The 72,089-nt window shown below is 38.4% G+C and overlaps 1 long non-coding RNA gene across 1 annotated transcript; it reads right to left on the bottom strand.

Annotated features, from left to right (window-relative positions):
• Positions 1-28,177: 28,177 nt before the first annotated feature.
• Positions 28,178-54,974, bottom strand: LOC144366306 (uncharacterized). The gene is made up of 2 exons (XR_013425328.1): positions 52,660-54,974; positions 28,178-29,302 (listed from the first exon to the last, which is right to left on the bottom strand). It is a non-coding gene; the product is annotated as an uncharacterized LOC144366306 (long non-coding RNA).
• Positions 54,975-72,089: the final 17,115 nt, after the last annotated feature.

The raw sequence follows: 72,089 nt of genomic DNA, 5'->3' as shown, positions 1-72,089 counted from the left end.
TATGTGTGCTGAAAAAATAATGTGACTTTCCAGTTTTGTAGCCTCTGAGTGACTCTTGCAGGCCTTCAGAAACTGGGAGAACATGGGTCTGTTTTTCAGTCCAACCACATATGCACCCCACAGCCTTGGCTAATTGCTCCAGCAACACCCCTGCTCATTCTACAGCTTCAAATTGGAACTTATGCAGTTTGGGATCCTAGGGTGGTTTTGAGGATCAAAGAACAGGCTGTGGGGATGAGTGGGAGACCCCACATAACTGGAATCCTTGTAAAACCAAGGTATGCCCAGGAGCCATGTAGCTGCACTTTGGGCCTGAGAGACATTAGTATGCAATGCGTGGCGTGATTGGCTTCTGGGGGAATTTAGCAGGGAACCTACTCTGCATTTAGCATGCTTGTTTTGGTGCCAATAAACTCATAGACAGACAAAGGGGCAAGAAAAATGATTAGGCCGTGGTACGCACCCAGACCACATGTGCTTAGCAAGGTTAACTTCTTTTTTTAAAAAAATATTTTTTTATTTTTTAGTATTTGGCAGACACAACATCTTTGTTTGTATGTGGTGCTGAGGATGGAACCCAGGCCAGGTGAGCGCGCTACGGCTTGAGCCACATCTCCAGCCCCCAAGGTTAACTTCTCAAAGCTGAGTTTTTATTAATAAATGGGAAGAATAGGACTCACTTCATGGAATTTTCAGGAACACTGAGAGATATGTGTGGACAAAGCATCGAGCCCCGTGTCTGATACACAGTAAGCTCTGTAAATTTTATCTGTTTTAGAAGATAATTTAAATTTTTTTTAAATTTTAGAAGAAAATTTAAATTTTTTTCCTCCATAGACAGTAACATCCTGATATCTTCTCTTTCTGCTTTTAGAAGAGTGAACTCACTCTGACCATCCCCAACCTAGCTCTAACAGGAGCCATAAAGGTTCCTGAACAGGAGTGACTGCAAGATGAATGTGGGAAAAGAAGACAAGGAGGGGAGGCCCTGGCTAGGAGGCTCAGGAAAAGCAGTATTTTAATCACCCCCAAGGGCAGGCATGTGAAGGGCCATGAGAGATCACAGTGATGGAGTGCAGGCTCAGGAAAGGCCAGAAGGACCAGGCCAAGAACACAGGACTTGTTGTTATATATCCACGGCCCACTCTGCCCGGGGATTTACCCTGGGCCAACAAGGGCAGCATGACCAAGTCATTGCAGTCTTTTCCACTGAGTGAGCATGTAAGGGTCACTGCCTTTGACTGACACTTGGCACCACCCATGTGCTCTCTCTAGAGGAGATAGGTTCCAGAAGGAAAGACCATGGGTTTTCCAGGAGTGAGAGACAGAAAAGAGAAAGAGAGGAAATTGAGTGAGAAATCTCAAGATGGAAAGACCAGATACTCTCAATTCCATGTTCAGAAAAGAAACCTGGCCTCTGATCTAAGCACACAGGATAGAATGGAGCAATATCAGGTGAGGAGCAGACAGATTTAGGCCAATCTCCAAAGAATCTGTGTTAGCCAGTGGTCCATTCCTGTAACAAAATACCTGAGATGATCAACTTACAAAGAGGAAAGGTTTAGTTTAGCATAGAGTTTTGAAGTTTTTAGTCAGCTGGTGGTTGGACTCTTTCTTTTACCCCCCAGCAGGTGACAGCACATCATGGCAGGAACATGGCACAGAAGGTCTTTTCACCTCCTGGGTAAATCACAAGGGAGAAAGACAGCAGGGCCCCACAGTCTTCTTTGGGGGCATGCCCCATTGACCTAAAGCCTTTCATCAGCCCCAGCTTTAACCGGCTCTACCCCCCCTCCCAGATCCCCCTACACTAGGATGAAGATGTCAACACATGGGCCTTGGAGATACATTCCAGATCCAAACACAGCAATTCCAAATATTTTTTGAACCCTTCTTCTGTGGCAGGCACACTGTGAGCCACATCCATGACCTTTCTCATTTAATCCTGACTGCACTATTGTGATGTTAGCCACGGCACAACCCCAGCCTGTAAAAAGGAGAATGAGCCAAAGGCAGCCATGTTCCTCAGTGTTGGAGGTGAGGCAGGTAGGATGGCCAAGCCCAGCACTGCCCACACAGAGCCTTCTGAACACATGAAAGACACAGTTAGCACATAAGCACCCCATGAATTAAAAATGCAATGGACTTAATAGTCACTTATTTTCAAACACAGAATTTTATGGCCATCAAAATTGAGAAGGAGTGGAACCACTTCTTTTGGCCTCCTAGCAGGGGGAAGCACATGAACCAAGCACCAAAACTCTAGGACATCCTTGTCTGAAAGAGAAAGTGAACCCCCTGCTTGTGTCCAACAGAGAACCGATTGCAGGCGTCACAATGAGCGCTTATTTATTTGATGACAACATCCGATTTCCCATTGCCTGCTGCTGGTTGACATGTGGTGAGAACAACAGTCGATGCCTGTGTTTGTGTGAGCTTCTGCATGTGTGTGCAGGCGGGCGGGCATGTGGGCATACAGGCGAGTGTGCATGCATGTGTGTAAAACTTTTGGTGGCTTTTCCAAATAGCTAGAAACTGCACAAATGACCATCTCCCAGGAAGCAGCTGAGCAAGGGCTTAGAAGGGTCTGGTTGTTGTGTCCCATTCCTTTGATTCATTCTTTTCTTTTTGCTTTTGAGTGTCAGTCTAATGAACCAACTAGTATAGCTCCAGTTAAGAAACTAAAAAGGGAGGGAAAAAATCAGAGGATTTTGTAATCAGATGTGATTTCTTAATAGATGGAGGTGTTATATGTCCAAAAGAAACACTGTGTGGGGTAGTCACACCCCTACTTCTTTTAAATGAGATTATGTACTAATAGATGGCAGTTTTCAAAAGCAACCTATTCCCATTCAATGGCACACACATTCACATAAATGTTTCTTTATTATATCATGTGTGCCTTTTGGGATTTTTTTTTGCTTTGAGTTTCTTATCAACATCAACTATAATCAGTCACTTGTAGAAAAAGGTAAAAGGACCTAATTTATCCCAAAAGACACACAGTTGAGAAAATCCTTTCTGTTTAGAATTCAATGAAACTTCTGTACCAGTTTTCTGTGAAGCCAGAAAGGACTCCTGGTATAGGATTTTTTCCTTAGCCCCTTTTCCGAAATACTTTAACTTTTAGAAATAACACTGGCTAGCCAATGGAAACACTTCTTTAATAAAGACTAAAGATTTAAGATAAAAAAAACATCTGGGCAGGTTTACACACACACACACACACACACACACACACACACACACACGGAAACAACTAACTACACAGACAATGTCCTTTAAACCCAAACAGATGTAGTTTAATCTTGCTTTTGATCCTCTTGTAATTTTCCTGAAAATTGCCATGTATGCATAGACTTGATGACTCTCAGATGTTGGGACCTAATTTATTTCTGTTAGAACTGCACCTTGGTGCATAGATCATGTAAACCCCAGGCTCCAAGCCTTTGATCAAGGACAGCAGGGTACCAGGAAAAATATATGATGAACTTTTGGTTTGAAGCAGTAATCTAGTAAGTAACTAAAAAGGGAGAAAATAATCAAGGGTTTCTATGTCATGTCATTTTGAAAACTAGAAAGTCACATATGTCCCCTGTGGTGTCAGTAAATCATGGCAGAGCCTCAGCTCCTCACACTTAGAAATGCTTCTAAGACAAATTATATCATGATACTCTTATAGACCCATGCACAGGGGATTTCTACAGCTGTCTGTATCCCTGCTCTCTATCATCAAGATTCCCCAATATTATGGCTGGAGAAGAAACCCCTGGAGCCAGATTGATTCAAAACACAAAATGTCATTGTCAGTCACCCTGGAGAGGGACCTACTGAAACACACTGACTTTACTTTCAACCTCAAGGTGGTGAGAACAGCCAACTCAGGCCTTAGAAGGCAAAGACTCAGACAGATACAAACCTTGTAAGGTTCCCTTGTCCTTCTCCCTGCTTCCCTAATTGAATGACTCTCAGGGAAAAACAGGGAAGCTGTAAGTGAAATGTGGAGGTCTTGTCTCCAATGGGATCCCCAAGAAAAAGAACTCAGGGGGAAGAGGATGCTGGGTAACTAACACCTAGCACCATCAAAGGACCTGGGGAAATCCATGAGCAGCCCTGTTCCAACTGGCTCTCACTTCTCAATGTCTCCTTCTTAGTGTCATTTCCTACATGGTCATACTCCTTGAGAAGACTGAAGAGGCCAAAACCAGAGGAGAAGGAAAGAAAATGCTTGTGTTTGTTGTGTGTGATTTTGTGTGTGTTTGCACACACATGCATATGTGTGTGGGTGGCATGTGGCAGTTGTGAATGGGGGGAATGAGGTGGATGGTGGTGGCCTTGGTGGATTTGTGCTTGAAGGACTGGGAAAGTGGTCCAATGGCCCCAGTCTAAACACAAAAGCAGAATTCAATTCATCAGTGGTCAGAAATTTTCTAGAACTTTGCTGGCTCTCCAGCAATACACTGTTGCTCTGTATTATGTCTTGCCCTGTGAGAAGTGTCTTCTGGGCAACTCTGTGATATGAGGCCATTCCTAGCCACACTCTAATCTACCACAATCTAATCTACTGCAATCATCTACCATCTACCATGTGAATGCTAATTATTTTTAAAATGCACTTGTGTTTACATGGCTGGAGTCTCAGAGTCCTCCTCCTATCCCACTTGGGCTGTTTGTCTGGATGTGTCTCCTTATCTCTGATGAAGTTGCCCCTGCTCAACCCTACTCCAAAAGAAAATAGGAGACTCCTGTGGCCTGTGTTGTCCTGATTCCCATGACAGGGGCTTCCAGGGTGATGTTCCCTACCAAGCATGATGGTGGCTGCTGGAAGATGGAAACGGGGGACACAGGTACCTTGACAGAGCAGTGGGGCAGTTCCTGCAGGCCATGAGAAAATCTAGCCACTCCTGGGGAAGCACTGAAGTGGAGACTGAGGCAGGGCCAGAGTGGAGGGCAGCACTGCCTTCCTCAGAGGATATGTGGGTCCTACACTCAGAGTAGGGGGCTGAAGGACACAGCCCTTTTCTCTGGCTTAGGAGCAGGAAAAGAAGACAGGAGAATGGCAGTGTGACTTTGGAGACTTGGAAGGCAGCTGAGTAAGGGTCAGAAAAGTCACTGGACCAGAGGGCCACACTGATGGGTTTTAGTCCTGGAGCTTTTTAACTGTGTGCTAGAGACTAGCCACCTCTGCTTTCCTTACAGACCCGGTGCAAAACAGGAAGGTTGGATAGGAAGGCTTTAAAGATTCTTCCAGCTGGGGAAAAATCTGAGCAGGACAGTCTCATGTCACTGCTATGACTCCATAAACACAAGCACTTTAACCACATGTGTGGCAGAAAGAGTAGGGAGGGTGAAGAGGGACACAGCAGGCAGAATGAGCACAAGTGAAGCCACCATGGCCACTGGGCCTGACATCTATGAGAGCACACCAAACAAGGTGCCTTAGAAGACACAGACTTCTCATCTCCCACGTTGGGTCCAAGACCACATTTTGCCCAACTGAGAACCATTCTGATACTTACACAATAACCATGATAACGGCTTCAACTATTGTCACCACTTTTGGTACATCCGTGTTCCTAACACAGACCCACTGCTCCAGCTGTTACTCAACAGAAGAACCACCAGTCTCTTAATATGGAGGAACACCTGGGCTGGTACTAGAGAAAATTATCAGGTGAATCTTCAGTAAGTTCTTCTTCAAGATGCTTCAAGCATGACTGATTTGGTTTTCTGTGGCTGTAACTGAATACTGCAGATTGAGCACTTTATAGAGAACAGTAGTTGATTTATCTCAGAGTTCCAGGGGCCAGAAATTCCCAGGTGTGGTATCTGGTTCATCTCTGGCTGCAACACGACATGGCAGATGGCTTCCCAGGCAAGACAGGTGCTGGAGAGAGCTCACTCCAAGGCTAACCCATTAAACCATTAATTCAGGAATAGTTTAATTCACTAATTCAGGAATGGATTAACCTATGCATGAGGGCTCTGTTTCCCAAAGGCCACAACTCTGAACATTGTGAAAATGGTCACCAAGTTCCCTATACATGAAACTTGGGGAACACATTGGAACCACAGAAATTTGTAATTCAAACTGTGTTTGGTTTTCCACTTCTTGTGCTGATCTTAGAAATACTGAGACTACACCCATGGCAAATGCCTTGGGTGGTGTGTGCATCTCTGCTGTAACCTGGGAGGCATCCTACAGAGCTAAGGTTTGAGTGGAGTCACCAGCTCAGTCTTTCCCCTGGAGTCTTATGACAGCAATACAAATAGCTAATTTTTATGGAGAATCTGCACAGGCCTGGTACACTGTGAAATCCTTGACAGACACATCTCCCTCTCTTTTTCACAAGAATCTCATAATTCATTAAGCAGCTCATTTATTTTTATTGCCCACCTACTGCATGCCAGAAACTCTCTTGGGCTCCAGGCAGACAGCAACAAGTGAAATCAATCCAAGTCTCTGCTGATATGGGGTTGCATCCTGGTAAAGAAGAGAGATGGTAGATGCATATACATGAGATCAGGTGTTTATGAGGTCTGTGGGTAGAAACCAAGCAGGCCAAGGAAGTGAGAATGGCAGAAGGAAAGGTGGGCACTATAGGGTATACAGAGAGACCTCTGGTGAGGGCAAAGAGCATCTGCTGCTCTCTCTGCCTGAGTCCCAGGCTCAGGCAGAGAGAGCAGCAGATGGACCCTTCTATGGAGGGATACCCAGCAGCTCCAGTGTCTCTTGTTTGCAACCCCACACATTAGGCCAGTCTCTTAATGCCAGTACCCTGCCTGGAGACTGCCCAGGGTGGCTGAGCTCTTCTGCTCTCTGGGGCCAATGGAGTAAGAGCCAGACACACTGACAGGACAGAGAGGACCTGCACAATTTTCTGGGTTTTTTTTCTCTTTATCCTACCCCAAAGCCTCAGGCCAAACAAAGAGACACTGGAGTGTGATTGTCAGACAGTACTCAAAGAGTGACCAGGGACTTCACAAAAAGACCTAGGGACTTTTGCCACAGGTGACAGGGAGCTCAGTGACTGGAGCTCCAGGCTGCTCTCCAGGGCACCAGGACCTGTGTCTGCCCCACAGAGACTTTGTAAATGAGATTTCTGGGATTGGCACCACATTTCACCAAGAGTGAAAGTGGAGGCTCTCCCTGTGAAGAGTAAACAGAGACATTTGAGGGCAGGGACTTAGCTCAGGTAGGACACTGGTCCAATATTCCCAAGGCCCTGGCTTCTGTCCCTAGTGCCATTACACAAATTGATAAATAATAATAAAGTAGAACTTAGAAATTGACTTTAAATGTAAAGTTTCTGAAAATGTTCCCAATGGAATTAAAGCCTCCAGGGGCAGCTTGAAAGGTAGATGGTGGGCACAGCATTCTTCGGCATGAGGATGCCTCTGTTCTAGGTACTCTAGGCAACCCTGATCCAAGGTTTCAAGGGGCCATGGGGGCAAGATCACCAGGCAGCCACACCCTTTTCTCTCTACACTTTGCCCTGGTGGATATGATGATGAGTGTTATGGTTTGGATGTGAGGTGTCTCCCTCAAGCTCCTGGGTTAATGCAGAAATATTAAAAGGTGAAGTGATTGGACTGTGAGAGTTGGTATCTAATCAGTCCATCCCAGTTGGAATGGACAGGCTGGGTGGTAGCTGTTGGCAGGTGGGGCATGGCTGAAGGAGCTGGGCCTTCCTGCAGCCTCTTCCCCTCCCTCTCTGTCTCTGTGCTTCCTGATCCCACCATAAACTGAGCAGATTTCTTCTCCGGGATCCTTCCTCCATGATATCCTCCAGTCTCACCTCAGGTCTGGAGAAATGAAGTCTGCCATCTATGAACTGGGACCTCTGAAACCATGAGCCCCTGATAAACTTCCCCTTATTTAAGTTGTTCTCTTTGGGTATTTTGGTCACAGTGATGCAAAGGCCCACGAAAACACTGGGTATGGCACAGCACATCCATGGAGGTGTACACATGTACAGACACACACACACACACACACACACACACACAGAGTTTTATTCATGACATGAAGTTTAGTTCTTTCTTTCAAGTTTTAGTGCTTTGAAATCAAAATTTGGTGAGGAAGGATTTCTTCTACTGTGTAGACTTCAGAAAGCATATAATTTCTACACTAACAAAACAAGAAGTCTTATTGGTCAGATGGATAAATAAAAGGAAGAACCTTAAAGAGATGCTAAAAGCCAGAGTTTGGTGTCTAACCCACAGCTGAGAGGGAGATAATTTCCCCTTGATTTCATTGGTGGTCTCTGTTTAAAAGGATGTCTAGGGCATATCCAGGTTTTCAGGCATATCTGGCATAGCTCAGGTGGTGCTGGGGTGTGCACATGTGGTCCTCAAAGAGAAATACCATGGAGTCTCCCAGCCCTCTCTTAATGGCCCAGGGAGCAGTGAACAGTCACTGATCTCCAGTGAACATTGGCTTTTTCCTCTTTTTGGTGAGGACAATTTCCTTTTTGGGGGGATCACATGGTTGCAAGTTAGAATTGCTTCACACAGCCAACTGAGGCCATGGGACAAGCTGTCACGGTGGGGCAAGCACTGGCAAGAAGTGCTTCTGAGTGGCCTCCTCAGATGTACCTCCCCTCCTTTTCCTCCTGGGAGTGGTGATGTGGGTGAGCAGTGTGAGCCACATGCATGCACTGGCGGGAAACTTGCTAGAGGGCCAGAGAGCAGCAGGGAGAAGCAGGAGGAGTATGGGGGCTTGGCACAATACTTGGAGGGCAGCTACTGACACCCTGGACAATGTGCCTACGTCTGGAATATTCCAGAAAGAGAAGCCAACTTCTGGTCGGTTTCAGCTACTTTTCTAGTTGCTATTTTTTTCCTACTTTCTTTGTTTAGCAATTTATTTTCTACCCTGACCATAACCTGTTGAGTTGATAAGACACTGAAGTTCAACTTGGACCCAGAATGCTACAGTTTTGCATCCCTCTGTGCCTTCCTTGAGTGCACAGGCTGAAGGTCTGGACTGGGGTCTTCACTGCTGGCTCTGCAGCTCTCAGGCCTCTGATCCACACAACCTGCCATCAAGCCTCCAGCTTGACTGTGGCTCTTCTCAGACTGCATATTTATGTGAACCAGTGCTTCATGCTGTCTCTCCTCCCTTCTCACCTCCCCTAGTCCTTCTCCTCCTTCGTTCTCCTCTTTCTCCCTCACTCTCACATTGACTCTGATTCTTTGGGGAATTCTGACTCATGTGTGCACCACCACCATGCTCGTACACATACACAAAATCTGCATGATAAGGCCCTAAAGGCTCAGGGAAATTTGCTCTCTCTTGGCATAAAACTTAATTTATGCTAAAGCTCTATGATTTGTAGAATTTCTTTTGAGTCCCTGTAAAGTCCCATACTAAAACACAAGGCATCTAATGTAATGATTTTCTTGGTAAGATAAGTCAGTTCCAGGACACATGCAAATAGATATGAGGAAGAAGGTGCAAGCCCCAAAGCAAGAGACAGCTGGCCCAACGTCTGAAGCAGCACGATGTGGGCCACTGATGAAAAGATACACTTTATTCATATAAATATAAAAAATAGATATTAAATATATTATGATATATTTTATGTATAAATGTGTAAATGAAATGATATAATTAGCATAAATATTAAATATATAAATAGATATGTATTTATTATATAGGTCTATATACACACATGCATATATATACATGCACGTGCACACATATGCCTACTACATCCATACACATATGTGGTCATTAGATCAAGTTTTTCTTGGTTCCAAGGAAACATATATAAATAAAACAAGCAAAACTAATAACTTGCTAGAATGTTACAACTTTTAATTGTGGGAAGACTGGAGACAAAGAAAGAAAGACTCTGGAACCTGAATGGTACTGATGAAAAGACTCAACTCCCTGACACCATCTTGAGCACCTTCTCTGGGGTTCTGTGCCCTCAGTTAGTGAGAGGACAGTGGCTCTGACTGGTCAGCTGTGGCACTGTCCACACACCCCTGAATCAGGATGCAGCCAGGAGTAGAACAGGAAAAAAACATGGAGAAGCAGGCACCATGGCCGACCCTGGCAGAGCAGGACAGGGAAAGTTCCACAAGCAAAATCCGTGGTGTGTCTTCTGAAAGTAGGAAAGATAATTCCTGTTTAGGCTAAAGCAATAGCTATTTATGATGATACTAGCTTCCAGTGGGGGATTTCCTTCCAGCATTTCTTGGGAAAATGATATAGGTGTATTTTTTGAATCCCACATCCTAAGAAATTGAGCTTGGGAAGTGAGAAAAATAGAAAAAAGAATTACAGTTTTCCACTGAGAACAAAAGAGCACCATTCCACACAGAGATGTAGCTCCTCAAAGGGACCCAGTTGTGCAAGAAGAAAAGACAGCAGGGGGCGCCAACAGGCAGAACTGAATGTCACTGTCCTGGTTCCAGCCAGGGCAGGAGAGAAGGGGCCACCATGCTTGCTCTTTTGGAGGTTGTGGGCAGCCGTGACCACATGATAAACACATATCCTTGGCCCTATCTGCTGCTAAGGGTGACATCTTCCAAAGTCAGCGCTGTGCTAATCACACACCACTCTTTCCTCCACTCCATGGTGGTGCTCCAAGAAATAACAGGCTCTAAAGCAAAACAAGCCCTTCCCTGACATTTCTACATGGGGTTCTGTGCAGAGCTAGTCCTGCTAAAAGTTTAGACCTTACATTAGTTAAAAAACACCCATCAATACCTGCAGGTGTGTGCTTATGTTTGCATAATCAACCCAGGCTACAGCTCTCTGTGAGTAGTACCAAACATATATATGTATCGTACTAATTACACAATTTTACTGTCTCTCATAACAAGTTAAGCACACGAAGAGTGTCAGAAGCATTTTAACAGCAATTGGTGATTTAGTGGGTATTTAGGGGTGCCAATTCTGGTCTTTTGTTTCTAAATTCGTAACATCAATATCAGTCTGGAATTGGAAAACCAACAATCACAGGAAGTGGCATCATTCAGAGAGCAAACAGGGAGATGCAGAGTATCCTTCTCAAGATGGGACATATCTTCCCCATTCAGTGCAGGAGACTCTAAGGAAGGAAGCCAGGGAAGACAGGGCAGTTTTGGCAGGGCAGGGAGGAGTGAGACAGAGACACTGTGTGTTTGTGTGAGGCAGAGCTGTAAGGAAGGAAGGAAGGAGGGAAGGAAGGAAGGAAAGAGGGAAGGAAGAAATGAAGGAAGGAAGAAGAGAAGGAAGGAAGGAAGGAAGAAGGGAAGGAAGGAAGAAGAAGGGCATGAACTCTCTCCAGGGAACAAGGAAACCCTTTAGAAATTCATCTTTTTTTTCCTTTGAGTGTTTAGGATTAAATAACTGCCCTAACCTAGCTCTCTTTTCTTAAATGTAAAAATTGTTCACATTAAATAAAAATTTGCCTTGGAGACTACATTTAAAATATACTAGAAAATTAATCTTATGGACAACATTATATTCTTAGTAGGAGATATTACCTACCAGATTACTGTCCTGGAAAAGACAGGAGTATTAACAATTATTACACCATACAAGGCATTTTCCCTGAAATATGACATTGGCATACACTGGTCCATTCAATTAGTATGTGCAGTCCCAAACTGTGATTTGTGGTTAAATGGTAAGTAATAGGCAAAGTGCCTACTTTTCATATGACTATTTTCATGTTTTACCACAGACAAAACTTAAGTGAAAACATGCAGTATAGAACATAGGCTTAAAACATCAGTTTTCATTTAAGAATACAACCTAGAAGATTTTTTAAAATATAAATCTATAAATGCTAAATTCTTATTTGGCCATTCATCTTCTTTCCTTGGGTATTTCATATAATATTCAAGGAACATACAGTCTTAAATGTTGTGCTTTCATGTTGACCATCTTGAATGTCAAGATAAGATTCAACATATTTTAACTTTATGAACCATATAGATTTATTGACTATCAACTATGTGAAAACTCTAAGGCTAGATTTTGGGATGAGGAGTACTTTAAGCCATTGTGCATTTTCTAACTTGCATGGTGATTGCTCTTCAATTTAGAAACTGTGTTATCACCAACAATTTCTAAAAAATATTCTATAATTAGAAGGAGGCAAATAACTGCAAAGTACTCATATAAGCATATGTTACATTAATACATCTGAATAAATAAAGGACGTGAGATCACAAAATAAAAACTTGGACCTAAAACTCCTCACACAGCTATGAAAAGTGCTGTAATTACAAAGAAAAATTATTTTCTTTTAGGTCCAAAGCATGTGGTTTTAAAGTCCTGTAGCTAATAAATGTCTGTACCTTCTTTATTCCAAATTTATTTCTGTGCATGCATTATTATACTTTGTTTGAACGATTGTGTTGATCTAGTGTTTTATTTCAAACAACTGTCTTAAAAGTACTAAGAATTTTTCGTGTAACATCCAACACTAATTGTATTAGTACCATAGTGATATGGTGAATTTTGAGCCTACAGGAGAAGTTTATTTAAAATTTTAAAATTCTGTGTCACTGAAAAGGTAGAAGATATATTAAAGCTGACCTTATTGTCTAAGAAATAGAAATATTTGAAAGAAATTATTTTCAGGTATTTGGTCATTTGAGGTACTGATCTGTGTATAATAAGTAAAATTTGTATTTGCAGATTTATGGAACTAATGCTTCAAAATAAATGTGCCTTGAGAGAGAATATTAGTGTATTTAGCTTCTACATCTATGTCTAGAAAATTTACATAATATTATTAAAATTACATGATTTGTGTAGAAATACTGTTCACTGTATCTTTATAGTATTTCGGGGAGAATCATGGATTTGGTATTTTTGCTTCAAATATATTTTGTTAAAAATAAACAGAACTTGGTCATAAAGCTTTTTGTTTTATATTATATCATCAATTTATAGTAACATTATTATTCTCTTTTAAGCACAACTATATATAGAAAATAGTGATTTTTTTTTCTTGGTGCCATGTTATCTTCCAAAATTCATATCCTTTGTTAAAACAATGATAACTTTGTAGTGCAGAATTACATCCTTATTACATCCTCCAATTTTAGTCACAGATCTAAATTCATATTAAAATGTATTGGACATTTTTGATTGTGTATTATCAGCCCATGAACTAAGCTAACTATTTTACTTAGAGATCTGGATCTTCAAATATACAAGGCTATCTTACCCACAGTGAATTAAAGGAACAGCCAAAGAAAAGCATAGAATGAGATAAATATCCACATAAAAAGAGGAGGTGATCTCCAGTGACAAAAGACTTCAAAGAACTTCTGGAAAACAGAAAGTATGAAAGTAGATGAAGGATGCATTTGAGTTCTAATTAGGGCTTCCCAGGAGGTAGATTAAGACCATGACTAGGCATCTTGGATGTCTGTAAATTAGTGTGCTTCAGATCAGCGCAATGGAAATAAAGGGAAGGAGGGGCTGGGGATGTGGCTCAAGCAGTTAAGTGCTTGCCTGGCATGCGCAGGGTGCTGGGTTTGATTCTCAGCACCACATAAAAATAAAATAAAGATGTTGTGTCCACCGAAAACTGAAAAAAAAATTTAAAAATTCTTTCTCTCTCTTAAAAAATATATAAAAAAAGAAATAAAGGGAAGAAAGCATGTTTGGGCACTCAGAATTTGGGGTTGCAGTCTAATCTCAAAAAAGGCTACAGCTTACTGAAAGTGAAATTTTGGAGCTGTCTTGCACTCTCATATTTGTTCCTACTTGAGACAAGGAGTGTGATTTACATGTGTTTCAAATGTCTTGGGTGTATGAAGCCTTGAATGGTCATAGCCAGAAACACTCTCTTCTACTGATGAAAAAATTTTGAAAAGGCCACTTTCAGAAATTGTCTGGGAAATGAATCCTTTGGTCCTAATGGTACCATAAAGCACAGTTCCCTATAGTGACACCACAAAAATTCACTTTTCAGTCTAAGTTCTGTACTTAGTTTATGGTACTAGTGAGATTCTATTCCTGAAAAAAACTTACAAGAAGGGAAAATAGTAAAATTAATTACAGTTTTGACAGCTCTGTAGACTGAATGTCAAATTAATGGTCACCTAGTTTCTCTTTGCTGTTCATTTGAGATCCCCTAAATGTACTTCTTTTGGTCTCTACAACTTAGCTGATGGAGTGAAATTCATACTCATCCCCAAATCATTTGAGCCTCCTCACCATAACTTTCTCAAGACACAACTACTGTACTGGTCCTTTTACAATTCCTGCAGGGCAAGTGAGTACTAAAAAGTAGAGAATTGGATCATCTGTTTGCAAATTGAATCATCTGATTTTTATCTCCATTGTATCATGGAATCGATGTCCTTCTGGTAACAAGAGTGAATTAACCTAGCTAGGATGTAATTTCTCCTCTTGCTTTCCTTTCTTTCTTTTTCTTTTCTTTTCTTTTCTTTTTTCTTTTTTTTTTTTTTTTTTTTTTTTTTGTACAGAGAATTTAGTTTAGAGTCCTCATGTGCAGTTTAAATTTTAGTTGGAATCTTGTTAGACATCCTGTTGGAAAAGTGTCCTCTTAAATAATTAGTATTTCTGAAACTCGAGGATGCAGAGGCATGGCGTAAAAATATATATATATATATAATTGCAAAGTGGGTTAATGGGAGTGATCGTGAGTGAAGACTCTTCAACTTTGACACTCTAGCTCCTGGATTTATGTAGTCTATCTCTTGGTAGCACAACCCGACATACTGATGTGAAATTTAAGAAGTGTCAGCAACACCATCACCTGTTCCAGAATTCTACCAGGCCAGCAGCTTGTTGTTTCTTTTGTAGGTGATAATAAGTGAATACCATGGTCATCGACCCATAGTAGTATCTTTATTTTTGTTAAGTGTGGTCTGATTCAATTTTAGGTATGATCTATTGGCACTTTATTAGTGGTGCTTGCTTAGCATTTATTGTCTGTAAAAGCAAAATTTAAAAAAAAAATTCTTGGTTTTTTCTGGTTAAAATTATTTCTGGGTTAAAAGAGATAAACTTGTCAATTTATTATGAGAGAATGATGAAAAGAATGATGCTGTCACAAGAACCTAGAGATAGACCTCTCCTCCTAGCTGGCTGGATATTTGGAAGAAGCATTGGATAGATAAAATGCAGTGACTGGAAACCACTATGGTACTCAGTCCTCATTCATCCTGTGCATCATCCGAGGCTGAATAAAAACAACTAGTAAAGTCAAGTTGTCAACTTGGTTGTCTTGTACAATGTCCATGATGTATGTGCTTTGCTAATTGATAGCATGAAATCCCATGATATTTACACTGCATTGTTTCTCTCAGAGATCCATCCTGCTTACTGTACCCCCAAATTTTATAGTCTTCAAAAGTTCCTTCTAGACCCTTGACAAGTCTTGATTTCTTCCTATTTGTTTATGTACCTTCTTACCTGAGGTAACTTCTTTTTCCCCGTGTAATTAAGGATGAAGTATGCTGCCAAGTATTTCACTCTTTGGAAAGAGCTTTTTTCATGTTTTTTATTTTTCAAGGCTAACCCTGAAAGATACTGTACAACAGTGCTATTTTATTTCCATTTACTTTTAAATGAAGCTAACTCATATTTATTTCTAGTAACATTTTGATACAGGTTGGCCAATTTCCCCTTCTATCTGATTCACAAAGGGACCTTTTCCCAAAGAAGGAAATGAATAGGTGTTGTATCAGTTCTTTGCTCTGAAATTGATTGGGGTTTTCTGAAAAAGAGTGAAACTTCGTGACTATCTTCTTGGTTAGTTATTTGCTTAGTTATTGGTCACATTCTACAAGTGTGACCTCAGGTGAAATGCCAAGGAAGATAGAGAGTAAAATAAGTAGTAGCTATCAATTGATTATACTTTTGTAACTGAAGTAAGGTTTTTGAAGTACTATATGACTTGCATATCTCTCTGCCTTCCATTTAAAATCAAAATATAAAATTCATCTATATTTTTTATGTATCACAAATAAACTTCTAAAAATAAAATTTACACCTATTTTTTATAATCCTGTTCATGATTTCTCTATTTTCTTGATTATATGAATTTTTTACAACTGATACTAACTTGATAATCTGTGTCATTTCCTGGTTTACAAACACTTATTGATTTTTGTCTCTTTTTAGTTATAGTTGGCCTCCAGTGACTAAGGGAAAGACCCCTTCCTGTCTGCTCCTCCCAGCCCTGCTCCAGACTCTCAGCTTCTGAGACACTCATGCAGTTGGTTATAAATTTTTCCAGAAGCTATTTAACTGTCTACTTTTCAGGACTAAAAGAAATTTAAAAACTAAAAAAAAAAAAAAACAAACCAAAACTTTAAAAAGCAAAATGTGGAGAGAGAAAGCAGCACATTTTTTTTGTAATTAGGCTTTTTAAATTTGTTTTTTAACATTTGTCTGTTTTTAATGTGGGTCATTCACTGATACTTCATCAAAATAAGTTTCTTTGTCAAGTTCACGTGACCAAGGAGTAGCCACACCCCCAGAACAAAACAAAACACACACAAACAAAAAAAAAAGAAAAGAAAACACAGAATCATCTTTAACCTAACTTTTTATACGATGTCTCAGATCCCCGTAACTTTGCACACAAGCTTCTGTGTTCAGTTGAATTGTAACTGCTTTTTGTATTTGGAGAGAGTGTGACTATTGAACTTGAAACTTTTATTCTGGGTGTCTTGGTGGTTTCTGGTGAGATTGAGTGAGAGGGTGAAGGGAATGTGGGGAGTTCTTTCCTATTATGACATGAAGTTTCCCCCACAGTCTGCTCTCAGCTGCCAGACCTCAAGTTTTTCTCACAGTGGTATACTTTCATTATTTGTACTTCCCCTTTACCCATAATTTTTAACAGCTGTTTATCAAACTGCATTTATTAAGAACAATTTTTAAAATAAAGTTATAGTTCACCTCACCAGTCTGCATTTATTGCTTATGGTTTCACTCACCTGCTATGCCTGTTTTTGGTGTCTTAAAAACAAACACATTATTTTTCATATTTTATCCAGTTTCCTACATGTATATACTGGAAAGAAAATAAAATTTTAATATGCTAAATATATCTACAGAATTTCTGAAGTAGCTATGTTTAAAACAAAGAGAATATCCTGAAAAAAAAAAACTATGGTCAGCTTCAATGAAGCAAGAATAGAACCCAAGTATTTATCATTAATGATGGTTTATAGATGATACATACAGAATAACTTCAACATTTAAAGAAAAAATAGTATTCAACCTGGTATTCTAAACTGAAGCAGACTGTCCTTCAATGATAAATAAAAATAGATTTTCATAAATGATAAAATTTGAAAAAGCAATTTTCTATGCCTCATTTCAAAGAGAGTTACTCAATACAGAAGAAACATAAAACAAAGGGAGCAGAATTTGTGGACAGAAACAGTGGCTCTAACTACAGAGCTCAATAAAGTTCTGCTGATTCTGCAGTAGATATTGAAAATAGTTGTGTTATCATAACTCAGTCCTACCTTTAAAATGATCGTTTAATAGTAATATTAGCTAGTAAGTAGTCAAGTGATTGAATGTAGCAAAAGTTAGAAGATCCTAGTGATCTATTTTTTCTCACCACAAAAAAAAAATGTTAGAAAATACAGGAAAAACAAAGTGATGAAAAAGAAAGTAAAAACCCACTAAACACAAAAAATTAAAAGTCAAGTTCTGCATATAAAACACAGTAAAATGTGCACTTTTTGTAACATTTAATGAGATATAAGAAAGTGGTATTGATTGTTCTTGGTGGTAAGAACATCCCTCCATGAGCAGCATTCATGTTCTGATATTGGATGTCAGAAAGGCTAATGAATTAGAGAAAGAAATCATTCTTCCTTCTGGTGTGTGTTTTGTGATGAAAACTATATTAAAGTCAAATTTGTGAAAATGCCTACTGGTTTTTAACCTTTATAAATTTTCTGTAGACAAAGAATGCAACACATAATTATTTTTAAAAGAGAATTATAACTGATGAAGCATGAACACAGGGAATTGAACTATTAAAAAATAGAGTGAGTTGTGGTGGTCTCTACAAATGCTGATACTCAGAAATAATAAAGTGTCCAATGTAGATTAAGCAGGAAATCACAGAACACATATCATTATGATTACATAAATGATAATTAAACATTAAAGCCTATTAATATTTGATTCATTAGGACTGAAGAGAAAGAAGTGGCCCCATAAGCTAAATTCGTTTTTCTCCCATTGAAATTGAAAAAAAAAATAATGGGAACACCTAATACATTGTGAAGGGTCTTCTATGTACATATTTCAAGATTATGGTCAATATCAGACAACTAGTAGTAGGTATGGCTAAATTTAGTTTCCTTTTAGAACTTTACATAGAGGTTGACAGAGTGGAGGCTGCTGATTTGGGTCTAAATTTTGGAAACTACTGTTTTATATGGTACTGGGGATTGAAACCAGGGATGCTTTATCACTCATATATATTCACAATTCTTCAATATCCATTTTGAGACCTGGTCTCACTTAGTTACTGAGGCTGGCCTTGAAATTGTGATTCTTCTGCCTCAGCCTCTGATTTTCGAAATTACAGGTATGTACCACCACATCAGGCCTGGACACTGCCTTTTGATTTTTTACACACATCTAATAATCAAAAATATTTTAAATATTCCTGCCTTTTCTTTGATATAAAATATTCAATACTAACTTTCCAAATTGGTTTTCACCCTAATATTCTTTTCTTGAAAAGGCCAATCTTCATGTTGAGTAGTTATACCTTTTTTTTTTTTACCATATCAAAATATACTCATTAGATTCTATTCTGAGTTAGCAAGTCAATTTTATGTTTTAGAAAAACAAATTGCCATATATTGTTCTGGCTATGCTCTTAATGGAAGTACCTTTCTCTTAGTAATCTGTGGTGAGCCGTTCCTGCGGACTGTGGTCGCCATTACATGATGGCGCTGGCTCTGCTGTGGTCTGTGAAGGACAACTCCTTATCAGAGAGAGTTGGCGTATTGTCAACTCCTTATCAGAGAAAGTTGGCGTGTCGTTTTCTAGCACCCTGTGAGAAGGGTCCACGTGGCAGCTTCGCATTGGGGTTCACGGTGCCTTATTAAGGCTGGGAGGGGCATCCGAGGATTATTAGAAGAATTATTAGAAGAATATCAAGGGCCTGAATAAACTGCTGAAAGAAGATTCCTGAGTCGCGTCTTCCTTGCGGGCAAGGGGGGTCGTGACAAGTGGTGCCGAGACCCGGGAGAAAAAAAGAAAAAAGAAAAAACCAGGAACCAGAACTTTCAGCGGTCAGGGAGGTACGCCGGTAAGTCCCAGGTAACGTGGGACCAGCTGTTAAAAAGCGGGAAGCTCCTCTGTAAAGAGAGGGCGTTACATCTCATAGCAATTGCACTCTGTATTTTCGTTTTGTTTTTGTGTACTTTCACTTTCGATTTCTGTGTTTTCTTGTGTTGCGTCATGGGTGCCATGACTTCAAGTCCACTTCTTCTGGCCCTAGATGGCCTTTTACGTTCCAAGGGACTGGAGGTGAAACATCGCACTTTGGAGAAATTTTTACAGAGGGTAGATACCGCTGCACCGTGGTTCACATTTTCGGGCAGCCTCACTACACCCAGCTGGGATAAATTAGGCAAAGACCTTGATTTTGCTCGTGAGCAGGGCATGTTAGAGGGCGGGGTGATACCCCTCTGGAAGATGGTCCGTAGTTGCCTTACAGATGGCAGATGCCAAGAAGTGCTTGTTAAAGGGCAGGAAGTTTTAGAACAATTGCATGAAGAAAAATCAGAAACAACAGAGAGTGAAGTGTCTCAGGGAGAGGGGAGTGTGCGGGGCGTGGAGAACGGGAGGAGACTGTATCCAGATCTCAGTGTGCTGCGCACACCCCCATGCGAAAGTGGGTCAGAGGCAGAAGACGCTGAGGAGGAGGAGTTAAGAACTCTGTCTCGGCAGCTAGGGAGGTTAGGTACAGGGAACAGAGATAAGCAAGGGCTCAAGAACGGAGGGCCTCCCAATCCGCCTCCGTATGGCGGGGGTGTTTCGGGACGAAGTTTCCACGCCCAAACATGGAGGGCTGTTAACGCTGAGATGGGTCTTGCTTATCCAGTTTTTCAGGATGATAATAGGGGAAGATTTCATGAGCTTTTGGATTTCAAAATGGTAAAGACCCTGGCGGAGTCTGTGCGCACTTATGGGGTCGATGCCGCCTTTACACTAACTCAGGTAGAGAACCTGTCCAGATACTGCATGACTCCCTCTGATTGGGCTAGCCTCGTTCGGGCTTGCGTCTCCCCAGGCAAATATTTGGACTGGAGAGCATTTGTGCTAGAGGGCGCAGCAGAGCAGGCCGCCCAAAATCATGCAGCGGGACGCCCCCATTGGGACAAAGACATGCTTTTGGGACAAGGGAGATTTGCTAATCAACAGACAGGATTTCCTCCTGAAGTATATGACCAGATTAATAATATTTGCATTCGGGCATGGAAATCACTTCCAAATAGAGGAGAGGTGTCTGGTAACCTGACTAAAATTATACAAGGCCCTACAGAACACTTTTCAGATTTTGTAGCAAGGATGGTGGATGCCGCTGGAAAGATTTTTGGAGATCCTGATAGAGCCATGCCCCTTATCAAGCAATTGGTTTTTGAGCAATGCACCAAAGAATGTAAAGCAGTAATTACTCCTTATAAAAATAAAGGCATAGAAGCATGGATGAAGGTGTGTAGAGAGATTGGAGGACCTTTAACTAATGCAGGTCTTGCAGCTGCTGTCCTTCGGATTACAAAAAGGGGCGGTTCTGGTGCCGGAACATGCTTCCGTTGTGGTCAGCCTGGTCATCTCAAGCGTGAATGTCCCAAAAAGGACAATTTCAATGGACCTCCCCATGGTGGCTTTTCCAATGGCCCTCGTTTACCGGGGTTGTGTCCAAGATGTAAAAAGGGGAAGCATTGGGCAAAAGAGTGTAGATCAGTGAGGGACATCCATGGGCAGCCTATTTTAACTGGGTCAAAAAATGGCCGAAGGGGCCCTCGACCCCAGGGCCCACAAATATATGGGGCAATGGAGAATGTCACACCCGAACCCGAGACATGGCCATCTCTACGCCATCCCATGAGACGCGGAGAGCCACTACAGGTGCAGCGGGATTGGACCTCTGTTCCACCTCCAGACTCGGAGTCCTAAGATGGGAGTCCAGTTGGTAGAAACTGAGTTCAAAGGGCCTTTACCACCTGGCACTGTGGGATTATTGATTGGACGTGCTTCCTCTATTTTACAAGGTCTTTATGTTTTTCCCATAGTCATAAGCCCTGATACTGTGGGGACAGTAAAAGTCATGGTGGAAGCTCCAAGAGGCATTGTGTCTATCTCCCCAGGGGATCGGATTGCTCAATTACTAATTTTGCCTAGTTTACATAAGCACTTCCCAGCTGACTCATGGTCACGGATGGGAAGTGAGATTGGTAGCACTGGAGGGAATTGTGTCTATTTGTCACTGGGTATGAGCAACCGCCCCACCTTGGAATTAATCATAGAGGGTAAATCTATTGTGGGACTGCTGGATACAGAAGCAGATCGTAGTATTATAGCCCTTAAAGACTGGTCTAAGGGATGGCCAGTACAGACTTCTGATCAATCCTTAAGGGGACTTGGATATGCCCAAGCTCCTCAAATTAGCTGCAGAAATCTATCCTGGAAGGACCTGGAGGGACGCAGTGGTACCTTTCAACCTTATGTGCTTGATTTACCTATTTCTTTATGGGGCCGTGATCTGATGGAAGACATGGGGTTCACCCTTAGTAATGACTATTCCCTAATGTCTCAACAGATTATGCAAAATATGGGGTATAGGCCAGGTCTAGGACTAGGAAAACATCTGCAGGGGCGTAAACACCCTGTACAAGGTCGTCAAAAACTTGACAGATTCGGTCTGGGTTTTTCATAGGGGCCACTGGGGCTCAAATATCCATAACTTGGCTCACTGAGAAGCCTGTTCGGGTGCCTCAGTGGCCCCTTCCCTCAGCTAAATTGGCAGCAGCCCATGACCTAGTTAAAGAACAACTTGACTTGGGCCACATTCAACATTCTACTTCTCCATGGAATACTCCCATATTTGTCATTAAGAAAAAATCAGGGAAGTGGCGCCTACTGCATGATTTACGAGCAGTTAATGCTCAAATGCAACTTATGGGGCCCATTCAAAGAGGGCTACCGCTGCTTTCCTCTGTTCCTCAGGGCTGGCATATCATTGCTATTGATATTAAAGACTGTTTCTTTTCTAATCCTTTGCATCCTAAAGACTCACAGCGTTTTGCCTTCACCCTTCCCTCGTGTAATCACGAGGAACCAGATCAAAGGTTTGAGTGGGTTGTTTTACCACAGGGAATGTCTAACAGTCCTACAATTTGTCAGATGTATGTAGGGAAGGCACTCGCACCTCTCAGACAAAGATATCCTTCCAACAAAATTATTCATTATATGGATGATGTATTATTGGCAGCCAAATTACAACAGTCAGTTAATGAGGCCTATAAAGACTTGGTGAAGTTGTTAGCTCAGTATGGATTACATCTTGCACCTGAAAAGGTTCAAACAGGGGATTCTATTAAATATTTGGTAGCAACGATTGGATATAACATGTTAAAACCACAAAAGGTTACTATAAGAACTCAAGATCTCCAAACTCTAAATGATTTTCAAAAACTGTTGGGAGATATTAATTGGATAAGAGGTTATTTACATATTCCTAATATCGTGCTCCAGCCTTTGTATGCTATTCTTAAGGGTGATCCAGATCTTACTTCCCCTCGTACCCTCACTAAAGAGGCCAGAGCGGCCCTTATAAAAGTAGAAGAAGCTATACAACATGCTACTCTATGCAGGCTCCAGAGTGATAAACCTTTCCAGTTATGTGTGCTTGCCACTATGTGGCAGCCTACTGGAGTACTGTGGCAAGATGGGCCTTTACTATGGATCCACCCACATGTATCCCCAGGAAGATCTTTAGAATACTATCCTGATGCTGTTGCAGCGTTAGCACTTAGAGGGATTCAACAGAGCATTCAATTTTTCAGACAAGCACCTTCTTCTCTTATCATACCCTATTCTAAAGTTCAAATTAATGTTTTGTGTGCTACTCTAGACAACTGGGCCATTCTATGTTGCTCGTTTCAAGGGGATATTGATAATCATTACCCTTCTCATCCATTACTCCATTTTGTTAAAGAACATCCCATCATTTTCCCTAAAGTAACTTCACCCACTCCAATTCCGGGGGCTGTTAACATTTTTACTGATGGCTCTAAGTCTGGAATGGGAGCTTATGTGATTAATGACTCTCCCCCTGTCCAGCATCAATTTGCTCCTGGAAATCCACAATGGGTAGAACTACAAATTGTCATTGAAGTTTTTAAACAGTGTTCTTTTCCTTTCAATCTCATTTCGGACTCCATCTATGTGGTGCAGGCGCTCAAAATTCTGGAGGCTGTAGGAGCTATTAGTGACACCCATAATGTGTCTGCTTACTTTCATCAGCTTCAACAGCTTATCCGTAGCCGTACTGCCCCTTTCTATCCAATGCACATTCGGGCTCACACCTCTCTTCCTGGCCCGTTATCACAGGGTAATGCCTGTGCTGACTCGGCAACTAGAAGCCAGTTGGTATGCTTTGCCTCCTCCTTAGAAGAAGCTAAATTGTTTCATCACAACTTTCATGTCAATGCTGTGACACTGCGCAGACGTTTTTCCATCTCAAGAGCGGATGCTCGTCAGATAGTATTACAATGTCCCCATCGTGTCACATTTCTTCATCCTCCTACTTATGGTGTAAACCCACGAGGATTGAAGCCATTGGTTGTCTGGCAAATGGACGTAACTCAGGTGCCTGACTTTGGTAACCTCAAATATGTACATGTTTCTGTTGACACATGCTCTGGAATTATTCATGCTTCTGCTTTATCGGGAGAAAAGGCACGTAATGTTATTACTCATTGCTTAGAGGCATGGGCAGCATGGGGTGCACCTGCATCCCTTAAGACTGATAATGGACCTGCTTATACTGGCAGACAGTTTACATCTTTTTGTTCTACTATGGGAGTACAACTTGCTCATGGGTTGCCTTACAATCCTCAAGGGCAAGGCATTGTTGAACGTGCCCACCGCACCTTAAAAGAAACCTTAGAAAAACAAAAAGGGGGAATAGGAGTTGACCACACTCCTAAAGAACGCCTGTCCTTAGCTCTTTTTACCATTAATTTTTTGAATTTGGATATTCATGGCCGCTCTGCGGCCGATAGACATGTGTCCCCTCAGCCCTCTGTGACTGGCTATGTTAAGTGGAAGGATGTTCTTACGGGCCAATGGAACGGCCCTGACCCCGTGCTGACATGGGCACGAGGATCTGTATGTGTTTTTCCCCAGGATCGCACGGAGCCGCTGTGGATCCCTGAACGCCTGACAAGAAGAGTCTCGAGATCTACTAACCAGCAGCAGGAGGTGCCACAACAGTCCCATGATGAGAAGCTTCATTCTGATGAGTGCTCTGGCTCTGATGCTGGTGTCAACGGTACAGATGACACCAATGCAGTGGTGGGCAGTGGCACGGGCATGGCCAATGCCAATGCCAGTTCATAGTAATTCTAGTGTCCTCCCCACTCTTTTTTCTACCTCATGTGAGATGTCTGCTCCTTGTACCTCTCCTAGAGGGGACATGGAAAATATTTTTAATCAGTCTCAAGTTAATCTCACAGGAGTTTTTTGTTTCAGCCTTGGGAACACTAATTGTATTAGCCTTAAGACCAAAAATTTGACTAACTGGGAGGACCCATTGCGGTCCAGTCGAGTCTCAGGGAGCATTCTCAGTGCTGTATTGAGCCAAGTAGTTTCAGGGAAGCAATCAGGCTCAGGGACCCCCGCAACTAGCTCTGTTTTAAACATAACTACTTTAGCTATTATCTCTGAGGTACTAATCTTAATGCCTCCTTCTTCTAATAGTACTTGCAATGCCACTCATTTCAAGGCCTCTCCCTACTGTACCCCTAATTTTGGTTTTCCTCCAACATTTACGCCTTGTCAGGATCATTCCTGGGAGAAACATCAAGTTGCTAAAGGTTTCTCCTTTTCCCCCCCTCTTAAGAGATATGTTTACAACTTTAACAACAATGCCAACTCCTCTACAGGAACAGGTTGGTCCTGGTTTCAATGGCTCATTTCCAATGAGAAGGGGGCTTCAGCCAATATTTCCGCATTGGCTCAATTACTAGGAGCCAAAGGTTGGCTGGCTAATGTTTCTGGCACTACTAAGGAGAGTGAACGAGGTAATAGGCTTACATCTGTTTCGTTCAATTCTCTGTTACATTATGCCACATTGCCTCCTGCAATGGTCTGTATCCGATCCCCGTTCCTGTTCCTTTTAGCTAATGACACCTCATCGGGGATGCTGGATTGTTCTATTATTACCTGTTTCTTATCTGAGTGTTGGAATGGTTCTTGGACTGTAGCAGTAATTATGAAAATTCCAACTTTTGTCCCAATCCCAGTCACTGCGGATCCAGATAAATTTCCTATTGTAGAGCTACTTAGAGTCCGCAGAGATTTTGGAATCACAGCAGCTATAGTGACAGCTGTGGCGGCATCTGCTGCTGCAGCAGTTACGGCCGGAGTAGCCATGGCCAGTCAAGTACAAACTGCTGCCACCATTAATCAAGTTGTTCAACAAACGTCCACTATACTTGAATCGCAAAATACGATTAATCAACATATTTTGTCAGAGATTTTAGCTACCAACCAAAGAATAGATTTTCTTCAAGCTCAGGTAGAGGAATTGGCTGACCTAGTACTTTTGGGCTGCATTGACCAACGTGCACATTTATGTATAACCTCTGTCAGATTTAATGATTCCAGGAATGCTTCCCACATCATTGGTGGATATTTGGCCGGGAATTGGTCCATGGAAGCGGAAGACATGATCCAGTCTCAACTAACCCAGATAGCTGTTTTGAATTGTACCCATGTCGATCCTGTGACTTTGGGTCAATTCACTACTTGGATATCTTCTGCTCTTTCCTTTTTTAAGGAATGGGTGGGAGTAGGCATTTTTGGTGCACTGTGTTGTTTTGGTATGTTCCTCTGTTTGTGGTCTCTCTGTCGCCTTAAAGCTCGTAGTGCTCAAGATAAGGCTATGATCATACAAGCTCTTGCAGCTTTAGAAAATGGTAACTCACCACAGGTCTGGCTTGCGCATCTTAAGCAATAAACTTTTGCCATGTCTTCCCTCGTTATTCTCCTAGTGTTGGAAAGCCCTTGCACTCTGCAGGCCTTGCTGCCATTGCACGCAGATGGGTTTCTACACTAGTGCCTTTGACATGGTCGTTGCACCCCAAGTTATTCTAACATTGCACTGGGTTCGACATGTCCTTCTTTTGTCATCCTTCTAGTGTTGGAAAGCCTTTGCACTCTGCCGGTCTTGCTGCCATTGCACGCAGATGGGCTTCCACGCTAGTGCTTCTCTATCACCTTAAAGTCCGTGCCTTTCTTTCAGGGTGCTGCCAACTTGTTTGTAGTTGTACTTCTAGACAGCCACAGTTCAACCTCAGCTATTCCCTCTTACTCACCATCGTCACGATACAGGATGCGAGGCAAGGCACTGCACTTGAGTGATCCATTGAGAAGAGGGACCTCAAGGGGAGCATGTCCTATTGCATGCGGGTTTGACGTGTCTCTGCCCCACCCCACGAAAAAAGGCGTCGGCTGATATGGTGTCAGATCTGGGGAAGGCGCCCCCTAGGGCTGGACCATACTATGCAGCCACTTCTGCACAGTGGGATAGGACCTCTACTCTCGCCTGTATTGTCTTAGTGAAACAAAAAGGGGGAGCTGTGGTGAGCCGTTCCTGCGGACTGTGGTCGCCATTACATGATGGCGTTGGCTCTGCTGTGGTCTGTGAAGGACAACTCCTTATCAGAGAGAGTTGGCGTGTCGTTTTCTAGCACCCTGTGAGAAGGGTCCACGTGGCAGCTTCGCATTGGGGTTCACGGTGCTTTATTAAGGCTGGGAGGGGCATCCGAGGATTATTAGAAGAATTATTAGAAGAATATCAAGGGCCTGAATAAACTGCTGAAAGAAGATTCCTGAGTCTCGTCTTCCTTGCGGGCAAGGGGGGTCGCGACAGTAATCATCAAAAGAAAGATAAGAGGACATTTAGTAAAGTCAAAAGCTAAAATCCAACAGTTTGCCAGTTCTTGTTTCAACCAGATGTTTATGATTCAATTGCTTTTTAAAAATTTCTTCTTCTGATTGCTCTGATGGCCTTTCCTATGATATTTAATAGTCAGCTCCATTTAAAAGCACTAGTTTATGTGAAAAGTGGATATTAAGGAAAATAAATATGTGGAACATACTAATAGTACTCCATATGTTTCTCATGATTATATACAGCTTTCTCCCACCATTCTGGGATTGCAAATCATAGAGCTTTCAATGACTTCCATTTCTCACTATATTTCACTAATCAGCTAATGCAGAATTAATTTCTCAACAAATTTGTATTAAATAAGTAGCAGTTTAGATAAAACCAGATATAATTTACACCGTGAAATTAAAACAATATATGTGGCAGTTTGCCAAAGAATACTTGGCATATTCAAAGAATAAAATGAAGAAGTTTACCAGAATTGTTGCTTTCCTTTATGAGATAGGGGAAAGTTTATTGTCATGTTCTTTCAAAATGACATTGACAGTTTCCTTATGAAAAAAAAAGTTATTCTTTAACTTGGATTTTTTTTTTACTCATTTTTCTTGCACACTGAGAAGATATTTGCTGGGATCAAACACAGTGAGATACTGATCAATCAATTGTATTTTTAACTAATGGTGTAAAATGCATCTCTGACACATTTGCAAGTGTTTTCATTTTATATAAAAGCCTCTTGCACATTCAGCATGAGAAGAGGTTGCTCATTAATTTTGGTACCAATACTGGGTTAGGTACATTGAAAAGATGTTGAGAAAATTACACCTATAATGATGGAATCTCCCAATTCTTCATTTTCATCTTTCCTGTGGTGCTTCTGCTATTCATATTAGTATGTTAATTTTAATTTGCATTGTCCATAGTTTCTTAAAACACAAGACACTTAGACTTGAGAAAATCACATATAGCATGTTTATTTCATAAACTGATATAAGATTATATAAAAGACTTCAGCATTATTAATGTATATTTTATTAAAATTCTATTAAATCACAATGTGACATAGAGTTTTAAAATTTTATATAGCTAAAGATTTTTTAACAATGAATGATGGGCACCCTAAGCAAGTGTGTAGTTTTGACTGAAAGCTTTGCCATATTCTTTACATTTGTAGGGCTTCTCTCCAGTGTGAGTTCTACTGTGGCACATGAGGCCTACTTTACGACTGAAAGTTTTGTCACAATCTTTACATTTGTAGGGCTTCTCTCCAGTGTGTGTTCTGCTGTGGCAAATAAGGAGTGATTTTAGAATGAAAGCTTTGCCACATTCTTTACATTTTATAGGGCTTCTCCCCAGTGTGAGTTCTCCTGTGGTAAATAAGGCCTACTTTTTGACTGAAAGCTTTGCCACATTCTTTACATTTGTAGAGCTTCTCTCCAGTGTGTGTTCTGCTGTGGCAAATAAGGGGTGACTTTACACTGAAAGCTTTGCCACATTCTTTACATTTGTAGGGCTTCTCTCTAGTATGAGTTCTGCTGTGGCGAAGAAGGTGTGATTTTTGACTGAAAGCTTTGCTACAATCTTTACATTTGTAGGGCTTCTCTCCAGTGTAAGTTCTGCTGTTCCTAAAAAGGTCTGTTTTTGACCAAAAGCTTTGCTACATTCTTTACATTTGTAGGGCCTTTCTCCAGTATGAGTTCTCCTGTGGCCAATAAGGTGTGATTTTAGACTGAAAGTTTTGCCACATTCTTTACATTTGTAGGGCTTTTCTCCAGTGTGAGTTCTGCTGAGACGATTGAGGTGTGATTTTAGACTAAAAGCTTGGCCACATTCTTTACATTTGTAGGTCTTCTCTCCAGTGTGAGTTCTACTGTGGCGAATAAGGTCTGTTTTTAGTCTAAATGCTTTGCCACATTCTTTGCATTTGTAGGGCTTCTCTCCTGTGTGAATTCTCTGGTCGTGAACAAGGCCTGATTTTTTATATGATTTCTGGTGTTCACTCTCACTTGTAGTTTTCCATATTTTCTTTTGTTGTAAATAGTCAAGATCACAACTTTTATATTTCCCACTTATCACTTTGTGAAATATATGTTTTATGCCCTTTTCTGATGAATATTCTTGGGTATCATGAAGAGTCATGGCTGAAATAAACAAAAATAAAAAAACAATATCTATTAGACAGGGATAAATATATTTTGCATACATAACATGAAATTAAGATAAAATAAGTACATCAGGAGTAAGTCCAAATAATCATAAAGGAAAAAAAATATCAGTTTAATAAAAATGTATACACAGAATTACCTTGAGAATATTACCCCAATTCTTGTAGAGACCACAGTATCCAAGATGAGTACATCATTAAGAAAAGTAATATAATAAAGAGAAGGTAAGTATGTTACTTTTATCATCCATAGCCTTTTTTCCTCCATAAGATACTATTGTGTATTTAGGAGATATCTACCAGCTACCTTCACTCTCAGTAGAATAAGAAAAATGTAAAACATATACAAACATTTGTGGCTTTTACAAAGAGTGTCCAAAAACTGGTTTTGGTCTACCATGACATACAGACATGAAAATAACTAGTATATTTTAAGTGATAATACCACAAATATTCAACAAGGGTAAAAAGGCTATGGACTCTTAAAAAGAAATATGAACAAAAAATTACTAAGAAATATACACATATATGTCTATAGAATTTTCCATAAAAACATTTTAAAAGAGTATATGGCCTATGGCCATAATACTTGGATGAAGTCAACACATAACAATCAAGTATAATAAATTGATTTTTATATTTCTAAATTTGTGTGATATGATGATTTCTTTCATTGACAAATACACCTTTTTATTTCCTAAATATATCATGTATTTTATACTATATGTACAAGGTAAAATGACTAAATAGAATGAATTAATGCACAAAAGAGAATGAATTAACATAATCATTTTTTCATATAATTATCAGTTTTGTTTTTACAAGGTATTGTATTCCTTCTAATAGTATTTATAAAGAACATAGTACACTCACCATGTGGTTAAAAAATAACTCTTGAACCTCTTATGTGCAATAAAATAAAAAAAAATGAGACTTTGCTATAATACCAACCCTACACAAAACACCGTACCTGGTGAGAAAAATTTTACTCACTAAATTTCTGATTTCCAGACTTCCACATGTGAATCAAATGCTACTGCAACTTAATCTCTGCCTACCACATTTCACTTAATGCAAAGTCCTGAATATATTTCTTATAACATTTTAAAAGATAAAATATTTTTACAATTGAATAATAATAGTATATAAGTACAATAGTTTTACTCATTTGATCATTGATGGGCACATACATTGAGTTCCTAGCTTTATTATTATCTTTTTTTGAAGAGCACATAAGTTTATTGAGTGTAAGTTTTATGTGACATCTTAGGAAATGAAGTGGATATTTTTACATTAGCATTGATGAAGAGTGAAAAGCTGTGGCAAAATGTGGTAGAACAAGATGGCATGAGCTAAGGGGAATAACCTGGGAATTAGCAAGGCCTGTTCATTGAGGTGCCTCTTGACATTCCTCCATCTTCGGAAGTAAGATACAAGGAGGGTGTCTGTCACTCGAGAGTTTTATGACCTATGTCAGGGGAGAAGGTCAGATAATCTTTCCCACACCTGTCGTTCCTCAAATTTCTTTTTTTTTCCTCTTTTTTTTATTGTTGGTCGTTCAAAACATTACATAGTTCTTAATTCATCATATTTTACAGTTTGGTTCAAGTGGGTTATGAACTCCCAATTTTACCCCGTATACAGATTGCTGTATCACATCAGTTACCCTTCCATTGATTTATATATTGCCTTTCTAGTGTCTGATGTATTCTGCTGTCTGTCCTATTCTCTACTATCCCCCTCCCCTCCCCTCCCCTCCCCTTTTCTCTCTCTACCCCTCTACTGTAAATCATTTCTTCCACTTGTATTATCTTGTCTTACCCCTCCTTTCCTCTTATATGTAATTTTGTATAACCCTGAGGATCACCTTCCATTTCCATGCGATTTCCCTTCTCACTCCCTTTCCCTCCCACCTCACATCCCTGTTTAATGTTAATCTTCTTCTCGAGCTCTTCATCCCTACCCTGTCCTTGGTTATTCCCCTTATATCAAAAGAGTCATTTGGCATTTGTTTTTTAAAGATTGACTAGCTTCCCTTAGCATAATCTGCTCTAATGCCATGCATTTCCCTCCAAATTCTATGATTTTGTCATTTTTTAATGCAGAGTAATACTCCATTGTGTATAAATGCCACATTTTTTTTATCCATTCATCTATTGAAGGGCATCCAGGTTGGTTCCACAATCTTGCTATGGTGAATTGTGCTGCTATGAACATCGATGTAGCAGTGTCCCTGTAGCATACTCTTATGAGGTCTTTATGGAATAGACCGAGAAGGGGAATAGCTGGGTCAAATGGTGGTTCCATTCCCAGCTTTCCAAAAAAATCTCCATACTGCTTTCCAAATTGGCTGCACCAATTTGCAGTCCCACCAAAAATGAACAAATGTGCCCTTTTCCCCGCATCCTCTCCAGCACTTGTTGTTGTTTGACTTCCTAATGGCTGCCAATCTTACTGGAGTGCGATGGTATCTTAGGGTGGTTTTGATTTGCATTTCTCTGACTTCTAGCGATAGTGAGCATTTTTTCATGTACTTATTGATTGATTTTATGTCCTCCTCTGAGAAGTGTCTGTTCAGGTCCTTGGCCCATTTATTGATTGGGTTATTTGTTATCTTATTGTCTAATTTTTTGAGTTCTTTGTATACTCTGGATATTAGGGCTCTATCTGAAGTGTGTGGAGTAAAGATTTGTTCCCAGGATGTAGGCTCCCTATTTACCTCTCTTATTGTTTCTTTTGCTGAGAAAAAACTTTTTAGTTTGAGTAAGTCCATTTGTTGATTCTAGTTGTTAACTCTTGCACTATGGGTGTCCTATTGAGGAATTTGGAGCCCCACCCCACAGTATGTAGATCATAACCAACTTTTTCTTCTATCAGATGCTGTGTCTCTGATTTAATATCAAGCTCCTTGATCCATTTTGAGTTAACTTTTGTGCATGGTGAGAGATAGGGATTCAGATTCATTTTGATGCAAATGGATTTCCAGTTTTCTCAGCACCAATTGTTGAAGATGCTATCCTTCCTCCATTGCATGCTTTTAGCCCTTTTATCAAATATAAGATAGTTGTAGTTTTGTGGATTGGTTACTGTGTCCTCTATTCTGTTCCATTGGTCCATCCGCCTGTTTTGGTACCAGTACCATGCTGTTTTTGTTACTATTGCTCTGTAGTATAGTTTGAAGTCTGGTATCGCTATACCGCCTGATTCACACTTCCTGCTTAGCATTGTTTTTGCTATTCTGGGTCTTTTATTATTCCATATGAATTTCATGATTGTTTTATCTATTTCTATAAGAAATGCTGTTGGGATTTTGATTGGCATTGCATTGAACTTATAGAGAACTTTTGGTAATATCGCCATTTTGATGATGTTAGTTCTGCCTATCCATGAACAGGGTATATTTTTCCATCTTCTAAGGTCTTCTTCTATATGTCTCTTTAGGGTTCTGTAATTTTCATTGTATAAGTCTTTCACCTCTTTTGTTAGGTTGATTCCCAAGTATTTTTTTTAGGGGGGGGGGAATATTGTGAATGGAGTAGTTGTCCTCATTTCCGTTCCAGAGGATTTGTCGCTGATATACAGGAATGCATTTGATTTATGCATGGTGATCTTATATCCTGCCACTTTGCTGAATTCATTTATTAGCTCTAATAGTTTTTTTGTAGACCCTTTTGGGTCTGCTAGGTATAGAATCATATCATCTGCAAATAGTGATAATTTAAGTTCTTCTTTTCCTATTTTTATGCCTTTAATTTCTTTCTTCTGTCTAATTGCTCTGGCCAGTGTTTCGAGGACTATGTTGGATAGAAGTGGTGAGAGAGGCATCCCTGTCTTGTATCAGATCTTAGAGGCAATGCCTTCAATTTTTCTCCATTCAGAATGATGCTGGCCTGTGGCTTATTATAGATTGCTTTTACAATGTTGAGGTATGATCCAATTATCCCTAATTTTTCTAGAGTTTTGAACATAAAGGGATGCTGTACTTTGTCGAATGCTTTTTCTGCATCTGTTGAGATGATCATATGGTTCTTATTTTTAAGTCTATTGATGTGGTGAATAACATTTATTGATTTCTGTATATTGAACCAGCCTTGCATCCCAGGGATGAATCCTACTTGATCATGGTGTATAATTTTTTTGATATGTATTTGAATCCGATTCGCCAGAATTTTATTGAAGATTTTTGCGTCTAGGTTCATTAGAGATATTGGTCTGTAGTTTTCTTTCTTTGAAGTGTCTTTGTCTGGTTTAGGCATCAGGGTGATGTTGGCTTCGTAGAATGTATTTGGAAGTTCTCCCTCTTTTTTTATTTCCTGAAATAGCTTGAAAAGTATTGTGTTAGTTCCTCTTTAAAGGTTTTGTAAAACTTTTTTATACTATATGTACAAGGTAAAATGACTAAATAGAATGAATTAATGCACCAAAAAAAATGAATTTTTTCAATTGTTTCTTTTGTTTCGATTTCATTAATTTCAGCTCTGATTTTAATTATTTCCTGCCTTCTACTTCTTTTGCTGTTGTTTTGCTCTTCTTTTTCTAGGATTTTGAGATGAAGTATGAGATCATTTATTTGTTGGTTTTTTCTTTTTTTAAGGAATGAACTCCAAGCAATGAATTTTCCTCTTAGAACTGCTTTCAATGTGTCCCATAGATTCCAATGTGTTGTGTCTGTGTTTTCATTTAACTCTAAGAAGTTTTTAATTTCCTCCTTGGTGTCTTCTAAAACCCATTGATCATTCAGTAACCTATTGTTCATTCTCCAAGTGATGCTTGATTTTTCCTTTCTTCTTTTATCATTGATTTTCAGTTTCATTCCATTATGATCAGATAAGATGCATGGTATTATCTCTACTCCTTTATATTGTCTAAGAGTTGCCCTGTGACATAATATATGGTCTATTTTTGAGAAGGTTCCGTGTGCTGCTGAGAAAAAAAGTGTAACTACTTGATGTTGGGTGGTATAGTCTATATATGTCAATTAAGTCTAGGTTGTTAATTGTGTTATTGAGTTCTATAGTTTCCTTATTTAACTTTTGTTTGGAAGAGCTTTCCAGTGGTGAGAGAGGTGTGTTGAAGTCTCCCATGATTATTGTATGGTGGTCTATTAGACTCTTGAACTTGAGAAGAGTTTGCTTGATGAACATAGCTGCACCATTATTTGGGGCATATATATTTATGATTGTTATGTCTTGTTGGTGTATGGTTCCCTTGAGCAGTATGAAGTGTCCTTATTTATCCCTTTTGATTAAGTTTGGCTTGAAATCTATTTTATTAGATATGAGTATGGACACTCCTGCTTGTTTCCGCAGTCCATATGAGTGGTTTGATTTTTCCCAACCTTTCACCTTCAGTCTATGGATATCTTTTTCTATCAGATGCGTCTCCTGTAGGCAGCATATTGTTGGGTCTTGTTTTGTTATCCATTCTACTAGCCTGTGTCTCTTAATTGGTGAGTTTAAGCCATTAACATTTAGGGTTATTATTGAGATATGGTTTGTTCTTCCAGCCATATTTGTTTATTAAAGTTACTAAACCTGATTTGTTTTCCTCTTTGATTACTTTCCCCCCTTTACTGTCCTACCTCTCACTGTTGGTTTTCAATGTTATTTTCCATTTCCTCTTCCTGTAATGTTTTGCCAAGGATTTTTTGAAGAGATGGTTTTCTAGCTGCAAATTCTTTTACCTTTTGTTTATCATGGAAGGTTTTCATTTTATCTTCCATCCTGAAGCTTAATTTCACCGGATACACGATTCTTGGTTGGAACTCATTTTATTTCAGTGTTTGAAATATGTTATTCCAGGATCTTCTAGCTTTCAGAGTCTGTGTTGAGAGATCAGCTGTTATCCTGATTGGTTTACCCCTAAATGTAATCTGCTTCCTTTCTCTTGTAGCTTTTAAAATTCTCTCCTTATTCTGTATGTTGGACATTTTTATTATAATGTGTCTAGGTGTGGATCTCTTATGATTTTGCACATTCGGTGTCCTGTAGGCTTCTAGGATTTGGGATTCTGTTTCATTCTTCAAGTCTGGGAAGTTTTCTCGTATTATTTCACTGAATAGATTGTTTATTCCTTTGGTATGGAGCTCTGTGCCTTCCTGTATCCCAATGACTCTTAAGTTTGGTCTTTTAATATTGTCCCATAATTCTTGGATGTTCTGCTCATGGTTTCTTAGCAGACTTGCTGAGCTGTCTATGTTCTTTTCAAGTTGAAATACCTTGTCTTCATTGTCTGATTTTCTATCTTCTAAGTGATCTACTCTGCTGGTAGTATTCTCAATTGAGTTTTTAAGTTGGTTTATTGCTTCCTGCATTTCTAAGATTTCTATTTGTTTGTTTTTTATTACCTCTATCTCCCTGTGAAATTGATCTTTTACTTCCTGGATTTGTTTATGTAGTTCATTGTCAATGTGATCTTTCATTCTCTGATTTTGCTGTCTCATGTCTTCCTTGAGACTCCAGATCATCTGAAGCATGTATATCCTGAACTCTTTATCTGACATTCCATCCGTTGCAGCTATTACCTCTTCTAAAGTTGAGTTGACCTGCATTGCTTGTGGTCCTTTCTTTCCTTGTCTTTTCATACTGCTCGCATTTCTTTCTGCTTGGTAAAACTGTTGTGTTTTTGAAATTTATCCCCTATTTATTTATATTGCTCTTGTATAGGTGGGAAGTCTCCCTTGCAGAGCGGGTAGTGGCTTTGCTCCTCCTCTAATTAGGGTGGTCTGTCTACCACGCTTGTCGGTCGCAGGTCTGTGCCCCCCCCCCGCAGGCGTGGGTCTGCCCCGCCTGCGGGTGCGGGTGGCGGCTCTACTCTGCCCCCACTCCAATTGTGGTGACGTATCTACCACACCCTGGGGTCATTGGTCCTGATCCGGATGTGGGCGGTGGCTCTGCTCGGTCCCCACTCCAATTGGTGTGACGTTTCTACCATGCTGGCAGGCCTCTAGGCCAGTGGGTCACAGTTCTGCACAGCCCTCACTTCCAATGGGGGTACCTGACTACCTCTCCAACGGGTTGCTGAGCCCCCTCCGAACCCGGGCGGTGGCCCTGCTCCACCCCCACTCCAACCAGTGTGACGTGACTGCCTCAGTGCTACGTGTCCACCACGCTGGCAGGCTACCGGGCCTGTCTTGCCAGTGGGTCGCAGGTCTGCCTACCCTGCAGGCTCAGACAGCAGCTCTGCAGAGCCCCTACTCCAAATGAGGTTACTTGGCTACAGCGCTGTGGGGTCGCTGGTCCTATTCTAGGCGTGGGCGGCTACTCTCTTTGGCCCCAGCTGCAGTTGGAGTGTCATGATACCCCACCGGCGGGTCACTTGGCCTGCTCTGGGTGCAGGCGGCAGCTCCACTCTGCCCCCCCGGCCCCCACAGCACTCAGCAGGACCCTGACCGAGAAGCAGTCACCGCAGGTTCCCCAGCCCTGGGCCAAAGCAGCTTCGGTAGCCAGAACCCCGCCTCTCCGATCCCGACGCACTATCTGCTGGGAGCTGGCTCCAAGGAGCAACCCCAAACGGGTTCCCCAGCCCCAGGCCAAAACTGTTCCGGGAGTCAGAACCCAGTCGCCTCAAGCTCAGCGCACGCTCCACTTGGAGCTTGCCTCCACCGGCAGTCTCCGCAGTTTCCCCAGCCCTGGGCCAAGTTAGCCCCGGGAACCAGAATCCGGCCGCTCAGAGCCCGGTGCACACCTTGCCAGGAACAAGCCCCCAGGAGCTCTACAGGTTCTCCAGTCCCTAGCCTGAGCAAAAAATCTGTCTGCGAGATGCAGGCAAATACCAGCCTGAAATCACCTGTTCCGTAGCTGAATGAGCTGAAATCAGTAGAAAACGGGGATGATTACGTCATCTCTCCGAGATGGCGGCTGCTGACCTCCTCCGTGGTCAGACCGGTGTCTGCAACCGAACTGGACTGCTTCTCTCCTCTGTCTCAAAGCCGGAACTCAGCACTTAGCACGGCCATTGTACAACTGGCGGGAGCCCCCCGAATCCGTATCGCTGCACCCCCACTCCGGCACCTCGCCGCTTCCCAGCACATGCCGCAGACTCCAGCCGCGGGGCGATCGACAATCAGGCTATGCGACCCTCCATGCGGAGAAATTGAGCTCCCACAGCCGAACCTTGCACGATTGAAATCCGTCCACTAGATTCTGGAGCACCTCAATTTCACTGGAAATTCCCAACAAGATAGCCTTCAGCCATTTCACCTCGTCTTTCTCCCGCTCAGTGACACGGCACACTGGGGTGATGCACTCCCTTCGCCCCCTAGCTTTAAACTGAAAACAATATGTGCACTAAACACAAAAACAGAGATATCTCTTCAATTTTCTGATTTAATTGTTCATGGATACATATTTAGCACTGGCATTTCTGGATCTTTAGGTCATCCAACTTTTAATTCTTCATGTGTAGTGCTTGAGATTAACCCCCCAAATTCTATATCACTGAACTACAACACAAGTCTTTTTAAAATTGTTTGAGTCATGCTGTTTCTAAATTTCTATGACTTCCCTAAAACATGAAGTACTTTTGCATGGCCTCCCAATTAGCAAATATTACAAGGATGTAGCACTGTTCTTGCCTATCTTTATTTATTTAAAAGTTTTTTTATACTTTTTTCCCATAATGGGCTATATAATCTATGGTTAGCTCCTTTAATGAACAAATAAAAATAATACAGCAAATATAAACAAAGAGAAGCATGGCTTAATCCAAGTGACAAAAAAGAAAAAAAAACATAAAGAACTGAAAACTAGGATATTGGCAGTTATGAATTACTCAAAGAAGACTAAATAATGGGGCTGGGGATGTGGCTCAAGAGGTAGCGCGCTCGCCTGGCATGTGCGGAGCACTGGGTTTGATCCTCAGCACCATATAAAATAAAATAAAGATGTTGTGTCCACCAAAAACTAAAAAAAAAAAAAATTTAAAAAGAACACTAAATAACTATTTAAAGAAAGTTTAGACAGTGAAATTGAGACCAAAAATATTGATATAAATAAGCACAAATTGTGTATGTGAATAATTCTTTAGGAAAAAATGAGAGGAGCATTCCTAGTGTGCAAAGTTGAAATTATACCAATATGGGAGAGGCTTACCAAGCAGAACCAAGTTTAAGACAAGTCTAAGCAACTTGTGAAATAGTGTAAAAATTAAAAACCTAAAGGATATATAAAGAGAAGTGGGATATATATATATATATATATATGGAAAGAATCTAAGCATGCCACAATAAAAAGCAATGATCCAGAAATTAAATCATTAATCAAAATAGAAAATAATAAGAAATATAGAAAACAACTTACAAAGTATAAATATAATGAATTTTTCACTTCAAAATATTTATGATTATCAATGCAATATTGCAAAACACAAAACAAAAGAAAAAAAATTACTAACAGAATTGAATCTAAAGAAAGAAACTGCCAAGTCAGTTCCAGCAGAGAGCATGGAAAGAAACCAAGCATGATCCGCTCCTAGAGGCCCTATTTGTTTAAAGGTGGATAATGCCCTCCCTTTACATCTCATCCTTTTGCACAATTTTGAATCAATAAGACACAGTTTTAAATCATGAAATTTCTCATAATCCTTTTGGACAAGCTTTTGTTGAGTGAGCAAATTGTATCCTAATACTTGTCTTTTAAAACAGAAACAAAGATCTAGCCTCTCTCATATTAGTATGCATTAAATATTGTTTTATTTACAGTTAATGTACTCAATATACAACATAAAGTTAAATACTCAAAATTGGTCATATTCAGTGAATAGACATTTTATTCACAAACATCCATTGCCAAAAAAATTAGGTAATATATAAGACTCCACCTGACCCAGCATGACATGATCCTATGCCTTTGATCACATGGGGAAAAGCATAGAGTGCTACACTTATGCCAACATCTCCTGTTTGGACTCTAGCTTGATGTATGAAATATAGCAATTATAAATATGCATCAGGGACTTCACAAGCTGATTCCTAAGTTTCATTTAACCCTGGAAAAGAAGAGTCCCTCCAAACAAGAGAATAATCATTCTCCTCAAAAGAGGAGAAACGTTAAAAGATGAACCCAACATACTATAATTTCAGTTACTTGGGGTGATATAAAACCATTAACAACCTCAGCTCAACAGGTGTTGACTAAAATGAGGTTAGAATGTGCTCTAGATAACTTTCTTACTGCTTTGATTGGTAAACCCACACAAATCTCTGTAAATGCTTTGGTCTTAGTAACAATGTTGCTCTGTTTTTGTACACCAGCTGTGGGAAATTCAGTACTGTCAGATCCTGGACTTCTACAACCCATTACAATATCTTGACTCACTTGGATGAAATTGTTACATACCTGCAAAAACATCTCATGGTATTCATTGTTGTCTTAGCAGAATAACTGGGTCCTTACCATCCACATAGTATTTAATAGGTCACCATCCTACACAATTTATTTATAAAATGTCTATTCCTCTTGATAAAAACTCTGATGATTCAGTGAATCTTCTCTCTAAGGCAGAATTTGTTGCTTTGACATTCTCCTTAATGGGTTTTCCTGGATTAGCTCAACGGGCTTACGAAACTACTATGAAACTCGCCTATGCTACCATAAAAAATATTAGTCATGCCTCCATGGCTGTTTAAATGCTTCATGAAGAACAAAAACATTGTCAAGCCATACTTGACAATCATGCTGCAATTGATTGTCTGTTATTGCTACATCATAAAAGATATCAGAAGTTTAATAAAATGTTCCTTCAATTTAAGTGATAATAGTAGTTTTATTTAAAAAGAGTTTGATTAACTTAAATATATCATTAGTAAGGTCCAACAAGATGATTGATGTTTAGACTTGTTGGAATGACTAACTTCATGTTTACTCAATTTCATCTGGGTCAAAAAATATTCATAGGTGAATGTTTACTGATTTTGGCACTTGCTGTTGTTTATGCCTGCCCAAATTTGCCTTCACCAGCATTAAGGAGATAAGTAATATTATTTATTCAAAAGGCCTTAAAAAGGAGGTGGGGCTGTAGGTATTCTTACCTTGGAAATAGACAGGGTGATGGTAACTGGCACCCTGAGTCCCACAATGGTAATGCCCAGCAGTTTCTCCCTGAAGCTATTAAGACAAATATACAAGTGCACTATCTAGTTTCTGTGGTAATGACCTTAGGGTGAAGGGGCTCTATGTTTGTATTAACTGTACCATATCTTGGTTAGCTAGCACTTGGGGTTAAAATAAGGCTGGGTTACAATGTATGAATGGTAACAGAAGCTATGTGATTTTGGGGTATACTATATGCAGCCAAGAAGAGGAGTGGCCAGTTTTTTCTTTTTTTCTTTTCAATGTGTGTGTGTGTGTCTCTCTCTTCTGTTTGCTTCTTTACAGGTTTCCTCACAAGAAGATTTGTAAGAGACCATGCTGGCCCTTACAACAAAAGGTAAGTTTTGGTGGTTAATATGAATAAACTGGGACATCAGTAAAGAAGAAAACAGAGGACTACAAAGAATTTGAAAATGTAATAAATATAGGGCAGTATGTGTTCAATGATTACAATAAAAAGAAATAAACATAAGCTTCTGAAACTTTTTTCTGCTGAATAACTACTCTGTCAACATTTTTTAGTTTGGTTTTCTCCATTTGAACATCTCAACTGTGCCCCCTGCTCTGTCTAGGCTACAATAGTTTACATCACTAAATTATGTTAGGTACTATTATCTAAAGTGAAGGATGTATAACACACCAAGAAAGAGAGAGATTAAAGAATAAAATAATATATATTAAAGAGTAAAATATCTGTACGAAAAATGCCCTTTTTCTTTGAAACACAAATCTGAAACTCATTCTTACAGAGAAGTTCCCAGAAGATATAACAGAAGTAAATTAAGTAATAATTAGTAATTAAAATATTTAAAAGGAAATTAAATTTACCCAGGAAGGCAAAGTGTCTATAGTTCTCTAATATCACATCTTTATATAAGTTTTTCTGAGCAGGTCAAAGGCATTCCCATTCCTCTTCAGTAAAATCAATGGCTATATCCCTGAATGTTAACAGTACCTGAAATAAGAATAGGTAAATAAATAAACACATTGACCACATGAACATTTGCACAGTCTGCAATGTCATTGAAGTTGAAATGAGAGTTAGTAGACTATCATGTAGGTGGTGTTTTGGAACACAAAGATACCATTATCTACTTCTGCAGAAAAAGTGATTTAAGTTCAAAGAAGCATATATACTCCACATTTATGAAACACAATATAAAACTCAGGCATTACCACAAAAATATATATTTTATAATTTTTATATCATGATCTAAATTATACATACTGTTCATATAAGAAAATTATGGTAATTAAGAAAGGGAATCCTCAAATTCTAATTGTACAACCACTAATCAGAGATTTACTAAAGTGTAAAATCTTATTTGTTATTTCTCTGATAAAGCTGGCTGTTCTTAATATGCAGTGAGATCTCTAATAATTTCAATACCAATGGTATAAGAAAAATTTTGAAATGTAACAAGGTAGACAGACCACTTAATGGAAATATTTAATAGTGAATTTAAGTTCAAACATTTTATGGTATTTGTGTATGTTATTAATATACAAAATAGCAACAACAATCCTCTTTGGATTTTCCTTTTTATAATTTTAACAGTTTTTCATATACAAAATATGTGAATATATATATATATATATATATAAACTTTGATTGATGTATATATTGTATGATGTTTATAATAGAATATACATATAGCTCTTCAAACAAATATAATTTTTTTAATATATTTTATTGGTTCTTTCAAGTTCTACCTGATAGTAAAATCAATTTTTATGGTATGAAGCAAGCATGGAATATATCTTATCCTAATTAAAATTCTGTGGTTGTTGATGGCTATGATGGTAGGATTCACTCAGATATATATATATATATATATATATATATATATATATATATATATATATACATATATATATATATATATCCTTAATATTTTTATCCCCTTCTCTTTTATTTATTTATTTAATCATTATTTATTTATTCATTTATTATTTTTTTTTACCATTGTGCAATCTACTGATCTTCTTTTCTTACCCTTCTTCATTTTATGAACTTTAGATTTTACATATCAGCAATAACTTTCAACCTTTGGTTTTAAAGAAATAGTTTGCTTTTTTTAGCATAAAATCTCCAGATTCATCCATTTCCTAGCAAATACCATAAAGTAGTTCTTTTTATGGCTGATTAATAGTTTATTGTATACATAAGCAACAGTTTTTTATCCTGTCATCATTGAATGAATCCATTCATTATTGAATGGTTGATTTTATAGCTTAGCTATTGTGAATTGTGTTGCTATAAACATTAATGTGGGTGTGTCAATGTAGTATGCTGATTTTATATCCTTCAGGTATATACAGTGCAGTCAAAAAACTGAGTTAAATTGTAGTGTCATTACTTTAACACTTACTGTACAGGTTATTATCTTTCACTTATACCTTCATACAGCTGCAATAATTGGAATTCATGAGGTTGAAAATAAAACATACAGAAAAAAATTAGTAAGCCATAAAATGATTAAGAATTTATTATCAAGTCATCCATCCCAATGAAAAGTAAATTTTATAAACTAAAAGTAAAGAAAATATTAAGCAAAAGAGAAAAATTAGAAGCTATTGAAGATGAACATAACACAGAGAGAGTTACCAATATCAATGTTGGTGCTTTTAAAAAGCAAATGGGCCGGGTCAAGTGATGGACAACTGTAGTTCCAGTGACTGAGGAGGATAAGGAAAAAGGATCATAAATTCTAAGACAATATTATATATAATATTGTCTTATATATATTGTATTGAGCAACTTATTGAGGCACTTAGCAACTCAGCAAGACTCTGTAATCTAAATAAACTATATTTTTTTAAAAAAGACTGAGGATGTGGCTTCATCTTAAGCACCCCTGGGTTCAATCTTCAGTACAAATTTTCAAAAAAAGCAGATACAATTTAAAAAGCACTAGCAAATTTGAAAATTCAACAAATAAAAATTATGTCAATTATATAATACATATGCAAATATATGCATATATAATTATTTCTCACTTGATGAAAATACACTCTGAAAAATATATCCAAAGAATATTCTACAATTTTTCAATTCTCTGAGTGTAATGACAAGAATCTAGATGGTATAGACTAGTACATGGCTAAGATATTTGCTATATCCACTGTTGTACATAAAATCTACTGCTGACCAAAATACCATGATGCCACATGATTGATGTTATGAAGTTAAATCAATCAGGGTAGACCTCATAATAAAATAATTGGTGGAATTACAGAAAACAACAACAACAATAAAACTCTTGGTAAGTCTCTTGTTATATAGGCAGTGATACATAATGAAGATTACAGTGCAGGGAAGACGAAAAATGGCTTTCATTCCAAAGAAAGATGCTAGGATATTGGGAAAACAGTGTGATAATAAAATGCTATTTTATCCCTCCACTCATAAAACATAACAACTTATTTTGACACATTAAATGCTGAATATGTTATTAATAAATAATACTGAAATATATAAAAAAGTACAAAGCTCAAAAGTTTACATACAAAAGATAGGGTGCATATGGTGTTTCACACCTGAAATATCTTCTATTCTGGAGTCTAAGGCATGAAATTCAAAATTTAAGGCCAACTGAAGAAATTGAGCAAACCCCATCTGGAAATAAAATTTAAAAGAGAGCTGAGGATATGCTCAGCAATAGGACACTTTAGTTAAATCCCTAATATCACAAAAGAAAAAAAAATAGTTTTTTGTTTTCAAAATTATACAATATAATATGTTTAAACTTATGAATTATAAAATATTAACATACAAAATCTATTCATCAAATTATTACATTAAAAGGTGCAAAAGTGACAAGGTAAAAAAAAACTAATTTCCTCACATATAATCAAACACTTATAAGAAGAAAGAAAAAATAAAACATTGCAAAAGAAAAGCAAAATAAATTCTTGAAGAGCCACTTTAAAAAGGATATATCTAAGTGTTCAATAATCATTAAAACTCAAAATCTTTAGAAATTAGGTAACATTGAATAAAATCACATCATATAGATGAATTAAATAGTATTGATGAATATGTGGAATAAATGCATTCACAAAAGAGGAAAATAAAAATTTAAGCTTTTATTATCCACTTGTAGAAACTGTTTTGTAATCAAACAACTCTCTCATATATAAGAGCAAATGAATTAGTGATCATTACCTGACACTAATACATGTTATAATATTACAATAGTGTAGTAATTTTAAGATAAAGAAATCATAATACAGGGTAATTCATATGTATGCAAATATCATTTTATTGTTAAGTCTTGTAAGTATATAAATCAAAACATATCAATAAAAGTATTTAATGTGAATGAATGCTACAATCCAACCTCAAAGTAGATGTTAGAACAAGAGACACATATCACAAGTAGGGACATGTGTGCAGAATGTGTGTAACACTGGAATTATACACAAGCATTCACCAAACAGCAGATATAAAGAAAGATAATTTTTAAAAAGATAAAATAAAAATAAAAGCAGAATACAAACCTCCCTCCATTTATGGATACACCAAATAAATATATACTCCTGTATTGAGTCCTTCTTAAAACTGTAAAGGAATTATAGGCACACACGTTGGAAAACTGAAAAAAAAATCTACCAAGAGAGGAGTAGAATGCAATTGAGCATCATCCTGATTTGAGCAATATGCCATATTACTAGAACAAAATGCCCAAATCCAGTGTTAATAGGAATAAAGACTGATTTGGGTTTGAAATACAGCATATTTAACTCTAAATTTCCTATAGTCTAGCACAGTGTTTTCTTCTTCCATATCCATAATTGAAATACTACTTACTCTTTCACTTTTTGAGAGTAGCCATTCTAGCAGCTGTGCTCAAGCTGCAGAAGATCTTATAGTTGGCTGGTGCACTAAAATTCTGATGCAAGCTTTTTAGATTCCAGGTTTGAATGCTAATTTATCTGTACACACAGAGGAAGGAATAAGATGTATATGAGTATCAACTCCAGGAGGAAAAAAAATTTAAGTGGTTTTCTAAGGCCATGCAAGATCCATGAGCTTTTTTCCATTAGACCAGAGTGGAAGAGGTGTTAAATCTTAAGGGAACCCCTTAATCCCTTAGAGGGATTTGCCAACATTCTCTAAAAATGCAAAGAGCTGTTGCTGACAGTTGAATGTTTATCTAGACAGTACCAAATAATTAACAGGGAAAAACAGATCAGCACTGAAATCCAAAGTGGCAGTTTAGCACTTCCTGAGCTCTCACACCCAGCTCACTTCAGTAATAACACCAGACCTAACAAATTCTTTCTGTAAGTAATTTGTCCCGATATTAACTTTTTACATTCAATGGACTACATCTGAAACCTCAAAGCATTGAAAGCACTGGCAACTGTGCAGGTGCAAATCTCCCTAGATCAAAAAGGAGTGGTTTCACATTGGTGTGCAAACATTGTAATGAGTTAAAATCTCTAATATTAGTGAAGAAAAATTATTAGAATCACAGATCCCTCTTTATTTCTAAAATAGGTGTACATCAATTTTTTTCCAGTGAGCATAAGGCACCCTGGAATCTAAAAAGCTTGCATCAGAATTTTAGTGCACCAGCCAACTATAAGATTTTCTGCAGCTTGAGAGCAGCCGTTAGAATGGCTACTCTGAAAAAGTGGAATAGTAAGTAGTACTCCAATTATATGAATATGGAAGAAAGAAACACTGTGATAGACTATAAAATTAGTGAAGACATTTAAAAAAATGGAAGTTGAGAGTTCTCTCAATTATTTCTTTGACAAACTAAACCCTCTACATTTATACTGCTCTTGAACAAGAAAAGCCCCAAGTACTGGTCTGGGCTTACAAGAGGCATTAGATGTGCCAGCTGTGGGATCCTCATATTACATAGTTCTAAAACACAGTTTCAGGAAAACACTAGAGTATGGAATGAGAATGCTCTCATATAAATTCCACAAAAGGAAATCAGAGCATAAAAACACTCTGAAAGGTGGTCTGCCCTTGGAGACACAAAGAAAGAATAGAAACACATGATTTTGCCAAGATCAAGGGATTCTTCTTTACTTTTCCATCATGTAAAATCCTCATAAACAATAACAACAACAATAATTTTGCTTTTGATTTTTTTTCTATGGTACTGGAGATTTGAAACAGGAGCATGTTAATTCTGGGCTACATACCCGGCCATGTTTTAAAATTTTGAGACAGGTTTTTCTAATTGTCTAAGTTATGGATGTTTACCTTGAAATTGCAATCTTACTGGCTTAGTCACTTGAGTCTCTATAATTAATATGCATGTATCATTGTACCCAGAGAGAGAAAAAAAATACTTTAAAAGTCTCATCCAGTTTTGTTATAACAATTGAAAATACCGTGTTCATTTGAAATATAATATGGGTAAAGTAACTGATAATACTGCAAAACAGTAACTGATAATACTGGGAAAGGGGGAAGTGGTCATTGAAAAGGAAGTGTATCAAGAAGCTAGGAATTAAACGAGAGACTCTGTGTCTAATAGAGTAAAATTCAGGCTTTAATCTTCATCATGTGGAATTAGTCCCCAATTTCCTTAATAAGACACCTATAACACAAGAATTAAAATAGAAAATTAATAAATTGGATGGAATCAAACTTTTGTTTATTCTCAGAAAAAGAAACAATCTGTGAGGTGAAGAGAGAGCCTACATCCTAGGATGAATTTTTTACCCCTCATACATTAGATAGAGCACTAATCTCTAGGGTACATAAAGAACTCAAAAAGCTAAGCAAATAATAATAATAATAACAACAACAACAACAACAACCCAATCAAGAAGTGGGCCAAGGATCTTTACAGAGAATTCCTAGAAGAGAATATACAATCAATCAACATTTTTTCTATATATCTGATGATTATGGTGCTCCCTTTACAGGGCCAAGCATAGTTCTGGTTCAGTTTCTAAGGAAGGGAGACACAAGCAAGAAGTATTCTCAACTCTCCTTTATAAATTATCAAATACAACTTTCTAGGTCATTTTCTAAACATAGCTGGACTTGGGAAATATAGGCTTGGAGCAGAGAACATTTTTTATTAGAAACACTGTGTAAAAGAAAGACTATATATATATATATATTTGCATCACATTGAACCATAGAGAAATGGAACCTAGAATTCAGAAAAGAAAGATCCAAACTTTTATACTTGGGAATGTGGATGACATGGATGCCTAAAGTGAAAAGGTTATTACAAGCTTTTGAAAGAAAATTCATGTGAGTAGCAGATAATGGCTAACCAATTAGAATCTGCACAGTGTCTCCCAGGGGCTTTGTCAGCTGTGCACCACAGAACATACAGGTATTCATAGCCCCATGGAGAGCATTATTCATCTGTGCCCTCTAAAATTATTCCCATAGTAGAGATGAAAAAACATGGGTACCTGGATACTAAATGGCAATTCAGCAGCCAACAGAAAACTACCCAGAGACAGAACTGTAGAAATTTCTTCAAAGACCATCAATGTATTGTTAGCTCCTGACACAGGGATGTCAATCTGGGGAAATATTATTTTCTCTCCATTTTGAAGAGAGTACATTGAGAATACATTTCAGGGCAACATAAATACTTTTTTTTATGTTAAGAAACTTTTCAGAAACAGAGCTCACAAGACAGATTTCTTAGAAGGGTAAATGCCTGGAGATTACAAAATGAAAAAAAAAAAAAAAACACATCAGTGGCCCTAAATGACTCAGTAAGGAAATAAATCTAAAAGGCTTATTAGAAAATGAAAAGAAAAAAAAGTAACTATTTCTAAAAATAAATATGTTCATTAGTTGCCATCTCCACAACATATCATTAAGTACACAACAAATTATGTATGAATATTTCTAGGATTGGCCAAATTGTATTCCATATGATTTTATATTAAACCCCAAAATCCAGAAATAGAACTCATGATTCACTGCCAAAAATATTACAGAAAAAAATTTTTTTTAAGGAGTGGATGTTTAGTGAATATGTCATTGAAGAATTTTATTACCATATGATTTTAAAGAAATTTATTCATTTTCCTGCAGCCATAGTGTAGATCAATTTCTTATTTAATTTTCTCATAGTAACTAACAAAGATAAGCCCTAGAATCAACTTTAAATAACCTACCCTTACAATCATACAAGAAACTTATAATAAATGATGAGTAAAAAAAGTCAATTTAAAAAAATAATTTAAACCTTTTTCTTTTTCTTGAAATAAATTTCTAGCTGCATTTTTGGATCATTTTCTCATCTTTTAAGCCAAAAAGATATAAAGGACAGAAGTTTGAACTGCAAATTTATACATGAGATATGTTTATTAACTATAAAAATTAAAAATCTTTAGAAATTTAATAAATACAAAATAAAAACCCATCATGGGAAAAATTAAGTAATATTGATGAACATTTAAAACAAATTAATAATCATTAACTCAAAAGGAGTTTAAGTTAGTATCTATTTGTGGAAACTATTTGGATATTGAATATAAATGATACTCCCCATCACAGAGATTTACTGAAATTAGAGCATATGTGATCATGATAACATATAAGTATGCAATGATACTCACCCAAACACTTGAAGCCCAAGTGCATGGCACAATACAATATACATCTTGGAAGAGATAAATAATAATTTGTAGAAAAAATGGTCACTAGGGCCAGTCTCATTTCATAATATATCCAGTTTAAAAAAGAGCAAGACGAGAAGTGTGGCTCCCAGGTCACCACCCCAGAGAACAGCTCCTCCCCAGGATGATGGACATGCATCCCGGAGGATGGATGATAACAGCAACCAGAGCTCCCTAGCAGATGCCTCCCGCATCCCACAGGGGAACAGCAGCGACCCCAGCCCAGCCCCAGAGCCCAACCCCAGACGCCCAGCTATGGTGGTGCAGAGGCCCCAGGGACTAGGCGCAGCTGACGGAAGGAGCACCCTGGGGCCGAAGCCGCTTCTGATGAGCAGAACTCAGTCTTGGATGGAAGCTTGAGGAGCAGTTCAGAGAAAGTAGGCTGGCAGCGCAGATGTCCACAATCTCTCAGGACTTGGAAGGAGTGCCACCCTCTAAACAGATGAAGCTGGAGCCTCTCACCAGAACTCGAAAGATACATAGATGCCGAGCTAGCTCCTCCGGCTCACCTTAGAAAGCACTGTGAGGGCCATTCCTCTTGGGCATGAACAGGACTCCTAACGTTTCAAGTTTACCAAGTGCGAATCCAAGAAAACCCAGAACGGCGAACTTCTCAGACACTGAAGAACTCTGGGGTGAAGCGAAACACCCGAACCCCGAAGCGGCTGTCCTGGAGGCAGGCTGACCCCTCAGGAGCGTCCACACTGTCTTGGAAGCCAAGGTCACATTGGTGTTGCTGCTGTTTCCCCCCCACTTCTCTATTTATCGATATCATCTATTGGAGGGTGGTACCCATCAGGAATTCGCTTTTCTGTCAGGGGGGGGCTTTTCACTGTTCTACCAATTCCTTCCACTTTCTTTTTTTGTGCCTTGTGCCCTTGAGGTGACCTCTGGCATTTCCTGGTTGTTTTGCATCTCCCTTTACAAAGTGCGCTCTCAGTCCAGATGAGGCAGTGGCCACCACCTTCCTCGCCCTGCTCCTTCCAGCCCAGGACTGCTGTGGAGTGGGCAGGCTGGAGCTGCAGGACAGTAGACACTCCTCAGCTGGCCCAGTTTTGGAAAGGGGGACTTGGGCCCCCTCTGAGCCCTGGGTGGGGTTGGCACCAGCCTCCAGGACTCCAGGAATTATAGGTGCCAGGGCCCAGTCCTCAAGGGCTGGCCTCCTCGGGTCCAGGCCATGACCTTACCTCCTCAGGGCCTTGGGGGCTGGGTATTTCCAAGTTCCCAGCAGCCCAGATGGACATGCAAAGCCCTTATATTTTTTTGGCACTTCCACCCTCTTGCCCCTACTGTCACCACCACCTCTGTCACTGCTTCCTCCTGGACCTCCGAAGATCAAGTGGCTTCTCTGGCTGACTGCGTGTTTGTCTCCTTAAGAGGATAGCAGGGCCAGGAGGTGGAAGCAGGCAGCGGGAGCAGCTGGTGCTGAACTTTCTCATGGGATGTTGCTTGGATTTCAAATCCATAGAAACCTGCTGCCCTCTGACCAGCCCCCACCCCCATCCTTGGCCTTCCCCAGCCCCCAGAGGCAAGATTGCAATCAGAGGAAACCCACTCACTTCTGCAAAATGTTCTGACTCCCAGAGCCGACAGTTGGATGGAATCTCATTCCCAGGACATTTATGCCACCAGGGATCAGGCCTTGATGGTTGGGCCTTAAAGGTCAGAATCAAGGCACCAAGGAATTGGAAAGATTTGCACACCCTTCAGAAAGGAGCTACTGAATTCCCCTCCTTGTGACCGGCCTGCACTGGGACGGTCCTCTCAAAGCAGAGATGCCCCCTTGGATGAACTGCCTAGCTATTGAGTTTTGAGGCCTGGTTTGCTCTTAATTAACATACGGACTCCTCAGACCATAAACCTTTTTCTCAGCTTTTTTTACTGCACTGGAGTTCTGACTCCCTTTGAGTTGTGTGTTACTAGGAGGTGGGAGGGGGACTTCGGGTTTTGTTGGGGGTTTTTGTTTTTATTTGTGTTTGGGTTAATTGGTCTATATTCAGGTACCACTTTGACATGTGGATCTTTCTCCTGACCACATGGGAAGTGTCTGCCAGGTTCCATTTTCTAAGAGTTTCTGAGGGTGAAGCTCCTATTGTTTTTTGTTGTTGTTTTTGTTTCTTTAAGGGAGCGTATACATTTCCTGCACTTCAAGAAGAATCAAAATGTTCCTGAATTTCAAATACCTCATGCAAAATGTCTCCTGAAATAAGGGAAGGAAAAAAAAAAAAGAAACCACTTTGAAAAATCTTAATGTTGAAGTGAGCAATGCCGAAAGGTTCTGTTTAAAAAAAAAAAATCCTTGTACTTATCACTTTTGCCCCTCAGGTGGTCAGTTCTGCTGAGAACTGTGTTCTGTGCCTCAGCGTGGAAGTGGACCCCAGGCGCCACCTCTCAACATACCTTAAGGTGGTTTTACTTTCAGATTCTGTAGAGTTAGGGTAACATTTTTTCTTTGCACAAAGCTCCATTTTGATGAAAGATGAATCTGGATATTTATTTCTGTTTTGGCAAACCGGAGAGGTTACAACCCAGACAGCTGAAGGAGACTCCAACAGCATTCATGGAGACAGGAAGGTAGCCAGGCCTCCTGTGCTCACGTGGCCTCTCTGGACAGGCGAGGGGACCCGGCCCGGTGGAGGATGAAGATGTCCACGGTACCAAGGTTGTCATTAGTTTTTCTCTGAAGTGCCTGAAGGTAGGAATGGGCCAGCAGTTGGGACTAGCTGGGCCCTGCCAAGGCCACACCAGGCAGAGCGCCAGCAGCCCTGCACTCCACGCTGGCTGGAAAGGCCTTCCCTGTGGCATGGTTAGACTGCAGAAACCCAATGTGCTTCCTTCCCTGAGTCAGTCTGCTCCTCGGAGCTGCTGCTCCCCACCCACCCTGCACCCCTCGCCCTCGTCCCCACCATGGAATCTAAGACCTTTTAGCCGGCGGAGCCAGGGGTGGGGGATCCTAAGCGATTGCCTTCCATGGACATCAAGCCCAGTGGCCTAATGGGCTCCCAGGGCAAACTTAACTCCCCCACAAAACTTGAAGGTGGGGGAGCTGCGGCTACACATTCCACAAAGTGCTGGCACTTACACCCATAACCCGGAAGGCTGATGACAGATTCATGACCTCCCATCATCAAAAGGTGTCATGGTTTGGAATGTTCACGATGGCCAAGGACCTGGTTAGAGGTATAAAGAGTTTTTTTCACCATTACCTAATTTTCCTCCCTCTTAAATGATTTTCTTCTTTGGTGTGTGGTACAGCAGTATAATTTTTCACTTATTTATTCCATCAGTAGATGGTTTGTACAATGTACAATGGTTCCATTTCAGAAAGTAAAAAAAAAAAAAAAATTCAACAAAAAAGAAAGAAGCTGAAAACACCATACAATAATGAAACAACATGCCCAGGTTTTCAACTGCTGATGTAAGCCTCACTAGACTAGTAAGAGGGAGGTGAAGGCTAAGGCTAAGGTCTCTCTGCTATAGAGAGACCCTCTGGCCACAAGACTCTGGAGAGGACCAGGAGGAGTCCCTAGCCACGACTGCCAGTTTCCACCATTGCCACTCCTGTCAGAATTAAGCCACCTTCCTCCGCAGTCTCAAGATAACAAGGCACACTTACCATTTCCTGGCTTTCAGGGTTCTCAGTGGTCTCCCTGTGGTTTGTTTTCAGCTTATCCATAGCACAGAAACCTGGGCTCCGGATCCAGGACAGAAAGCCTAAAAAAGATTGAAAAAATGGCTGGCTCCTGAGGCGAAGGGAACGGAAGTTCATGGAAGCCCGCCCCCTCATCACCAGCTGTGAACAGATTAGACAGTTCTCGCCTAAGAGACTGTTTGGCCAAGGCTTCAGGCACTGCCTCCAACCTGAGCCAAGTGGGCAGCGAATCAGTCTAAATGACAGGCTGCTCCATTGTCAAGGTTAAAAGACCACAAGCCAGGGTCTGGGGACATGGCTCAAGCAGTAGCGCACTCGCCTGGCATTCTTGAGGCCCGGGTTTGATCCTCACCACAACCTACAGCTGCATCTGTTGTTTTTTTTTTTGTTTGTTTTTTAATTTTTTTAAAAAAGACTACAAATCAGGGCTGAGGATATAGCTTAGTCAGTAGAGTGCTTGTTTTGCTTATATAAGGCCATGGATTCAATACCTTGCACTACACACATACACTCCCGCCAAAAAAAAAAAAATGAATTAAGTAAAGGATTTGGGGGATTAAGGTTATGGTTCAGTGATAGAGTGCTTCCCTAGCATGCGTGAGGTACTGGGTTGAACACCCAGCACCATATTAAAAAGCCAACCAACAAACAAACTACTGATGGTATTGTGTCCATCTACAACAAAAACTATTCAAGAAACAATAAAGACTGTGTATTGGACTTGTGCACCCTGACTACAGAACCCATAAACACTTTTTATAAATAATATTTACATATATGTCTTCAGAGAGTGTATAAAATTCTCCTGTGATGGCTTTTCAAGTAGCTTATATTACAGGTATGTTTCACAACCATGAAAACCCCCACACCTCACTTATTATTATTATTTGATGGCCTGTTAATTGCATTAAATGCCTCTGTATGGGGTTATTTTAAGACAAAGTTTTCTTCCAATAATAGTACCTAACCCAGAGAGAATTGCACTAACACTTATAACTGATTATAAGGTTAAAGCAATTTGTGAATAAATATGTATATATTTTATTTATTAAAATGATATCACAATTACTTTGATATTTTTTAACTTTTCTGTTCTTTGTCTCATAAAAAAAAACAGTTTGAGCTTTAAACTCATTAACAATGTCCTTATATCCCTTCCCCCCCAAAAAAGTGACTCACAGGTATAATTCAAATTATTGAGACTCATAAATTTTGGATCCTTTATTTTAACTAGTGAAGTCTAAAAATTTTCTTTTTATTTTCATCTTTAAATGAAGCCCACTTTTTATACCTTTCTTGTTGTGTAACTGACCTTTAATATTCTGCAAATTTTACCCCCGATTCTGATCACTTTGGACTACTGATGTTTTGATGGAGGGGATCTCAAAGTGGTCATGCACAAGGTAGGAAATGGATACAGTAAAATATAAGACTAGTGATTGCTGAGTATGTAGATTTTGCTATACAAAATAAGTATTGGTGGACGATATGGGGGTAGGGAGAAAAAGAGCAATGAAAAAAAGAAGAAAAACTTGAACAGTAGAGGGGTTCAGATGCTACAAGTCTACAATGATAGCGTGAATATAGAGGGTAGTGTTCTTGGAAGCAGCAATAAAATTTGAGGGGAAAGAAAAATGTAATTTTTTGCACAGTTCCCAAGTGAGAGAGCCAGGTGAATGGGTTCTGTGTTCAACTCTTCCCACCTAGGAGTGAAATTTATAGTTCATAGGGTATGTCTCAGTAAGTAGCAAAACACCATTTCTATGTACCTTTACACTTTTTCATGGCTACAAGCTGACTTTCACAATTCCAGTCACATTAAATCTTTGTACTTGTTATTAATTAATTAATTACATTATTTATTTTTTATTAATTCACTTTTTCTTTAGTTGTCATTTTTCTTACATTACTCCTGATTACATAATTGCATAAATATTCTGAATGTTGACTTTTTGTTAAATATTGTTTTATGTGTTTATTCATACATTTACTTTTCATTGAAATGTTTTTCGTTAGCCAAGCCTGATTTATATTAGACTTCAATCTTTGTTTATCAAGACTAGATAAAATCACATTATTCCAAATAACTCAAGGATTTATCATCTTGGCAGAACCCTAATCACCCACTAAAGTTGACGGTCAACTAAAACCTGTGTCAAAACTCCTTTTTTTTTTCTTATACACACCTTAATAAAGAATTCCTCTCTCACTTTTATAAGTTGGAGAGCAGACTAACTTTCCAAAGCAGCAGTTAATAACCTGGATGTGTTTTCCAACTAGCTCACTATTACTTTTAAATTATTTACATCCTTGACACTAAGAGTGTCACTGATTATTTTTTTTTATTTTTGCAAGCTCTCTCTCTCTCTCTCTCATATTACAAATTGAAATCAGATATGTTTTTTTGCTAAGAAACACTCTTGGTCTTTAATAAAATTTTCTATAAAGAAAAAGGATTTTGTTGATTTTCTTACAGCCTCACTAAATTGCTGAGGCTGGCTGACTTTAATGTTTTAGAATATAATGTTATAGAAGTGAGCATTATATATATAATGTTGGATGATATGGGGATAGGGAGAAAAAGAGCAATGAAAAAAAAAGAAGAAAAACTTGAACAGTAGACAGGTTCAGATGCTACAAGTCTACAATGATAGTGTGAATATATATATATATATATATATATATATATATATATACACACACACACACAATTGTGTGTGTGTGTGTGTGTATGTATCATTGAATACTCACCAGGGGAACATACAAAATAACAGTAAAGCAAAAGTGAATGAAAAAAATGGAATGAATGAATGAATGAGTGAATAAATAAATAAATAAATAAATAAATAAATAAATAAATAAATAAAATAGATGAAAAAGTACAAAGATTTTATGTGACTGGAATTTTCAAATGTTGATTGTGGCCACACAAATTTGTAAAGCTACTTGGAAATGGTTTTATACTACTTACTTAAACATACTTTGTGAATTATCAATTCCACTCCAAGGTGGGAAGAAATAAACACATAATCCATTCATCTGACTCTTTCTTTTGGGGACTGTGACAGAGTTACCTTCTTCTTTTGCTTCTACCTTATTTCTGCCCCCAAAGAAACTACCCCTTACCCTCATGCTACCATTGATCCACCACTAGACTTATTAGATCTGAACCCTTGAGCTTGTCATTCCTTCCCTTTTTCCTTCTCAGCACTTTTGTTCTCTTCCCCTATCTACTCCACCAATACTTTTTCATGAATATTCACTACTACATACTCAGCATCCACCAATCTCACATCCTGACCCATCCCGATCCTGCCTTTTCCATGGATCACTTTGAGATCCCCTCCACTCAGATATCAATAGTCCAGAGTAAGGTCAGGTTAGGGTGTTATAGATTCAGGTTTTTAGAAGTCATTTACATAACAATAAGCCTATAAAAAGTGGGATGTATTTTAGCTGAGGTTAAAAAGAAAATCTACAGACTGCACTGTTAAACTGAAGTGCCTAAAATTCACTAATCTCAATAATTTGGAAAAAGAAATTCTACAAACAGGAGAATAAAGAAAAGAACATAATACATAAAGTGACAAATTTGAAGACACACCAAGTATATATATCCAAAGAGTGTCATATATTAGTGCTTTCAAAAGACAAATTAATTTGAAATCAGTGTGGTTAATGTGAGATGTAGTAATCATTTATTAATTATATATAATGGTAGTATATATGAATATGTACCAAATGCATCTCATATAATTATGAGTACATGTTGCAAGAAATGAACTCTACGGTAATTTTTAAAATTTTTCTGAAACACTATAAATACCTAAATCTGGGTTTATGTATTGCCAAATATTCAGGATACATTTTATACTTTATAAAATTTATCACTGAACAATAGATCTTATCTTTTTCAATTTTTAAAAGGAGTAGTATTTATTTCCAATTAGAACATAATGCCATCTTTTATTTTTTATTTTTAATTACTTTTTAATTATATATGACATCAGAATTTATTACAATTCTTATTAAACATATAGAGCACAATTTTTCATTTGTCTGGTTTTATACAAAGTATATTTACACAAATTCACTTCTTTATACATGTACTTTATATAATATACATCATATTCCACCATCATTTATTTTTAATAAAGTTTTTTTAAAGAGAGAGAGAGAGAGAGAGAGAGAGAGAGAGAATCTTTTTTGTAGATGGACACAACACAATGCCTTTATTTTTTTGTGGTGCTGAGAATTGAACCCAAGTCCCACCCATGCTAAGTGAGCACTCTACCACTAAGCCACAATCCCAGCCCTCCACTATCATTTCTAACCCTATGAGCCCTTCCCTTCCCTCCCAACCCTCAACAGATCATTTTGACACACACTGAAGTATGCCATGAAGTTATAGAAAATAGTATATACCTTATAATAATATGAACAGATAAACTTTTGTAACTAATACATAGCATACTACTACTAATAATAATAATAATAATAACAATAATAATAATAATAATAATAAACTTTGCATTTAGAAAACAATAAAGTATACATCTGGTACTACTGACAACTTCCCCCCCCAAAAAATGACATCTTTCCCAAAAAAGGGGGGGTTATTTGTGGGGAAAAAAATGATATCTTATGCTTTCTTAATATCAAGAATAAATTATTTTCAGAAGTAATATATATTTCAATATAAAAATAAATAGAACAAGGTTCCATTACACACACTTCTAATCCCATTGAATTGGGAGGCTAAAGCAAGATAATCCTGAGTTCAAAACCAGCCTCAGAAATTTAGCAAAGCCCTAAGCATCTATGTGTGACCCGTCTCTGTGTGCCCCTGATTCAAATTTCCAGTAAGAAACAACAACAATCAAAAGAATACAGAGTATTGATGAGGACACAAAACAAATTCTCATGAAGAAAGATGGAGTAGAAATTGCTGTTATTTCGTCATGAAAACTGTTTATGTATATATGAAGTACTCCTCACCAAGCTGTAGAAATTATAGTATGTGTGTACCATAACAGTGTACAGTTACAGAATAGCATAAGGTTAGAGCTATACTGTCAACACAGTGGAAATCTATGGCCTAGGAGGAAAGAGGAGGTACATTAAAATAAAAATAAAAATAAAAATAATAAAGTTTGAGAAAAATTGGTTTCTAGAGCCCAGAAAGATTTTTGGTTTAATTAGAGTACAAAATAACCCATAAGTTTTATATTGAAGTTACATCTGTCAAATACATTATATGTATAATGGCTTTTGAGGAAAATATGTAGAACTTATCAAAAACTAAATAAAAATTTACAAAAACACATAAAATACCATGTGTGTAAATAAAACTAATCATTACAAAGACAAATATTTTAACAATATTTAATATATAATATTTTTCCATCAAAATTTTAGCATGTTTTTCTTTAAATACAAGAAGAGAGCTGGATGTGCTGGTGCACAATTTTAATCCCAGCACCTTGGGAGGCTGAGACAGGTTTATTGTGAGCTCAAAGCCAGCATCAGCAAAAGTGAGGCCCTAAGCAACTCAGTGAGACACTATCTCTAAACTTCATACAAAATAGGTCTGGGGATGTGGCTCAATGGCTATGTTCCCCTGAGTTTAATTCCCAGTATCAAATAAAAGAAAAGGAAAGAAGGAACCAAAAAATCATCTTGGAAATAAAATATGTAAAATACCACAAAACTTTTAATAAAAAAACAAGTAATATAGTTATTGTTATGTGACACATTTAACTATATTGCAATAATACAGAAAAATAAATCATAAGATGAATCAAATCTGAAACCATATATATGTCAATAGTATTGTTAAGAGTAATAGAAAGGCATATGTAAAACTAACCATATGAAAAATAACATTAGATTGAATGAATGAATCTATCCAATCTAAAGTTAGAATTGGGACCTAGTGGCAAAGTTCACTGTAAGAGTGTGTGTGCAGAATGTGCAAGGTAGTCAGTTCCAACCTTAGCAACACTATAAAAGGGAAATGTTAAGAAGGAATGATGTTGAAAATAAAGCAGAATATTAAAATGAGACACTCTCTCTCCATCTATAGATACATTTAAGAAAAAACTACTATATGAGTGTCTCTTTGGCAAAATTATAATGAGTAGAGATTTAGATACAGTGGATATTAGTCCTGTCTTGAACAATGTACCACATTTGAGACAAAATACCCAATTACCATCATCACCTCTAGTGAACAGAAATGTGAGAGAGGGGCTGAGGATGTAGCTCAGTTTTTGGAGTCCTTGACTTGTATGCACAAGGCCCTGGGTTCAATCTCTAGCACCACAAAAAAAAAAGAAAGAAAGAAAGAAAGAAAAGAAATATGGGAGAAGTGATACAAAACAATTGTGGTGATATCCAGGAGCCATAAAAGCCTTTTCAAGTGTTTCATCAGCTGTGATCAAGACACATAAATACCCAATTATCAAAGCTGTCAATTTATCTCAAAAAAACATTTGTCAGCATATTTTACCAACTGCTGATGCTGACAGATGAAGTTCACATTAGCTTGTATTTTAGGGGAAATAGGGAGGAATCCAGTAATCTACTTTTAGCTTGAGTGAGATTTTAGCACTTCCTGAATCCTGTCCCAACCCTGACACACTAGGAATAATGCCAGAACTACCAATTGCTCCTAGAAAAACTTGTGTGTGTATGTGTGTGTATGTGTGCACTGAATGTCTCAACTTTAACATATTGTGTTTACATTACTATGTCCTGAAGTTCCAAGCTCTGGAACAAAAAGTTACTGAGTACCACAGACTGAGCACTTTATAGAGAAAAGTAGTTGATTTACCTCAGAATTCCAGGGGCCAGAAATTCCCAGGTGTGGTATCTGGTGCATCTCTGGCTGAAACACAACATGGCAGATGGCTTCCCAGGCAAGACAGGTGCTAGAGAGAGCTCACTCCAAGGCTAACCCATTAAACCATTAATTCAGGAATGGTGTAATCCACTAATTCAGGAATGGATTAACCCATGCATGAGGGCTCTGTTTCCCAAAGGCCACACCTCTGAACACTATGACAATGGTAAACAAGTTCCCTATACATGAAACTACAGACCTAAGGTTTGAGAGGAGTCACCAGCTCAGTCTTTCCCTGGAAGTCTGATGACAGCAATACAAGTAGCTATTTTTGTGGAGGACCTGCCACAGGCCAGGTACCCTGTGAAATCCTTGACAGACACATCTCCCTCTCTTTTTCAAAACAATCTCATAATTCATTAAGCAGCTCATTTATTTTTATTGCCCACATACTGCATGCCAGAAACTTTCCAGGGCTCCAGGCAGACAGCAACAAGTTAAATCAATCCAAGTCTCTGTTGCCATGGGGTTGCATCCTAGTGGGGGAGAGAGATGATAAATGCATATACTGATGTCAGGTATTTATGGGGCCTGTGGGTAGAAACCAAGAAGGCTAGGAAAGCAAGAATGGCAGAACAAAATGTGGGAACTATAGGGTATTCAGAGAGACCTCTGGTGAGGGCAAAGAGCAAGAGACTGAGTCCCAGGTCCAGGCAGAGAGAGCAGCAGATTTCCAATTCTATTGAGGGATACCCAGCAGCTCCAGTGTCTCTTGTTTAATGATAGATGATGATCCCACTACATCCCAACATGGCATCTGCTTCCCAGACCAAACAGATATGGGTGGGGGACAGCTGGGACCACATGGGGCCAGCAGCTCTGCTTGCAACCCCACACATTAGGCCAGTCTCTTAATGCCAGTATCCTGCCTGGAGACTGCCCAGGGTGGCTGAGCTCTTCTGCTCTCTGGGAACAATGGAGTAAGAGCCAGACACACTAACAGGACAGAGAGGACCTTCACAACTTTCAGGTGGTTTCTTTTTCCTTATCCTACCCCAGAGCCTCAGGCCAAACAAAGAGACACTGGAGTGTGATTTTCAGACACTACTCAGAGAGTGACCAGGGATTCTGCAAAAAGACATAGAGATTTTTGCCATAGGTGACAGGTAGCTCATTGGCTGGAGCTCCAGGCTGCTCTACAGGACACAAGGACCTGTGTCTGCCCCACAGAGACTTTGTAAATGAGATTTCTGGGATTGGCACCATGTTTCACCAAGAGTGAAAATGGAGGCTCTCCCTGTGAAGAGATATTTGAGAGCAGGGATGAAGTTCAGGTGAGACACTGGTCCAGTATGCCTAAGACCCTGACTTCTATCCCTAGCACCACTACACAAATTGATAAATAAAGTAATAAAATAGAACTTAGAAATTCGCTTTCAATGTAAAGTTTCTGAAAATGTTCCCAATGGAATTAAAGCCTCCAGGGGTAGCTTGAAAGGTAGACGGTGGGCACAGCATTATTCAGGATGAGGATGCCTCTGTTCCAGGCACTCTAGGCAACCCTGATCCAAGGTTTGCAGGGGCCAACCGGTAAGATCACCAGGCAGCCACACCCTTTTCTCTCTACCCTGTGCACTGATGGATATGATGATGGGTGTTATGGTTTGGATGTGAGGTGTCTCCCCAAAGCTCCTGGGTTAATGCAGAAATATTAAGAGGTGAAGTGATTGGACTGTGAGAGCTGGAACCTAATCAGTCCATCCCAGTTGGAATGGACAGGCTGGGTGGTAGCTGTTGGCAGGTGGGGCATGGCTGAAGGAGCTGGGCCTTCCTGCAGCTTCTTCCCCTCCCTCTCTGTCTCTGTGCTTCCTGATCCCACCATAAACTGAGCAGATTTCTTCTCTGCGATGCTTCCCCCATGATATCCTCCAGTCTCACCTCAGGGCTGGAGAAATGAAGTCTGCCATCTATGGACAGGAACCTCTAAAACCATAAGCTCCTGATAAACTTCCCCTCCTTTAAGTTGTTCTCATTGGGTATTTTGGTCACAATGATGCAAAAGCCCACAAAAACACTGGGTATGGCACAGCACATCCATGAAGGTGTACACATGTACACACACACACATACACACACAAAGAGAGAGGATTTTATGCATGGCATGAAGTTTAGTTATTTTTAAAAAAGGTTTAGTACTTTACAATCAAAATTGGGTGAGGAAGGATTTCTTCTACTGTGTAGACTTCAGAAAGCATATAATTCTACCCTAACAAAACAAGAAGTCTTACTGATCAGGTGCATAAATAAAAGGAAGAACCTTAAAGAGATGCTAAAAGCCAGAGTTTGGTGTATAAACTACAGCTTAGAGGGAGATGATTTCCTCTCTATTTCATGTTGAAGTCTGGTTAAAAGGGTGTCTAGGGCATATCCAGGTTTTCAGGCATCTCTGGCATAGCTCAGGTGGTGCTGGGTTGTGCACCTGTGGTCCCTGAAGAGAAATACTGTGGAGTCTCCCAGCCCTCTCTTAATGGCCCAGGGAGCAGTGAACAGTCACTGATCTCCAATGAACATTGGCTTTTTCCTCCTTTTGGTGATGACAATTTCCTACTTTAGGGGATCACATGGCTGCCAGTTAGAATTGCTTCACCCAGCCCACTGAGGCCATGAGACAAGCCATCACTGTGGGGCAAGCACTGGCAAGAATGTGCTTCTGAGTGGCCTCCTCAGATATATCTCCCCTCCTTTTCCTCCTGGGAGTGGTGATGTGGGTAAGCAGTGTGAGCCACATGCATGCACTGGCAGGAACCTTGCCAGAGAGCAGCAGGGAGCCTACTTCTGGTCTGTTTCAGCTACTTCTCTAGTTGCTATTTTGTTCCTATTTTTTTTGTTTGTTTAGCAATTTATTTTCTACCCTGATCATAACCTGTTGGGTTGATAAGACATTGAAGTTCAACTTGGACCCAGAATGCTACAATTTTGCATCCCTCTGTGCCTTCCTTGAGTGCACAGGCTGAAGGTCTGGACGGGGGTCTTCACTGCTGGCTCTGCAGCTCTCAGGCCTCTGATCCACACAACCTGCCATCAAGCCTCCAGCTTGACTGTGGCTCTTCTCAGACTGCATATTTATGTGAACCAGTGCTTCATGCTGTCTCTCCTCCCTTCTCACCTCCCCTAGTCCTTCTCCTTCTTCATCCTCCTCTTTCTCCCCCACCCTCACATCGATTCTGATTCTTTGGGGAATTCTGACTCATGTGTGCACCACCACCATGCTCGTACACATACACAAAATCTGCATGATAAGGCCCTAAAGGCTCAGGAAATTTCGCTGTCTCTTGGAATGAAACTAATTTAAGCCAAAACTCTATGGTTTGATGGATGTTTTTGAGTCCCTATGAAGTTCCATACTAAAACACAGGGCATCTAATGTAATGATTTTGTTGGTAAGATAAGTCAGTTCCAGGACACATGCAAATAGATAGGGAGGAAGAAGGTGCAAGCCCCAAAGCAAGTGACAGCTGTCCCAACTTCTGAAGCAGCACGATGTGGGCCACTGATGAAAAGATACACTTTATTCATATAAATATAAAAAATAGATATTAAATATATTAAGATATATTTATGTATAAATGTGTAAATGAAATGATATAATTAGCATAAATATAAAATATATAAAAAAATATGTATTTATTATATAGGTCTATATACACACATGCATATACATACATGCACATGCACACATATGTTATATATATATATATATATATATATATATATATATATATATAGTCATTAGATCAAGTTTTGCTTGGTTCCAAGGTATTTATTATGATACTAGCTTCCACCTGGATATTTCTTTCCGGCATTTCTTGGGAAAATTATATGGGTGCATTTTTCTGAATCCCACATTCTAAGAAATTGAGCTTGTGAAGTGAGAGAAATAAGAAAAAGGATTACAGTTTTCTGCTGAGAACAAAAGAGCATCATTCCACACAGAGATGTTGCTCCTCAAAGGGACCCAGTTGTGCAAGAAGGAAAGAGACAGCAGGGGGCGCCAACAAGCAGAAAGGAAGGTCACCGTCCTGGTTCCAGCCAGGGCAGGAGAGAAGGGGCCACCATGCTGGCTCTCTTTGGGGTTGTGGGCAGCCATGACCACATGATAAACACATGTCATAGGCCCTGTCTGCTGCTAAAGGTGACATCTTATAAAGTAAGTTCATTAGTTAAAAACCACTCAGCAATACCTGCAGGTGTGTGCCTATGTTTGTATATTCAACCCAAGCTACAGCTCTCTGTGAATAGTACCAAACATACATATGTATCGTACTAATTACACAATTTTACTGTCTCTCATAACAAGTTAAGCACATGAAGAGTGTCAGAAGCATTTTAACAGCAATTGGTGATTTAGGTGGGTATTTAGGGGTGCCAATTCTAGTCTTTTATTTCTAAATCCCTAACATCAATATCAGTCTGAAATTGGAATACCAACAATCACAGGAAGTGGCATCATTCAGAGAGCAAACAGGGAGATGCAGAGTATCCTTCTCAAGATGGGACATGTCTTCCCCATTCAGTGCAGGAGACTCTAAGGAAGGAAGCCAGGGAAGGCAGGGCAGTTTTGGCAGGGAGGTTGAGACAGAGACACTGTGTATTTGTGTGAGGCAGAGCTGTAAGGAAGGAAGGAAGGAGGGAAGGAAGGACAGAAAGAGTGAAGGAAGGAAGGAAAGAAGGAAGAAAGGAAGGAAGGAAGGAAGGAAGGAAGGAAGGAAGGAAGGAAGGAAGGAAGGAAGGAAGGAAGGAAGGAAGGATGAAGGAAAGGAAAGATTAACTCTCTCCAGGGAGCAAGGAAACCCTTTAGAAATTCAACTTCATTTTTTTAACTTTGAGTGTTTAGGATTACATAACTGCTCTAACATAGCTCTCTTTTTTAAAATGTAAGAACATTTCACATTAAATAAAAATTTGCCTTGGAGACTACATTTAAAATATGCTAGAAAATTAATCTTATGGACAACATTATATTCTTAGTTGGAGATATTACCTACTGGATTACTGTCCTGGAAAAGACAGGAGTATTAACAATTATTACACCATACAAGGCATTTTCCCTGAAATATGACATTGTCATACACTTGTCCATTCAATTAGTATGTGCAGTCTCAAACTGTGATTTGTGGTTAAATGGTACGTAATAGGCAAAGTACCTACTTTCATATGACTATTTTGATGTTTTACCACAGACAAAACTTAAGTAAAAACATTCAGTATAGAACATAGGCTTAAAACATCAGTTTTCAATTGAGAATACACCCTAGAAGATTTTTTTTTAGATATAAATCTATAAATGCTAAACTCTTATCTGGTCACTTCATCTTCTTTCCTTGAGTATTTCACATAATATTCAAAGAACATACAGTCTTAAATATTATGCTTTCACATTGACCATCTTGAATGTCAAGATAAGATTCAACAGATCTTAACTTTATGAACCATATAAATTTATTCACAATCAACTCTGTGAAAACGCTAAGGCTAGACTCTGGAATGAGGACTTCTTTTAGCCACTGTGCATTTTCTATCTTGCATGGTAATTGTTCTCTAATTTAGAAACTGTGTGATTACCAAGATTTTCTAAAACAATATTCTATAATTAGAAAGTTACATATAATTTCAAATTACTCATAAAAGCATATATTAAATAAGTACATCTGAATGAATGAAGCATGTGAGATCACAAAACAAAAACATGGACCTAAAACTCCTCACACAGCTAGATAAGTGCTCTAATTACAAAGCAAAATAATTGTCTTTTAGGTCCAAAGCATATGTTCTTAAAGTCCTGTAGCTAACAAATGTCTATACCTTCTTTATTCCAAATTTATTGCTGTGCATGCATTATTATAATTTTTTGAAGGATCATGTGTTGATCTAGTGTTTCATTTCAAACAACTCCCTTAAAAGTACAAAGAATTTTTCTTGTAAAATCCATCACTAGTTGTATTAGTACCATAGTTATATGATGATTTTTGAGCCTACAGGAGAAATTTATTTAGAATTTTAAAATTCTGTGTCACTGAAAAGGAGAAAATATATTAAAGCTGACCTTATTGTGTAGGAAATAGAAATATTCAAAAGAAATTATTTCCAAGTATTTGGTCATTTGAGGTACTGAACTGTGTATAATAAGTAAAATTTAATTGTATTTGCAGATTTATGGAACTATGCTTCAAAATAAATGTGCCTTGAGAGAGAATATTAGTATATTTAGCTTCTACATCTCTGTCTAGAAAATTTACATAATATCATAAAATTACATGATTTGTGTAAAAATGCTATTCACTGTATCTTTATAGTATTTTGAGGAGATTCATGGATTTGGTATATTTGCTTCAAATATATTTTGTCAAAAATAAATAGAACTTGGTCATAAAGCTTTTTGCTTTATATTATATCATTAATTTATGGTGGCTTTATTATTCTCCTTCAAATATAACTATAGATAAAAAAATAGTGGTTTTTTTTTTTTGGTGCCATGTTATCTTCCAAAATTCCTATCCTTTGTGAAAAACAATGATAACTTTGTAGTGCAGAATTACATCCTTATAAAGCCTATTTTATTTTCTCCAATTTTAATCATGGATCTAAATTTATATTAAAATGCATTGAACATTTTTGACTGTGTATTATAAGCCCATAAACTAAACTAACTATTTTACTTAGAGATCTGGATCTTCAAATATATAAGTCTATTTTACCCACAATGAATTAAAGTAACAGTCAAAGAGAAACATAAAATGAGATAAACAGCTACAATGAAAAGAAGAGGATCTCCAGTGACAAAAGACTTCAAAGAACTTCTGGAAAACAGAAAGTCTGGAAGTAAATGAAGGATGCATTTGAGTTCTAACTAGGGCTCCCCAGGAGGTAGATTAAAACCATGACTAGGTATCTTGGAAGTCTATAAGTGAGTGTGCTTCAGATCTGCACAATGGAAATAAAGGGAAGGAAGCACGTTTGGGCACACAGAATCTGAGGTTGCAGTCTAATCTCAAAGGAGGCTTCTGCTTACTCAAACTGAAGTTTTGAAGCTGTCTTGCACTTTCTTTCTTTCTTTTTTGAGAGAGAGAAAAATTTTTTAATATTTATTTTTTAGTTCATGGCGGACACAACATCTTTGTTTCTATGTGGTGCTGAGGATCAAACCAGGGTGGCACGCATGCCAGGCAAGCCCACTACCAGTTGAGCCACATCCCCAGCCCTGTCTTATACTTTAATATTTGTTCCTACTTGAGACATGGAGTGTGATTTACATGAGTCTCAAACAGTCTTGAGTGTAGGAAGCCTTGAATGGTCATAGCCAGAAAAACTCTCTTCTAGTGATGAAAATATTTTGAAAAGGCAACTTTCATCAATTGTCTGGAAAATGGATCCTTCAATCCTAATCGTGCCATAAAGCACAGTTCCCTATAGTGACACCACAAAAATTCACTTTTCAGTCTAAGTTCTATACTTAGTTTATGGTCTGGTGAGACTCTATTCCTGAAAAAAACTTATAAGAAGGGAAAACACTGCAATTAATTACACTTTTGACAGCTGTGTAGACTGAACGTCAAATTAATGGTCATCTTTTGTCTCTTCTGCTGTTCATTTAAATCCCCTAAATGTACTTCTTTTGGTCTCTATAATTTAGCTAATTGAGTGAAACTCATATTTATCCCCATATCATTTGAGCCTCCTCACCATAATTTTCTCAAGACACAACTACTGTACTGGTCCTTTTACAATTCCTGTAGGGCAAGTGAGTACTAAAAAGTAGAGAATTGGATCATCTGTTTTCAAATTGAATCATCTGATTTTTATCTCCATTGCAACATTGAATCAATGTCCTTCTGGTAAAAGAGTGAATTGGCCTAGCTAGGATTGTAATTTCTCCTCATGCTTTATGTTTTCTTAGTACATAGAATTTAGAGTCCTCAGTTGCAGTTTAAATCTTGTTAGACATCCTGTTAGAAAAGTGACCTCTTAAATAATTAAGATTTCTAAAACTGAAGGATGCAGAGGCATGGCGTAAGAAAATATAATTGCCAAGTGGGTTAATGGAAGTGATCGTGAATGAAGACTCTTCAAATTTGATACTCTGGTTCCTGGATCTATGTAGTCTATATCTTAGTAGCAAAACCTGATATAATAATGTGAAATTTAAGAAGTGTTAGCAACACCATCACCTGTTCCAGAATTATACCAGGCCAGCAGCTTTTTGTTTCTTTTTTAGATGATAATACAGTGGATACCATGGTCATAGACCAATAGTAATTAATATCTTTATTTTTGGTAAGTGTAGTCTGATTCAATTTTAGGCATGATCCATTGGCACTTTATTAGTGGTGCTTGCTTAGCATTTATTGTCTGTAAAAGCAAAATGTAAAAAGAAAAAAATGTTTGGGTTTTTCTGGTTAAAAATATTTCTGCATTAAAAGAGGTCCACTTGTTAATTTATTATGAGAGAATGATGAAAAGAATGATGCTGTCACAAGAACCAAGAGATAGACTTCTCTTCCTAGCTGGCTGGATATTTGGAAGAATCATTTGATAGATAAAATGCAGTGACTGGAAATCACTATGGTACTCAGTCCTCATTCATCCTGTGTGTCATCCGAGGCTGGATAAAAACAACTAGTAAAGTCAAGTTGTCAGTTTTGTTGTCTTGTACAATGTCCATGATGTTTGTGCTTTGGTATGTGATAGCATGAAATCTCATAATATTTAAACTGCATTGTCTCTCTCAGAGACCAACCTGATTACTGTACCCTCCAAATTTTATACACTTCAAAATTTCCTTCTAGACCCTTGACCAGGTCTTGATCTTCCTATTAGTTTCTATACCTTCTTACCTGAGGAAACTTCTTTTTCCATGTGAAATTAAGGAGGAAGTGTGCTGCCAAGTATTCTGCTCTTTTGAAAGAGGTTTTATTTTAATTAATTAATTTATTTTTTTATCTTTCAAGGCTAACCCTGAAAGATACTGTACAATGGTGTTATTTTATTTCAGTTTGCTTCTAAATGAAGCTAACTCATATTTATTTCTAGTAACATTTTGATAAAGGTTGCCCAATTTCCTCTTCTATCTGATTCACAAAAGGGACTTTTTCCAAAAGAAGGAAATGAATAGGTGTTGTATCACTTCTTTGCTCTGAAATTGATTGGTGTTTTCTGAGAAAGAGTGTAACCTCAGTGATTATCTTCTTGGTTAGTTATTTGCTTAGTTATTGGTCACATTCTACAAATGTGTCCTCAGGTGAAATGCCAAGGAAGATAGAGAGTAAAATAAGTAGAAGCTATCAATTGATTATACTTTTGTAACTGAAGTAAGGTTTTTGAAGTACTATATGACTTGCATATTTCTCTGCCTTCCATTTAAAATCAAAATATAAAATTCATCTTTATTTTTTATGTATCACCAATAAACTTCTAAAAATAAAATTTACATCAAGTTTTTTCTAATCCTGTTAATGATTTCTCTATTTTATTCATTATATAATTTTTTATAACTGATTCTAACTTGATAATCTGTGTCATTTCCTGGTTTACAAACATTTATTGATTTTTGATTCTTTTTAGTTATAGTTGGCCTCCAGTGACTAAGGGAAAGACCCCTTCCTGTTTGCTCCTCCCAGCCCTGCTCCAGACTCTCAGCTTCCCAGACCCTCATGCAAGTGATTGTAAATTTTTCCAGAAGCTGTTTTACTGTCTACTTTTCAGAACTAAAAAAAAAATCAAAAATTAAAAAAAAAAATTTTAAAGGCAAAACATGGAGGGAGAAAGCAGCAAGATATTTTTTGATAATTAGGCTTTTAAAATTTTTTTTTAACATTTGTTTTTAATTGTGAGTCAGCCACTGGTAGTTCATCAAAATAACAGTTTCTTTGCTGAGCTCAGGTGACCAAAAAATAGCCACACCCTTAGAACAAAATAAAACACACACTCAGACACACACACACAAAAGCACAGAATTATCTTTAACCTAACTTTTTATATGATGTCTCAGATCCCCATAACTCTGCACACAAGCTTCTGTGTTCAGTTGAATTGTAACTGCTTTTTGTATTTGGAGAGAGTGTGACTATTGAACTTGAAACTTGAGCGTCTTGGTGGTTTCTTGTGAGGTTAAGTGGGTGAGAGGGTGAAAGGAAAGTGGGAGGTTCTTTACAATCATAACAGGAAATTTCCCCAATAGTCTGCTCTCAGGTGCCAGACCTCAAGTTTTTCTCACAGTGGTATACTTTCATTATTCGTACTTCCCCTTTACCCATAATTTTTAACAGCATTTTATCAAACTGCACTTATTAAGAACAATTTTAAAAATAAAGTTATAGTTCCCCTCACCAGTCTGCACTTATTGCTTATGGTTTCACTCACCTGCTATCCCTGTTTTTGGTGTCTGAAAAACAGACATATTATTTTCCATATTTTATCCTGTTTCCTACATGTATATGCTGGAAAGAAAATCAGGTCTGGAAATATTCTATTTTGATTAAGTGCTATAATCAAGAAAATAATATTTAAATATGATAAATATATATCCAGAATTTCTCAAGTAGCTATGCTTAAAACAAAGAGAATATTCTTAAAAGAAAAACCACAGTGAGCTTCAAGAAAGCAAGAATAGAACCCAAGTACTTATCATTAATGATGGCTTATAGATGATAAATAAATAATAACCTCAAGATTTAAAGGAAAAATAGTATTCAACCTGTATTCTAAACTGAAGCAGACTGTCCATCAATGATAAATAAAAATAGATTTTCATAAATGATAAAATTCTAAAAAGCTATTTTTTGTGCCAAATTTAAAAGAGAGTTACTCAATATAGAAGAAATATAAAACAAAGGGAACAGAGTTTGTGGACAGAAACAATGGCTCTAGCTTTGTAATGTTGTGAACAACCAATAAAAAAATAAAAAATTAAAAAAAAAGAAACAATGGCTCTAACTTCAGAGCTCAATAAAGTTATGCTGATTCTGCAGTAGACCTTGAAAATAGTTGTGTTAGCATATCTCAGTCCTACCTTTAAAATGATGGTTTAATAGTAATATTAGCTAGTGAGTAGTCAAGTGATTGAATGTAGTAAAAGATAGAAGATTCTAGTGATCTATTTTCCTCACCACAAAAAAATTGAATATTAGAAAATACAGGAAAAACAAAGTGATGAAAAAGAAAGCAAAAACCCATTAAACACAAATAACAAAAAGTCAATTTCTGCATATGAAACCCAGTAAAATGTGCACTTTTTGTAACATTTAATGGAATAGAAGAAAGTAGTATTGATTTTTCTTGATGGTAAGAACATCCCTCCATGAGCAGCATTCATGTCCTGATATTGGATGTCAGAAAGGCTAATAAATTAGAGGAAAAAAAATTATTCTTATTTCTGGTGTGTGTTTTGTGATGAAACTATTTTAAAGTAAAATTTGTGAAAATGCTTACTGTTTTTTTAACCTTCATAAATTTTCTGTTGACAAAGAATGCAACACATAATTATTTTTAAAAGAGAATAACTAACTGATGAAGCATGAATGCAGGGAATTGTAACTATTAAAAAATAGAGTCGGGTGTGGTGGTCTGTACAGATGCTGATACTCAGAAATAATAGTGTCCAATGTAGATTAAGCATGAAATCACAGAACACATATCATTATGATTACATAAATGATAATCAATTAAACACTAAAGCCTTTTAATATTTGATTCATTAGGCCCGAAGAGAAAGAAGTGGCCCCATAAGCTAAACTGGTTTTCCTCCCTCCCTAATTATAATTTGAAAAAATAATGGGAACACTGAATACATTGTGAAGGGTCTTCTATGTATATATTTCAAGATTATGGTCAATATCAGACAACTAGTAGTAGTTATGGCTAAATTTAGTTGCCTATGAGAACTTTACATTGTTTCAGATAGAGTGGAGGTGGCTGATTTGTGTGTAAATTTTGGAAACTACTGTTTTATATGGTCCTGGGGATTGAACTCAGGGGCGCTTTATCACTCATATATATTCACAGTTCTTTGATATTTTATTTTGAGAGCTCTTCTCACTTAGTTACCAAGGCTGGCCTACAAGTTGTGATCCTTCTCCCTCAGCCTCTATGATTTTTGAGATTACAGGTATATACCACCGTATCAGGCCTGGACACTACCTTTTTATTTTTTACATGCATCTAATAACAAAATGATTTTAATTATTCCTGCCTTTACTTTTATATAAAATATTTTATATTACCTTTCCAAATGGGTTTTCACCCTCATATTCTTTTCTTCAAAAGGCCAATCTTTATGTTGAGTAGTTATACTTTTTTTTTGACCATAACAAAATATACTCATTAGATTCTATTCTGAGTTAGCAAGTCAATTTTATATATGTTTTAGAAAAACAAATTGCCATAAATTTTTCTGGTGATACTCTTAATAGAAGAACCTTCCTCTTAGTCATCATCAAAAGAAAGATAGGAGGAAATTTAGCAAAGTCAAATGCTAAGATCCAACAGTTAACCAGTT

Source organism: Ictidomys tridecemlineatus, chromosome 8, assembly GCF_052094955.1.
Source record: "Ictidomys tridecemlineatus isolate mIctTri1 chromosome 8, mIctTri1.hap1, whole genome shotgun sequence".
Classification (NCBI taxonomy): domain Eukaryota; kingdom Metazoa; phylum Chordata; class Mammalia; order Rodentia; family Sciuridae; genus Ictidomys; species Ictidomys tridecemlineatus.
The sequence above is the reverse complement of the archived record's forward strand: the minus strand, read 5'-3'. Positions and strand labels throughout refer to the sequence as shown.